Source organism: Muntiacus reevesi, chromosome 15 (assembly GCF_963930625.1).
Source record: "Muntiacus reevesi chromosome 15, mMunRee1.1, whole genome shotgun sequence".
NCBI classification, from domain to species: domain Eukaryota; kingdom Metazoa; phylum Chordata; class Mammalia; order Artiodactyla; family Cervidae; genus Muntiacus; species Muntiacus reevesi.
Genome location: NC_089263.1, coordinates 48,144,446 through 48,216,534, shown reverse-complemented (window position 1 = coordinate 48,216,534; position 72,089 = coordinate 48,144,446).

The window sequence follows — 72,089 nt, the reverse complement described above, 5'->3', positions numbered from 1 at the left end:
AAGATAATGTTATTAGTAAGAAATGTCACCAGAGTTATTCACCAATTAACCAATGCTTACTTGCCTTTTAACTATTAGATAATTTAATCAAATAATTTTAAAGTAAAAGAGATTTCAGCCATAAGATAAAAAATTGTGAGTGAAGAAATGTGTGATTCCCAAAAAGGGAGTAGATGAACATATTTAACAGACGAGTATTTAGAATTTCATATGAATATGGAATAGGCAGCATTATAAAAAAATTGATCCACATCAAATCTAGACACAAAACAGTCAGCATAAACAAACACACAGAAATAATTTTTATAGAATTATTTCCCATAACATTCAATGCACAGCTCTTTTGAATTATACTGGATTGGGTTGCCATGCCCTTCTCCAGGGGATCTTCCCAACCCAGGTTTTGAATCCAGGTCTCCCACATTGAAGGTGGATTCTTTACCATCTGAGCCACCAGGGAAGCCCCATAAATAAAAACAATACTGTTTAAACATGCTAGATCAAGAGATACTCAAGAGGGAGGGGATAGATATATACTTATGGCTGATCTGTGTTGTTGTATGGCAGAAACTAACACAACATTGTAAACCAATTATCCTCCAATAAAAAAATTCTAGATCAAATAAATAAGGTGGAATGTTTTCCATCAATTTAAAATATATATTATAATCTTGATTCATCTCTGAATGAAAATAGCATAAAATATAGGCTCATTAAAACTGAATATACATAAATTTATAAGAAATACAAATAATATAAAAATTGAAAGTCATACATATATAAAAAAATTCTATTCACATAAAGTTTAAAACAATCAAAATTAAACTGTATGGTTTAGGAATGCATGCATAGCTAATAAAAATACAAAGAAAATCAGGAAAATAGCTGTCACAAAATTCTGCACGAGCAAGTTGGATCAGAAAGAAGCAAAAGGCCTCAGCAGTTCCATTAGTGTTTAATTAATTGATCTGTGATGTTGTTCACAATGTAATTCTTCATATGCACACATGTGTGTGTGTAAAATATGCATATATAGTAAGAATTTATAATTTCTTATGCATTCTATTGTACAATAAAATACAAGAGAGGGAGAGAAAGAGACAGAGAGAGAGAGAGGAAGCAGAACTCACCAAGAATTCATCTCTAGAGTTCATCCAAGAATTTCAGTCTACACTATTTTCGTTATGTTCCCATTCTAAGTGTGACTTTTCCCATTACAGCCTCCCTTAACTCTCACGTCTGGCAGACACTAGAGCAGGATGACTCAGAATATGAACTCTTGAGACATCCTGCCTCTGATACCTCTGACATTTGTTTATTTGGGAAGGGGGAAATAAATAAATACATATATAGAAAAATAATTGATTCATAAAACATAAGATTAAAGCAGTAAAAGCTGAGTCTCTGGAGTTAGGCCTTCTGGATTCATTTCTTGGCTTAACTACTCTATGGATGATGTCCATAGATAGAGAAGATACGTAACTAGATAGATAGATAGATAGATCATGTCCATAGATAGATAGAGAAGATACGTAACTAGTAAGTGCCTTGCTTTTCCTATTTTTGAAATAAAAGCAAAATTCTTACTTCATAGGTTCATTCTGTGGGCTCCAAAAATGAATATATTGAAGTATTTAGTACAGTCCTAGAGACAAAGTATATAATAAACATCATTTGCCTTTTTAAACAATAATGTGTGCAGATATTCTATAGAAATATCTCTCTATATTGAAAAACAAAATAAAAACTGAAGCTTATAGTACTGTAGACATATTTGTTTCTTTTATTGGTATTTTCACAGGGAAGTTATCTAAGTTATTGCTTTTGAAACTGAGTTCAGTTGCTGATCTTAATATAATTATTAATAATTATATTTCTATTTTATAACCTATATATCAATATACTTATATACATAATTTAATTGTGATGGGTATGAGTATAGATTTTATCCAACAAAAGGTACACATACTTACATATATAATGTGTTAAGGGGACTAAATGCAGGTACAATGTACAGTGTTTCTTTCATCCACGAGTAATTATCACTAGGTGATAAAATTGTTCTCCCTTGGTTATTGCTAGATAACCTCAACCAAACTGCCTATGAACATTCCTGCGACCTGAAATTACAGGAAAAATGACCTGTGGAAAATGAATTTTTCTGTTACTGTGAGTAAGAGGACATGGTGCTTATCAAAGTTCTAATTCTTATGAAGAGATGAAGAGTCATTTCAAACATAGCTTCTCTGGGTCTTTAATTCTAGGTTTTATATTCAACCTCAAGGTCCCTGGTCTAGAAGTTTATCATTACCAATTTAAGCACTTAACATAATATCAAAAAGAGGCGACAAAAAAAAGGTGTGTAATTAAGCTAAGACCTCTTATTCATTTTGCCCATCATGTATGTATACCAGGAGTGTTAAACAATCAGTATATATACAGTGCAGAACCTGGGCACACGAGCTCTTTGATATGCAAAATAAAGCCATGTTTCTAGAAAGTTGGCACTAACCAAACATGGAGATTGGCACTTTAAAATCTTCCCTTACTTACAGCATTTTAATTAAAGCAAGTTCAGGGGAGAAATCTCATTTTCACAGGCATCAGTCATCTGTAAAATCCCTAGCTTTGGCTGATGCAAATTTTAGCCCTAAAATATACATGCCCAAAGATAGGTAAAGTGTAAGAATTTTCCTAGTAGTTTTAGAAGAATTCTCTGATGGTTCAGGGATGAGCAATTTTAATCTTTTAAGTGTATTTTTCTAAATTACTAATTTCTCATTTATTTCAATCTAATTTCAGAATTATTAGTGCAAAATATTATTTTGTGACTCTTTCCTTCAGTTGCTCAGAAAAACTTTGGCATTGTAGTAATAATAATCATAAAGCCACCAGGTGATTGCAAAGATTTGGAGTAATGAAAATGGGAAAGTGTTTGAGAGAAGCAGAAGCAAATAAAAAAAAAATACAACTCTTAGGCAATCCAGCTTTTTAATGAACATGACCTGGGTATCTTTAATTTAGTTCAAATGATCTCAATTCATTAAGAAAAATTTTAAAAGTTCTTTACAGAGGCTTAAAAACAGTGCACATTATAGCTGCTGCTGCTGCTGCTAAGTCGCTTCAGTCGTGTCCGACTCTGTGCAACCCCATAGATGGAAACCCACCAGGCTCCACTGTCCCTGGGATTCTCCAGGCAAGAATGCTGGAGTGGGTTGCCATTGCCTTCTCCGACTTTACAGCAGAATGAAATATAAATATATATCCAACCATGTCTGACTCTTTGTGACCCCATGGACTCTACAGTCCATGGAATTCTCTAGGTCAGAATACTGGAGTGGGTAGCCTTTTGCTTCTCCAGGGGATCTTCCCAACCCAGGGATCAAACCCAGGTTTCCTGCATTGCAGGCAGATTCTTTATACCAGCTGAGCCACAAGGGAAGCCCATATATCCAACCACTATTGCCTAAATTAGAGATGTTTGTCATATGGCTAAAGATGTTAAATGAAAAGTTTAATGTCTCACAGCCTTCAAGAACACTGGTCAGTTAATAAATAACAGAAAGGTAGACAATTGGACTCTTCTTGCCTTTATACCAGCAGTATTTTGTACTAGACTTGTCTTCCCTTCCTTTTATTTGTATCAATCTTGATAAAATTTTACTCGCCCTTTGTGATATTGCCATTTATAATAAGAAATATAACCTTTGGTCTTCCACCCTTTTCTGACACAGAAATATTTTCTGGTCCTAAACCTGAAACTTCCTAAGTGAGGTGACTTTTGGAAAGGTGGCACCAGTGGTGAGGAGCCCGCCTGCCAATACAGGAGATGTAGAATTGCTGGTTTGATCCCTGGGTTGGGAAGATCCCCTCAAGGAGGACATGGCAACCCACTCCAGTATTCTTGTCTGGAGAATCACATGGAGAGAGGAGACTGGTGGGCTACAGTCCATGGGGTCACAAAGAGTTGGACACAACCAAAGCGACTTAGCACACACGCACAAGCAGGTAATCAAAGGATGGGCTGGTTACTAGGAGAACCAACCAAGTGACCAGAGGCCTGGATCTGTCAGTGCCTTCCTTTCCCTGGGCCTCCTGAGAAGTCAGAGGGGCTAGACACTGCAAAGACTGAGTATGTCACCAGTGGCCAACTATTTTATCAATCACGCCTATGCAATGAAGCCTCCATTAACAACTCAAAGGACTGAGTTCAGAAAGCTTCCGGGTTGGTGAGCATAAGGATGTGCTGGGATCATGGCATACCTGGAGAGAGCATGGAAGCTCCAAGCACTTTTCTCTGTATCTTGCCTTATGTATCTCTTCCATCTGACTGTTCCTGAATTATAACCTTTTATAATAAATTGGTAATTTACTAAGGAAAATGTTTCTCTGAATTCTGTGAATTGCTTTAACAAATTAATGGAACCCAAGGTGGAGGGGGTGGGTCTTAGAACCACCAATCTATATCTAGTGGCTCAGAAGCACAGGTAACAACCTGGACTTGAAATTGGCTTCTGGAATGGATAGGGGGCAGTCTTCGAGGACTGAGTCCTTAACTTGTGGGATCTGATGTTATCTCAGGTAGATCGTGTTAACACTAAGTTAGATTGTGGGATGCCCAGATAGTATTGCTGAATTACTAGTGATGTGGGGAAAATCTCTCTATCTCTATGTTAGAATGGGTGTTAGAATCATTAGTTAGCATCAGAACTGGCATTGGTGCTTAGACGTTGAATAGGGTACAAACATTTACCCTTTAAGGTGCTTTAAATAGACTGTCTCAGGCTCTGTAAGTGTTGAGTTCATATCTTAAGTGAACATGTAAACCTAGCACTTAGCACAATGCCTGTAATATTTTGGGCATTCAATCTATATTTGTTGGATGAAGGTTCAACTCAGATATCTTATTCATTTCTGTGCTTACTTTCACCTGAAGGTTACTCTCACCTTTTCTATATAGATGTAACAATTGTATCTGTCCTAAATTCACTGTAGTGCTCATCAAATGATACTATTCTTAGTAGATAAATGACCTGGTATCCATCCTTTGCCATATACATGTATACAATATATTCTGAGCTACTCAACAGTAAAAATAGGCCTTAATCTTATTATATATCACAGTGAAAGTAACATGCTCAATTTTCAATAAATTTCAAATTAAAATTCAAAAGTAATTGGAAATAAGTGAAGACTCTAGGAAGATGGTGGAGTAGGAGGCATCTGGGATCTGTTCATCCACCTAAACAACAATTGCACTGGCAAAATCTGTCTGATCCACTGATGGCTGAAGAATATTGCTCATCATGCACTTAAAAATAAGAAGAGGTTAACCAATCTGTTGTTGCACACCCAGAAGGAATTTGAATCATCAGTCAACCAGCAATCAATTCTCCTACCTATACCTTTGGGTAAGACTCTTGCACTGCACCTCTCAAGTTGAACTTCATGGCACACATACAAGATTTTAGAATTTAAGGGAGACTCAAAGTTATGTAGCAGCCTAGATGGGAGGGGAACTAGAAATCTAAACCATGAAGACTGTATTTAAAGAGAATATTTAACTGATTGAATTAAATTCAGTTAGCACACTCTAGTATTCTTGCCTGGAGAATCCCAAGGACAGAGGAATCTGGCGGGCTACAGTCCACAGGGTTGCAAAGAGTTGGACACTATTGAAGTGACTTCGCACATTATTTGTTAAGGTGTTTTTTATACTATCTCTGTTAGCTGCAAAGAAAGAGCATTCAAACCATCAAGAAATAAAGTAAATTTTTTCTTTGAATAAATAACAAGTGTTAGTAAATTTGTGAGAGCTTTAAAAAGACAAATGAGAAATTGGCACAAAGTATTATTCATATGCATAATAAATGTTAACAACTTTAATCTATAAAGAGTTATTACAAATAAAACTTGGCAAAGTATATAAAAATGCAATTCAAAATATTAAGTACAAGAGGCTGATGCTTATATATGGAGATGGCCTCCCTCTCCGACAGGAGAGAAATACACATAGAGATGCAATGCTAATTTTTACCTATCAAATTTGCAGTAACTTAAAAAACTAAAAATATCCTGCCCTGGGAAAATGTAGACAAAATTTTCATAGCTTACTTTCTCTTAAGTCCATATGTTTAGGTAAATAAATTTGTCTGGGATTCAGAATCTTTACATTAATTTCTAATACAACATTTGCTTTTGTTATTTCACTTCTCTAGGAAGAGTTATATTCCTTTTATATACATAATATTATTCATGTGTGCCTTCTTTAGTAGTTTGTCATTTTCAAGATAATTTTGTCTATTTTTTTAGTCTTTCAGATTCATTGACATTTTGTTTCCTTTTTCATCTTATTTAAAAAATGTTCTCATAATTTTATAAATTCCCTTTTCTCTTTCATATTTGTGAAAGAAAATGGACTTTTTTTCTCTGATACAGTTTCTCATTATGTGGATTTTGCCAACTACTCCCTCTTACTGTGATTTAATCTGTTTATCTATCTCCTGTATTTCTTGTAAATTGGTAAGGTATGAGATTTAAAGCATTGACCCAACTTAAGTTTTACTTTTTTCTTTTGGTGATTTTGTTTTCTTCTTCCTGTTTTATTTAGATATAATTGACTTATAGCATTAAACAATGTTTAAGATGTACAGTATAATTATCTGATTTATACATATCTTGAAATGATTGCAACAAGTTTGGTTAACATTCATCATCTCATATAGATACAAATTAAAAAACCAAAAAAAATTCCTTGTTCACTATTTTCTTATAGCATAGCAATGTTAATTATGTTAATTATGTTGTATGTTATATCTCTAGGACTTATTTTTTAACTGCAAGTTTGTATTTTTTAGCCACTTTATCCAGTTCTCTGTCTCCCCAACTCCTGCCTCTGATAACCACAAATCTGATCTCTTTCCTATGAGTTTGTTTCTTTACAATGCTACATTGCATATTTCTGTGAGTAGTCCCATAATGTCTGGTGACTCCCTTCTCATGATATTGCCATCTGTATATAATACTGCCCAGATACATTAAATCATTGCTGTTATTGTTGTTGTTGTTGTTTAATCCCTAAGTCATGTGTGACCCTTTTTCCAATCCCATGGACTGTAACCCATCAGGCTCCTCTGTCCATGGGATTTCCCAGGCAAGGATACTGGAGTGGGTTGCAATTTCCCTCTCCAGGGGATATTCTAGAACCAGGGACTGATCTCAGGTTCCTGCATTGGCAGACAGAGTCTTTACCACTGAGCCAATAGGGAAGTCTAAGGAGCTTCATTATGACAATTTTCTAGTTCTAGTATTTCTTCTTCATTTATATGCCATATTATCTTTATTAAAAAGACTTCTCATTCTGATTTTTTAACTTCTTAATAGAAGGAACCAATTGTATAGAAATTTCAGGGGTATATTTTTCTTTTTTATTTTTACTAGTCTCAGAACTGTGCAAAGGTTCCCTAGAACCTTCCAAATGTAGTTCGTTTCTTTCATTTTTCTTTCTTTTATAGTGTCATTATTACACCATGGATTAATTTGATACATTTCAATCATTTAAATATATATACACACAGAGAGAGAGAGACAGAGATAGTTTATATGTATACATATGTTTGTGTATATGTTTATACACAACTAATATATATTTATATGGGGGTTCCCTGGTGGCTCAGTGGTAAAGAAGTCACCTGCCAATGCAGGAGGTTCTAGAGATGTGGGTTCGATCCCTGGCTTGGGAAGTTCCCTGGGAGGAGGAAATGGCCACCCACTCCAGTGTTCTTGTGTGGAGAATCCCATGGACAGAGGAGCCTGGTGGGCTACAGTCCATGGGGTTGCAAGGAGTTGAACATGTCTGAGCGACTGAGCCTAGTGAAATAATATATATTTATATATGTGTGTTGCCATTCCCTTCTCCTGGGGATCTTCCCAACCCAGGGATTGGACCTGGGTTTCCCATATTGCAGGCAAATTCTTTACAGTCTGAGCAACCAGGGAAGTCTTATATATAAATATTTGTAAAACAGATATTATATATATTAAGTGAAAGTCGCTCAGTCATGTCTGACTCTTTGCTACCTCATGGACTATACAGTCCATGGAATTCTTCAGGCCAGAATACTGGAGTGAGTAGCCTCTACCTCCACCAGGAGATCTTCCCAATCCAGGGATCGAACCCAGGTCTCCTGCATTGCGGTTAGATTCTTTACCAGCTAAGCCATAAGGAAAGCCCATTAAATATATATATTGCTAAATTATTCGAAAGTTGGCTCGTGAATCCTCTTGATATGTCTGTTAGTATTCATAGTTTTTTGATGTTATATTACATTCCAAGCTTGTTTATTTCCTATCCCATACCTGTAATTATCAATTTATTCAAGGAGCCCTGTTCCCTCTTAGTAGAAACTAGTATTTTGAGACTCTATTGTGAGCACTCAATGCTATCAGTTCATCATTGTTCCTAGGTCTTTCTTTGAAAGGTCTATGAAATACTGTCAAATATTACATATGAGATTATACCAGGACTTACACGACACAAGCAGGGTTATATAAAGTGTTACTTAACCTCATTAATCTCATATAATCACTATTTCTTTCCAAAAATGCTAAAAATGCTATTCTCAATAACACTAACAACTAGTCATTGTGTGTGCTCATTCAGTTGTGTTTGACTTTGAGACTCCACAAACTATAGCTTGTCAGATTGTCCTATCCATGAGATTTTCAGGTAAGAATACTGGAGTGAGTTTCGATTTCCTTCTCTAGGAGATTCTTTCCAGCCCAGGGACGGAACCAGCATCTCCTGCATTGGCAAATTGGTTCTTCACCATGGAGCCCAACTAGTCATTAGATTTAGCCAAAAATATATACACTACAGCCTCAAAATAACAGAATCAACAGTCTCACAAAGAATATCAGTTTTCTTACTCATGGGGGGGGTCTTCTTTTGCAATTTCTTTGTTTCTAGTATATATCCCACTGGTAGTTATGTACAGTTTGTTAGCATATTTTAAGTCTCTGGGAATAATTCTTTTTAAAAATATTGTGCCACCAATTCAATATAAAGTGAGATTTCTTTCATTTTAGTTTACCTTCAGTGCTTAGGGTTTTTTTAAAAAATTCATTTTAGTTTTGTTTTCTAGTTATATAAAACATTTATATGCATGCTTGCATTCTAAAGCATTCTAACTCTTTACGACCCTTGTCAGGCTCCTCTGTCCATGGGATTCTCTAAGCCAGAATACTGGAGTGGGTTGCCATGACCTCTTCAGGGGGTCTTCCTGACCCAGGGATAGAACCCAGATCTCCAGAGCTGCTTTACCACCAGCACCACCTGGGAAGTCCAAATTATTTATATAATTCCATCCAAACACATAGTTTCCCTGGTGGCTGGGATGGTAAAGAGCCTGCCTACAATGCAAGAGACCCAGGTTTGATCCCTGGGTTGGGAAGATCCCCTGGAGAAGGAAATGGCAACCCACTCTAGTATTCTGGCCTGGGGAATTCCATGAAAGAAGTCTGACAGCTACAGTCCATGGGGTCGCAAAGAGTCGGACAGAACTGAGCAACTTTCACTTCACTTCACTTCACTCAAATACATGGACTTCCCAGGTAATGATAGCAGTAAGGAACCCACCTGCCAATGCAGGAGACGCAAGAGAGGCGTTGTGTCCAACTCTGACTATATTGATTATTCTACCCTGTAATCTCCATTATTCAAATAAATATGAAAATCTATAAAAATAACAGATATCTTAGCAACTATAATTTAACAAAGTATACCAAAGATTAACAAAAGACATATTTTATATAATAAGCAGAGTAAGTTTCAAAAATATATTCCCTTAAAGAAATTACATGGTCATGAGTTTATTTTGATAAATCTTTAAAAAGCAGATAAGCCTAATGTTATCTAAGCAAAAAAAAAAAAAAAAAAAAAAAAAACAGAAAAAAAAGAAGGAAAACTACCAGATTATTGTTTGTGAATTACTATAGCATTTATATATATATAAAAAAAAAAACCTAATTTAGAGCTTTGCCAAAATAAATCTACAGACTAAAATCACTTGTGACATTTCTCCAGAAAACATATAAAACAACCAATAAGCACATGAAAATGTTCAACATTATTTGTATTAGGGAAATGCAAATCAAAATCATAATGATATACCATATCACACTTAGTAGGATGGCTATAACAACAATAAAAGCAGAAAAAAAATAAGGATTGAAAAGGATGTATTGAAAATAGCAATTTCATATATTGCTAGTAGAAATGTAAAATGGTACAGTGGCTGTGCAAAGAGTTTGAGAGTATCTCACAACGTTGAACGTGGATTAACATGTGACCTAGCAAGTCAACTTCTAGGTAAAAATCAAAAGAATTTAAAACAAGGACTCAAACAGGTATTTGTACACCAATGTTCACAGCATTATTCACTGTAGCCAAAAGTGAAAGCAATCCAAATGCCCATCAACAGATGAATGAATAAATGAATATGGTACATATAAACAATAGAATATTATTCAGCCTAAAAAGGAATGAAATTCTGATACAAGCTGCAACATGAACGAATCTTGAAAACATTATGCTAAGTGAAATAAGCCAGACACAAAATTACAAATATTGGATGGTTCTATTCATATTAAATATCTATACTAGGAAAATTCACTGATGCAGAAAGCAGATTACTGGTGTTCTCCCTCCCAGGAGGACTACATGGGGAATATTTTCTTAATGGGCATAAAATTACTTTTTTGAGTGGCAAATAATTTTAGAAATACTGGTGACACTTGGATAACACTGTGAATGTAATTGAGGCCACTGAATTGATACTTCAAATTGCTGTGATGTAAATCTAGTGCTATGGTCATTCTTATTCCCTCTCATTTTCAGTAAATGCTGTGCATATTTCTTACAAAACACTTTTCCTTTAATTGAACTCTACTTATTTCTTAAGGCTCAAAATAATTGCTACTCTATCTCAAAAATCTCTTCTCATTCTGCAAAAGTCAGCCAGAGTTTTTCCCTCTTCTCTAGTCCAATCTTCCTATATTTGCATTTCTATTGTATTTATCACACTTAATTGCAAATTATGTGTATATACCTTTGCCTTCTCCTCCTATCTATAAACTGAGAAAAGGAACAAATATATCTCAATTTTGTAATCTTAGTATAAAAAGGAGGGCCATTCAAAAATATTTATAAATTCAATAGACACTTAAAATAATGCTGAGATCCAAGGCCCATAATGTACTAATATAGCTTTATGTAACATTTTAAAAACAAAATATCATGAATGTGGATATTGATATTAACATCTAAACACTTCTACAAAGAACTAGGTTGAATCAAAGTATAATTGTGGACTTAGAATAACATTGATTTTTCAGTAATTTCCTAAGGTTGGTTACCTTTCATTCTATAGCTAGTAAGAACATCTGATAGAATACTTATGCTTTGAGTTATAAGTAAATTTTCTCCATAATAATATTATGCACGTTAGATAGTTATGTTCAAACAAACATTCCCAAGTGAAACATTACTGTCACTTTACCTTTGAATCTGTCCAAAGTAGACATAAACCCATTTCCACATGTATGGAAGCTATATCTAATTAAGTAAATTAGAAAAAAAAAAAAAAAAAGAGTTGTTCCTACAACCTAGTTGGAAAACTTCAGGAGAAAAAGAAACAAATAAATATATACCCTAAAGATCACCCTTGAAGTTATACCTTTATTGCAAGGTTTAGGCTTGCCTGATTAGATAGTAAGGCTAGAATCTTCAAATAACAAAGTGGGGTTGTAGGATCATATGGTAATTCTAGTCTTAGATTTTTTTTTTTTAATTTTAAAGAAATCTCCGTACTTTTCTTTATCTAGTCTGTATCAATTTACATTCTTTTTTTTTCTGTAAGATTGGTAGTGATGCACCTCCTTTCACTCCTGATTTAATAATTTGAGTTTTCTTTGATTTTTTTCTTCATCAGTCTAGCTAAAGATTTGACAATTTTGTTGATCATTTTAAAAACTGAATTTTTATTTTGTCACTTTTCTCTATCGGTTTTCTGTTCTTTATTTCCTTTAATATTATTTCCTCTGAATGTTTACTACTCACTTCTGGATACTTTAGGTTTAGTTTGGTCTTTTTTAAAAGATGGAAGGATAGGTTATTCATTTTATATCTTTTGAAATATTGGTATATATGCTCTAAATTTCCTCTAAACACTGCTTTAGCTGCACCCCAGAAGTTTTCTTATGTTGTATTTTCATTCTTATTTATCTCAAATTGCATTGTTTTTCCTTTAATGGTTTCTTTTTTGACACATTGGATATTTACAAGTGCATTGTTCAATTTCCACAACTTTGTCAATTATACAAATTTTCTCCTATGATTGATTTAATTCTTTGTGTTATCATAGAATATACTTTTATGAGTATATTTGCACTTGTTAAAACTTGTTATGACTTAGAATACTGTCTATCTCGGAGAATATTTTCTGTGCACATGAGAAGAGTATTTTTTCACTTGTCATTGGGCAAAGTGTTTGATAAATGTGTCAGGTCTAGTTGACTTTCCCAAGGGCTTGTTATGCAACTGTGTTCAACTCTTCGTGGCCTCATGGACTGTAGCCCACCAGGATTCACTCTCCATGGATTTCCCAAGGAAGAACACTGGAGTGGGTTGCCATTTCCTTCTCCAGGGGATCTTGAAGACCCAGGGGCGGAACCTGGGTCTTCTGCATTGCAGGCTGATTCTTTACTGACTGAGCCACCAGAGGCCAATTGTTTTCGTTCAGTCGTGTCCAACTCTTAGCGACCCCGTGGACTGTAGCCCACCAGGTTTCTCCGTCCATGGGATTCTCCAGGCAAGAATACTGGAGTGGGTTGCCATTTCCTTCTCCAGGGAATTGTTTTATAGAATTATTCAAATCTTCTGTTTCCTGTTGTTCTACTGCTTAGTCATTCTATCCATTGTTTAATGTGGGCTACTGAAGTTTCCAAATGTTATTGTTGAATTACCTATTCCTCCTTTTAATTATGTGAAAGTTTGTTTATGTATTTTGAAGCTTTGTTGATATCTCTCTCTCTCTGTGTCTGTATCCTTTAATTAAGTTCAGTTCAGTGGCTCAGTCATGTCCCATTCTTTGTGACCCCATGGACTGCAGCAAGCCAGGCTTCCCTGTCCATCACCAACTCCCAGAGCTTGCTCAAGTTTTTGTCCACCAAGTCGGTAATGCCATCCAACCATCTCATACTGACATCCCTTTCTCCTCCTGCCTTCAATATATCCCAGAATCAAGGTATTTTCTAATGAGTCTGTTCTTCCCACCAGGCAGCCAAAGAATTGGAGCTTCAGTTTCAACATCAGTCCTTCCAATGAATATCCAGAACTGATTTCCTTTAGGATGGACTGGTTTGATCTCACTGCAGTCCAAGGGACTCTCTAGAGTCTTCTCCAACACATCAGTTCAAAAGCATCAATACTTCAGCACTCAACTCTCTTTATGGTCCAACTCTCACATCCATACATGACTACTGGAAAAACCACAGCTTTGATTATATGGACCTTCATCAGCAAAGTAATGTCTCTGCTTGTCAATATACTGTCTAGGTTTGTCATAGCTTTTGTTCCAAGGAGCAAGCGTCTTTTAATTTCATGGCTGAAGTCACCATCTGCAGTGATTTTGGAGCCCCACAAAATAAAGTCTGTCACTGTTTTCATTGTTTCTCCATCTATTTGCCATGAAGTGATGGGACTGGATGCTGTGATCTTAGTTTTTTGAATGTTGAGTTTTAAGACAGCTTTTTCACTCTCCTCTTTCACTTTCATCAAGAGGATCTTCAGTTCTTTGCTTTCTGCCATAAGGGTAGTGTCATCTGCATATCTGAAGTTATTGATATTTCTCATGGCAATCTTGATTCCAGCTTGTGCTTCATCTAGTCTGGCATTTCAAATGATGTACTCTGCATATGAGTTAAATAAGCAGGGTGACAGTATATAGCCTTCATGTACTCCTTTCCCAATTTGGAACCAGTCCTTTGTTCCATGACCAGTTCGAACTGTTGCTTCTTGACCTGCACACAGATTCCTCTGGAGGCAGGTAAGGTGGTCTGGTATTGCCATCTCTTTAAGAATTTTCCACAGTTTGTTGTGATCCACACAATCAATGGCTTTGATGTAGTAAATAAAGCAGAAGACCATGTTTTTCTGGAATTTTCTTGCTTTTTCTATGATCCAACAGATGTTGGCAATTTGATCTCTGGTTCCTCTGCCTTTTCTAAATCCAGCTTGAACATCTGGAAGTCCATTATTGGTGTACTGTTGAGCCTGGTTTGGAGAATTTTGAATATTACTTTGCTAGTGTGTGAGATGGGTGCCATTGTGCAGTAGTTTGAACATTTCTCATTTCCTTTCTTTGGGATTGGAATGAAAACTGACCTTTTCCAGTCCACTGCTGAGTTTTCCAAATGTACTGGCATACTGAGTACAGCACTTTCACAGCATCATCTTTTAGGATTTGAAACAGCTCAGCTGGAATTCATCACCTCCACTAGCTTTGTTCATAGTGATGCTTCTTAAGGCCCACTTGACTTCTCATTCCAGGATGTCTGGCTCTAGCCCCAATAACAGTTTTTCTCTTAAAGTTTATTTTAAGAGATGTTCCAGTGTTTTTTTTTCTTTGTTTTTGCATGGCAAATATTTTTAAAATTTTTATTTCATCCTATTGGTATAACAGAATCTAAAGTCTGTCTTTTAATTTTTAATTTCTAAAAAATGGAAAGATATTAAAGGGTACTGGCATGAGTTGTGCTATAATTTAAAAAAATTACTCTGATAGTTGTGCTGAGTTAAAAAGATGGTAGATGAATGGCATTATGCATTTGGAAAACCCATAAAACTATACAACACAGTGAACCTTAATGCAAGCTATGAAAGTCAGTTAATAGTAAAGTATCAGTATTGGTTCATCAACTGTAACAATGCAGTACATATACCAATGCAAGATAGTAATAAAAGGAAAACAGGGCGGGGTGAAAGAAAGGAAGTGAGAACTTTGTACTTCCTGCCTAATTTTCCTGTAAATTAGGAACTTGCTCTAAAAAGTAAAGTATAGTACATAAAAAATAGGTTACAATAAATATTCCTTATTTATTTTTGCTTCATCAGCTAACATTTCTTAAGAAAAATGTCTTAGGTAATTAGGTCTATATGAAAGGGACACGTTTTTGAAGAATTATATAATTTCAAGTTAATGAGTCCCTTAGTATAAACAGTGATTAAACAATCTTTGATTGAAAATCAGTGCATTCAATTGTGCTTGTTAAATGGAAAATATATGTGTGCATTTTTTATGGATATATGTGTAAATATAGAGGGAGAGAGATGAATTAATGTTTACAGCTTAACTGATAAATTGACTATCCGAAGAACTCAGAAATACTAGAGAACCCTACTTTAACTAAGAAATCTTAAAGCTTTGGCTCTTTTTTCAACAAAAAGGGATGCATTTAAATGCAATGAAAAGTAAATTAAAGTAATCATGGCCAATATCATTCATATTAAACAACATCAAAACATTTTCTGCACAGACACAGTTTATTGTTCATTTTACATGAAAGAATTCATTCATTGTATAGGAAATATATTGACATTATGACTCTTTTAAGGTATGATATTTCTTTCACTCTTTAATAACAAGGCTTCTGGAAAAATTTCTCCCAAAATCTGTTCCAGAAAACATTGACCCCATTGAATTTTATTTGGTTTTATGCAAATAGAGTATTAAAAATAAGTTGGTAAAATAAGAATCACTGAATAGTAAAATCCATTCACAGAGTTTTAATGTACATTAGTCTTTTAAAGACTCTAAGCTGTCTTGCACTAAAGAAAGCTCCTCCACTTTGCTTAACTCAGCTTTTTCAAACTTGTTTGATGAAAGGACACTGTTTTCTTCACTTCAGAAGACTACTACTATCTCAGAGGGAGAATATATTCTTCATAAGAATCATTAGGGATACATACTGGTCTTATTCAATCCTCTTATTTTATGATTGGGGATATCTAGGACCCAGATAAATCAAATTATAACACCAGAGCAGATAAATAATTACCTTTGCTATATGATGTAACCTCACAAGGGAGCAAGTTTTCTAATATATTCATGGGTCCTATCCAGCCTCATGGGAAGAACATTCTATAGCACTAGTACATCAAGACATGAGAATCTTGAGGACCAGCTTTGAATTCTGCCTGCCACACTAGAGAACAATCTTCCATTTTACAACATGTTGTAATAAGAAAAGCCTGGGAACATGAAAAGATTCAGTGATATATGTGAAACAACATTCAGCAGAGTGAAAATAATTCTGCTACTCAAATACAGATAATGAAAGATATAGGTTTTCAAGTCAAGGTGTATTTCATCTTTCATCAAAGGTGTAACAGTTCCCTCTGTAGATATCTTTTATTTTAGAAAATGAACACTTTTTACTTTAAAATTCTAAATACACTGTTTTTAAACACTCAACAATAGGTGTTGACATTCATATCAAAAGTAAGTGTTCTTTATACAATGCTGAATATATTATTTACAACAGTTGGTAGAATTCCAGGTAGTTAGTTCAGTCTTTCCTAATAATTTTGTTTTCCCAGAGTCTAATCATAATACTTTTTATGTTCCCCTCAGCTTTACTAAACTTAGATGGGCTATGCCTTGACTGTAGGTCCCAAATGTCCCTTTCCTTAGAACATTTACTTCAGAAAACTGGCAACTATAAATTTTTTCTCTGCCCCTTTGAGATGTAAATCCTCTACAACCCAGAAAATGTCTTTTTTGTGAACTTGGGAGTCATTCCTTTGAATGCAATCATCAGAGGGGACAGCACTCCTATCTCTCATTTTCAGTAAGTGGATAGGAACCTAATTTCAGAAAGTGAGAATTAGCAAACACAGGTGACTTAATTCTCTTTACCATCTTCCTTTCTAATGCCTTTCAGTACTTTTCCATTAACTCACTTCAAATATTTTAAAAAATTCTTCAAGCTTTTGTTTCAGAAAAATCAAGTTCAATCTCTCTTCTCTATTGCAGTAGCTGGGATGCCTACCGCAATAGTCTTGAAAAAAAGGCTTCCTTGCTTAAAAAGTGTACAGTATGATTTCTTTTTGACAAGTCTCAAAGTAAATAACCATGAAAATTTTTGTTGCTTTACAAGATAGATCTCAAATGACTATTTTCTTTTTTGAAATCAGAAAATCTTCTATATATGGAGGAATATTTTAATACCCACCTTAGTAAACATTATTTGTGTCAGATAGTGCCAAATGATGCACTGTTATCTGTACAATCTGAACTCAAATAAATGGCTTACAAAGCACATCTGCAGTCTCATCTCACATTACACAACCAACCAAGAGTCTCATGGTTTTCTGAGCTATGTGGCAAAAATCTTTGAGATATGGCAAAATTAGAATCTTTGACTAATATTACATCATCTCTCATAAGCTTAAAAATTTGCACTGTAGGCTTCTATTGTAAACTTCCTTTTTCATCTAATAAATTCTAAAAAGTTACAGCTTGTACATTTAATTTTTACTAATGAAAAGAATGTAAAATGTATTCATGCTAATGATGTAACATGAGCAAGATAAAGTGTAGATAGGTTGCTTTTTGAAACACAAAAGAAAAATCATATTGCTTTGTTGCAGCCATGCTCACATTTAGCAATATCCCAGTTTGGGGCTAGATAAATCTTTGTTCTGAGGGGTCATTTCATGCATGCAGGGTGATTAGCAGTATCCCTGGCCTCTACTCACTGGATGATAAAAACAAACCCACTCCAGTTGTGACAATCAATAATGTCTTAAAACATTAACAAGTGTTCCCCAGTTGTGGCAGGGGTGGGGGTGGTGAAGAGGAGGAGGACAAAACCTCTCCTCAGTTGAGAACCATTGGTGGTTGTCAGGAGACAAGGAGATAAAGACATTGCTGTCAATCCATATATCAAAATTTATTAAACCTCTGGTATATAAACAAGCTGATTATCTTCCTTATGTTGAAAATTGCAACAAAAGCATGAAATCATTATCTGACATTTACTCACACATTGATCTCTAGGCATGGCTGGTCTAAAATGAGAACATCTAAACCAATATGAAAGGTAACCTGACGCTGCTGTCTTTTGGGTTTCTTGGATAGCTGACTCTATGAACAATAGGGGGAAAGTAACTTGTCATGTAGAGCACACCAAGCTACGTTATCTGTATAAGTGAAACAAGCAACGAATTTGAGAATTGAAATGAAATTAAATCAACGAGTCATAGGCTCTGAAATTAGTTCCTTTCTCCATGTCCCTCACGTCAACAATATAGAGTAGAGTCCACCAGGGGGCAATGGTACCTTATTATGGTACACAAAGGGAGACAGGGACCAGTTGGAAGTGATAGGAAAATATCCAAGCTAGAGCAATAATACGGTGGCACTTTGCTATATAGTGCATAAAGAGGTATTTGTTAAAACAAAATATTATGTAATATTTCAAAATTCAGCCCAAATGTCACCTTTAGGAAGTATTGTATTCTATGATCTAAAATTTGGACCTGCATACCCAAATCTATCCTATAATAAAACTGCAATGCTTGGTTGTAGCACTTACAACATGTTGTAAAGGCTTATTTGTCACCACTTCTGATTACACTGGAAACACTTTCAAAGCCAGGACTGCGGTTTCATTGACTTTATATTCTTAATTACATAGACAGATACTTGATATGCAGTCACTGATATACAGAATGAAAATGTAGTAAATCAAACATTTAATCAAAATAGAACTCCTTATCAAAATAATCAGTTAAACCATACAGCATATGAAGAAGCTGAAATAGAAAATCCATTAGGAAACAATCTAATAAAGTCATAACATTCAACTGTATTTGATAGACTGGTACTTACTTATTCTTTCCCACTATATGTTCTCATAAGGTGAGATCTTAAATTCCTTCTCTCTGAAACCATTCAAGTATGATGTAAATTAAATCTCTTATGATTATACAGTGGAGGTGATAAATAGATTCAAGGGATTAGATCTGACAGACAGAATGCCTGAAGAACTATGGATGGAGGTTTGTAACATTGTACAGGAGACAGTGATCAAAACCATCCCCAAGAAAAAGAAAGGTAAAATGGTTGTCTGAGGAGACCTTACAAACAGCTGAGAAAAGAAGAGAAAGGAAAGGCAAAGGAGAAAAGGAAAGATAAACCCATCTGAATGCAGAGTTCCAAAGAATAGCAAGGAGAGATAGAAAGTCTTCCTAAGTCATCAATGCAAAGAAATAGAAGAAAACAACAGAATGGGAAAGAGTAGAGATCTCTTCAAGAAAATTAGAGATACCAAGGGAACATTTCATGCAAAGATGGGCACAGTAAAGGACAGAAATGGTATGAACCTAATAGAAGATATTAAGACAAGTGGGCCTTAGGAAGCATCACTGTGAACAAAGCTAGTGGAGGTGATGGAATTCCAGTTGAGCTATTTCAAATCCTAAAAAATGATGGTGTGAAAGCACTGCACTCAAAATGTCAGCAATTTTAGAAAACTAAGTAGTGGCCACAGGATGGGAAAAAGTCAGTTTTCTTTCCAATCCCACAGAAGGGCAAAGTCAAAGAATGTTCAAACTACTGCATAATTGCAATGCAGGAGACCTGGGTTCGATCCCTGGGTTGGGAAGATCCCCTGGAAAAGGGAAAGGCTACCTACTCCAGCATTCTGGCCTGGAGATTTCCATGGATTGTATAGTCCATGGGGTCACAAAGAGTTGGACACGACTGAATGACTTTCACTCACTCACTCACTCACTCACATGCTAGCAAGGTAATGCTCAAAAATCTTCAAGCCAGGCTTCAACAGTACATGAACTGAGAAGCTGCAGATGTACAAGCTGGATTTAGACAATACAGAGGAGCCAGAGACCAAACTGCCAACATCTGTTGGATCATAGAAAAAAGAAAGAGAATTCCAGAAAAAGTCTACTTCTGCTTTATCGACTATGCTAAAGCCTTTGACTCTGTGGATCACAACAAACTGAAAAATTCTGAAAGAGATGGTAAAGGACAGGGAAGCCTGGTGTGCTGCAGTCCATGGGGACACAAAAAATCAGATATGATGGAGTGACTGAAAAACCAGAAAGCTATCTCTCAATTTCTTTTATTTAGTATTCATAAAAACAAAATCAAAGGACAAAAAATTCTGATCTTTCCTTTTTGATAAGACCCCAGATTCTCATTCCCAAAACAGAATATATTACAAGTGTATTTATCCTTTCTATCACTGGTTTACTCCAAACTTTTATTAGCATTGACCAAGGCTCTGTAAAGTAGTAGCTACATTTCTTCAAAATACTTATTTCGTCTGCTGCTGAAAAAAAAAAACTTTAAAAAAGTTAAACATTCATAGGAAAATGAAAATCCCAAATCTTAAAACTTTCAAACGTAATATATAATTTTACAAGAGATTTGTTGAGGCGAGGGATTCATTGATGTCATTAACAGTTGTCTCTTTGTAACTTGGTGCCTAAATTCTGAACTTAGATCATTGCAAAACAGTATATAAACTCAAAAAGTTGAGATATAATCTATTAAAAACCACCATATGCCAGGAAATCTAATGAATAATCCACTGCCCAAATATATGTGGATTTTTTGCTTTCCTTTTTCCAGCAGACAGAGACTTCTGCTGAATCAGCATAAATGTTCCTTATGTATATTTAATAGAAATGCACGTTGCTTCACAAAGATATTCTCTCAACAGAGCTAAAATGAATAGAGTAATAAGGGAATGAAAGATAACCGTCCCAAAGAATTGGCTAAAAAGAGATCTACAATGATAAGGGAAGAATAAAATACAATGAGCAAATCTAAACAAGGCAGAGGAAATAAAAAAGTAAGTTTTAAAATTTGGATAGATTTTCTAGATGAAATGAAAAATAACTTCTGACAGGGGAGCTAGAAAAACATATTTATGGCTCCAGATAGTGAGGGAATTTTTGCGTCTTAGAATACGTAAGCTAGAATATTGTCTCCTCAAACACCAGGAGACTAGGAAGTACTCTGTTATGGTACTGAATAAAAACATAAATATCAACAAAAGACTAGACATCAGAGATTCAAAACAAACTCATAGCTATGTAGTATGATAAAATTTAAGCATTTGCTAATTATTTCTTGAAATTTCCTTTGCAGCAAGTATTTTCTATTGAGAAGGAAGAATATTGTTATATTAAGGACAGGGTTCCATTTTTCAGAGTAAAAGTCTAACAAGGAGGTCTCTTGTAAGTTCCCAGCATGGGGACAGCAAGTATGACTAGCAGAAACTCATCATTTTCTAGGAATATTATTGCAAATGTTATCACGTAAAAAATATATCAAATGATGTATCAAAAGTGATTACCACTCAATTGCACACGTACTTATTTATTTACTGCAATTGAATAAAATTATTTTGAGGTTACAGCTTCCCAGTGGGCAGGGTAGTATACCTCAGTGTTCAAGAGATGGTGATACCTCCTCTTTCCTAGGATTGTTCAATAGTCCTGGGGTTTTTAATCAGCCTCAATTATTCAGAAAAGATACCCTGATCTTGGGTGACCCTGGCCACGGCTGCTAATGCTCCTCCTCAAAATGCAAATATTTTTTGTCAAGGTTGGTTTTTTAAAATCTCTGAGGTCTTTGCCTAGGGGGAACCTGATTCAATCGTCCCTGGTCATACCTTATAAACATTCTCGTTTCCAGTCTGCTACTTCCACAGCACCACACATGGACACAGAGGGTGCTCCCTGTTCAGAGTACTAATTTCCAGTACATTGAGAATATGAAAAATAAAAATCTCTTCCCCAGAATCAGAAAAAAATTCTGGAGGAGGAGCTAAGATGGCAGAGGAATAGGATGGGGAGACCACTTTCTCCCCCACAAATTCATCAAAAGAACGTTTGAACGCTGAGCAATCTCCACAAAACAACTTCTGAACACTGGCAGAGGACATCAGGCACCCAGAAAAGCAGCCCATTGTCTTTGAAAGGAGGTAGGGCAAAATATAAAAGATAAAAAGAGAGACAAAAGACTTAGCGATGGAGATCCGTCCCAGGAAGGGAGTCTTAATAGAGGAAATTTCCAAACACCAGGAAACCGGTGGGTCTGGGGGAAGTTTTCGAATCTCAGAGGGCAACCTAACTGAGAGGAAAAGTACGTAAATAAAACCTGCAGATTATGTGCCTAAGGCAACTCCCAGCAGAAAAGTACCCAGACGCTCGCATCCACCACCAGCAAGTGGGGGCTGAACGGAGAGGAGGGTAAGGGTAAGGACCGAGCCCGAATGCCCTGAGGGCACTTGAGGGAGCTAACGTGAGATAGCAACCTAAACTGTGGGATAGCCAGCGAGAGACAGAGAGAGAGAGAGAGAGAATTAACCTGCGAAAAGCCCTAACCTAAGGCACTACCAGCCCGCTCACAGAAAAAAGGACTGAGCAATACCAGAGAAGAGTTAGCTGACTGCGAACCGGCCCATCCCCCGCCGGAAGCAGAGGGGAGGCGGGCGCCAGCCAGAGCTCGAAAGGGGCAAACTTGGCCCCAGAGACGGCATCCCCTACCAAACTGCAAACAGGCTTCCAGTTTCTAACCAAAGACTTCCTGAGATTCTGGATGGTTGACATCCACCAGGAGGGTCGCAGCCAGAAATCAGCTTCCCAGAAGAGACACAAGGTGCATCCAACCGGCGCGCCCGGAAACAGGCTGGCACCCTGGAGGGGATAAGTCGCGCTGCACCCGGGGAGAGTATGCTGTCAAGCTCCTGGCTGCCTGAGCTGCTCAGACCAGGGAAGGCACAAAACGCAGGCCCAACCGAGCCTGCATCTTTGTGGAGGGCCCAAGAACCTGAACCTAAGTGGCTTAGGCCTGGGAAGTGCGCGCAACTCAGGACCTGCTCCCTGTAAAACAACCTGGAGCCTGAGCAGTGTAGACAGGGAAGCACACACGCCGTGAGCGGGGCAAACCCAGTGTGGCCGGAACACTGCGAGTGCTCCCCACACACGCCAGTGAGATTTGTCTGCAGCGCCCCTCTCTCCCCACAGCACGACTGAACAAGCGAACCTAAACAAGAGATCACCTCTGGCCGCCTGTGTCAGGGCGGAAATTAGACACTGAAGAGACCTGCAAACAGAAGCCAAATAAACAAGGGGAACCGCTTTAGAAGTGACAGGTGCAACAGATTAAAATCCCTGTAGTTAACACCGACTACACCGGAAGGGGTCTATAGATATTGAGAAGTGTAAACTGGAACAAGGAGCTATCTGAAACTGAAGCAAACCCACATTGCCCACAACAGCTCCAGAGAAACTCCTAGATATATTTTTACTATTATTATTTTTTTAATTAAAAAAACTTTTTTCTTCTTTTTAAAGTCCTCTATTACTCCTTTAATTTTCATTTTATAACCCACTATTACTTTGCAAAACAGAAAAGGACCCTATTTTTAAAGCAGACTTCATATATATATTGCTTATATTTTGTATGTTTTTGTTTTTTAATATTGTATTTTTAAGAGTCTAACCTCTACTCTTGATTTATAATCTTTGTTTTTTAGTATTTGATATCAATTTTGTACATTTAAGAATCCAATCTTCAGTGCCCATTTTTACTCAGGAATGTGATTACTGGCTTGATTACTCTCTCCCTCTTTTGACTCTCCTTTCTCTCCCCCAGATCACCTCTGTTTTCTCCCTCCCCCTTCTCTTCTCAACCCAATTCTGTGAATCTCTGTGGGTGTTCTGGGCTGCAGAGAACACTTAGGGAACAGAGTACTGCCTAGATCTGTCTCTCTCCTCTTGATTCCCTCTTTTTTCTCCTCCTGCTCACCTCTATCTCTTTTCTCCCTCTCCTCTTCTTCATGTAACTCTGTGAACCTCGCTGGGTGTCCCTCACAGTGGAGAATCTTTTCACCATTAACCTAGAAGTTTTATTATCAGTGCTGTATGGATGAAGAAGTCTTGAGGCTACTGGAAGAATAAGACTGAAAACCAGACGCAAGAGGCTTAAGCCCAAAACCTGAGAACACCAGAGAACTCCTGACTACAGGGAACATTAATTAATAAGAGATCATCCAAAAGCCTCCATACCTACACTGAAAACAACCACCACCCAAGAGCCAATAAGTTCCAGAGCACGACATAACACGCAAATTCTCCAGCAATGCAGGAACATAGGCATGAGTGTCAATATACAGGCTGCTCAAAGTCACATCAAACCCATAGATATCTCAAAACTCACTATTGGACACTCCATTGCACTCCAGAGAGAAGAAATTCAGCTCCACCCACCATAACACCAATGCAAGATTTCCTAACCAGGAAACTTTGACAAGCCAATCGTCTAACCCCACCCACTGGGAGGAACCGCCACAATAAAGAGGAACCACCACAATAAAGAGGAACCACCACAATAAAGAGGAACCACACACTACCAGAATACAGAAAGACCACTCCAAACACAGCAATCTAAACAAGATGAAAAGGCAGAGGAATACTCAGCAGGTAAAGAAACATGAAAAATGCCCACCAAACCAAACAAAAGAGGAGGAGATAGGGAATCTACCTGAAAAAGAATTTAGAATAATGATAATAAAAACAATTCAAAATCTTGAAAACAAAATGGAGTCACAGATAAATAGCCTGGAGACAAGGATTGAGAAGATGCAAGTAATGTTTAACAAGGATCTAGAAGAAATAAAAAAGAGTCAATTAATAATGAATAATGCAATAAATGAGATAAAAAACACTTTGGAGGGAACCAGCAGTAGAATAATGGCAGCAGAAGATAGGATAAGTGAGGTAGAAGATAAAATAGTGGAAATAAATGAAGCAGAGAAGAAAAAAGAAAAAAGAATCAAAAGAAATGAGGACAACCTCAGGGACGTCTGGGACAATGTGAAACGCCTCAACATTTGAATCATAGGAGTTCCAGAAGAAGAAGACAAAAAGAAAGGCCATGAGAAAATACTCGAGGAGATAATAGTTGAAAACTTCCCTAAATTGGGGAAGGAAATAGTCACACAAGTCCAAGAAACTCAGAGAGTCCCAAACAGGATAAACCCAAGGCAAAACACCCCAAGACACATATTAATTAAATTAACAAAGATCAAACACAAAGAACAAATATTAAAAGCAGAAGCAACAAATAACACACAGGGGGATTCCCATAAGGATAACAGCTGATCTTTCATTAGGAACTCTTCAGGCCAGAAGGGAATGGCAGGACATACTTAAAGTAATGAAAGAGAATAACCTACAACCCAGATTACTGTACCCAGCAAGGATTTCAGTCAGATATGAAAGAGAAATCAAAAGTATTACAGACAAGCAAAAACTGAGAGAATTCAGCACCACCAAACCAGCTCTTCAACAAATGATAAAGGATTTTCTCTAGACAGGAAACACAGAAATGTTGTATAAACGTGAACCCCAAACAACAAAGTAAATGGCAATGGGACCATACTTATCAGTAATTACCTTAAATGTAAATGGGTTGAATGCCCCAACCAAAAGACAAAGACTGGCTGAATGGATACAAAAACAAGACCCCTATATATGCTGTCTACAAGAGACCCACCTCAAAATAAGGGACACATACAGACTTAAAGTGAAGGGCTGGAAAAAATTATTTCATGCAAACGGAGACCAACAGAAAGCAGGAGTCGCAATACACACATCACAGCCTTTAAAATAAAGGCTGTGAAAAGAAACAAAGAAGGACACTACATAAGGATCAAAGGATCAATCCAAGAAGAAGATATAACAATCATAAATATATATGCACCCAACACAGGAGCACTGCAATATGTAAGGCAAATGTTAACAAGTATGAAAGGGGAAATTAAAAATAACACAATAATAGTGGGAGACTTAATACCCCACTCACACATACAGATAGATCAACTAAACAGAAAATCAACAAAGAAACACAAACTTTAAATGACACAATGGACCAGCTAGACCTAATTGATATCTATAGGACATTTCACCCCAAAACAACCAATTTCACCTTCCCTCAAGTGCACACGGAACCTTCTCCAGAATAGATCACATCCTGGGCCATAAGTCTAGCTTTGGTAAATTCAAAAAAATTGAAATCATTCCAGTTATCTTCTCTGACCACAATGCAGTAAGATTAGATCTCAATTACAGGAAAAAAACTATTAAAAATTCCAACATATGGAGGCTAAATAATATGCTTCTGAATAAACAACAAGTCATAGAAGACATAAAAAAAGAAATCAAAATATGCATAGAAATGAATGAAAATGAAAACACAACAATCCAAAACCTATGGGACACTTTAAAAGCAGTGCTAAGGGGAAGGTTCATAGCAATACAGGCTTACCTCAAAAAACAAGAAAAAAGTCAAATAAATAACCTAACTCTACATATAAAGCAACTAGAGAAGAAAGAAATGAAGAACCCCAGGGTTAGTAGAAGGAAAAAAATCTTAAAAATTAGGGCAGAAATAAATGAAAAAGAAACAGAAGAGACCATAGCAAAAATCAATAAAACCAAAAGCTGATTCTTTAAAAAGGTAAATAAAGTTGAAAAACCGTTAGCAAAACTCATCAAGAAACAAAAGGAGAAGAATCAAATCAAGAAAATTAGAGATGAAAATGGAGAGATCACAACAGACAACAATGAAATACAAAGGATCATAAGAGACTACTACCAACAGCTATATGCCAATAAAGTGGACAACTTGGAAGAAATGGGCAAATTCCTAGAAAAGTATAAATTTCCAAAACTGAACCAGGAAGAAACAGAAGATCTTAACAGATCCATCACAAGCATGGAAATTGAAACTGTAAGCAGAAATCTTTGAGCAAACAAAAGCCCAGGACCAAATGGCTTCACAGATGAATTCTACCAAAAATTTAGAGAAGAGCTAACACCTATCTTACTCAAAATCTTCCAGAAAATTGCAGAAAAAGGCAACCTTCCAAACTCATTCTATGAGGCCACCATCACCCTGATACCAAAACCAGACAAAGATGTCACAAAAAAAGAAAACTACAGGCCAATATCACTGATGAACATAGATGCAAAAATCGTTAACAAAATTCTAGCAAACAGAATCCAACAGCACATTAAAAGATCATACACCATGACCAAATGAGCTCTATCCCAGGAATGCAAGGATTCTTTAATATCTGCGAACAATCAATGTAATACACCACATCAACAAATTGAAAGATAAAAACAATATGATTATCTCAATAGATGCAGAAAAAGCCTTTGACAAAATTCAATATCCATTTATGATAAAAAGACTCCAGAAAGCAGTAATAGAAGGAGCATACATGAACATAATAAAAACTATATATGACAAACCCACAGCAAACATTATCCTCAATGGTGAAAAATTGAAAGCATTTTCTCTCAAGTCAGGAACAGGGCAAGGGTGCCCACTCTCACCACTACTATTCAACATAGTTTTGGAAGTCTTCACCACAGCAATCAGAGCAGAAAAAGAAATAAAAGGAATCCAGATAGGAAAAGAAGAAGTAAAACTCTCACTGTTTGCAGATGACATAATCCTCTACATAGAAAACCCTAAAGACTCTACCAGAAAATTACTAGAGCTAATCAATGAATATAGTAAAGTTTCAGGATATAAAATTAACACACAGAAATCCCTTGTATTCCCATACACTAACAATGAGAAAACAAAAAGAGAAATTAAGGAAACAATACCATTCATCATTGCAACAAAAAGAATAAAATACTTAGGAGTATATCTACCTAAAGAAACAAAAGACCTATACATAGAAAACTATAAAACACTGATGAAAGAAATCAAAGAGGACACAAACAGATGGAGAAATACACCGTGTTCATGCATTGGAAGAGTCAATAGAGTGAAAATGAGTATACTATCCAAAGCAATCTATAGATTCAATGCAATCCCTATTAAGCTACCAACGGTATTTTTCACAGAACTAGACAAATAATTTCACAATTTGTATGGAAATGCAAAAAACCTCAAATAGCCAAAGCAATCTTGAGAAGGAAGAATGGAACTGAAGGAATCAACCTACCTGACTTCAGGCTCTACCACAAAGCCACAGTCATCAAGACAGTATGGTATGGGCACAAAGACAGAAACATAGATCAATGGAACAGAATAGAAAGCCCAGAGATAAATCCACGAACCTATGGACAACTTATCTTTGACAAAGGAGGCAAGAATATACATAGGAGAAAAGACAACCTCTTTAGCAAGTGGTGCTGGGAAAACTGGTCAACTACTTTAAAAAAAATGAAACTAGAACACTTTCTAACACCATACACAAAAACAAACTCAAAATGGATTAAAGATCTAAATGTCAGACCAGAAACTATAAAACTCCTAGAGGAGAACATAGGCAAAACACTCTCCATCATATATCACAGCAAGATCCTCTATGACCCACCTCCCAGAATATTGGAAATAAAAACAAAAATACACAAATGGGACCTAATTATCTTAAAAGCTTTTGCACAACAAAGGAAACTATAAGCAAGGTGAAAAGACAGCCTTCAGAATGGGAGAAAATAATAGCAAATGAAACAACAGGCAAAGGATTAATCTCAAAAATATACAAGCAACTCCTGAAGCTCAATTCCAGAAAAATAAATGACCCAATCAAAAAATGGGCCAAAGAACTAAACAGACATTTCTCCAAAGAAGACATACAGATGGCTAACAGACACATGGAAAGATGCTCAACATCACTCATTATCAGAGAAATGCAAATCAAAACCACAATGAGGTACCATTTCATGCCAGTCAGAATGGCTGCTATCCAAAAGCCTACAAGCAATAAATGCTGGAGGGGGTGTGAAGAAAAGGGAACCCTCTTACACTGTTGGTGGGAATGCAAACTAGTACAGCCACTATGGAGAATAGTGTGGAGATTCCTTAAAAAACTGGAAATAGAACTGCCATATGACCCAGCAATCGCACTGCTAGGCATACACACCAAGGAAACCAGAACTGAAAGAGACACATGTACCCCAGTGTTCATCACAGCACTGTTTATAATAGCCAGGACATGAGAGCAACCTAGATGCCCATCAGCAGATGAATGGATAAGAGAGCTGTGGTACATATACACAATGGAATATTACTCAGTCATTGAAAAGAATACATTTGAATCAGTTCTAATGAAGTGGATGAAACTGGAGCCCATTATACTGAGTGTAGTAAGCCAGAAAGAAAAACACCAATACAGCAAACTAACGCATAGTATACTAACATATACTAGCACATACAGTATACTAACATACTAGCCCATTATACTGAGTGAAGTAAGTCAGAAAGAATAACACCAATACAGTATAATAACACAATATGGTAATGATAACCCTATATACAAGACAAAAAAAAAAAGTCACAGATGTATAGAACAGACTTTTGGACTCTGTGGTAGAGGGTGAGGGTGGGATGATCTGAGAGAATGGCAATGAAACATTTATATTATCAATTGCAAATCAGATCTCCAGTCCAGGTCTGATGCATTGAGGCAAGTGCTCAGGGCTGGGGCACTAGGATGACCCAGATGGATGGGAAGGGGAGGGAGGTGGGAGGGGGGTTCAGGATCAGGAACACATGTAAATCCATGGCTGATTCATATCAATGTATGGAAAAAACCACTACAATATTGTAAAGGAATTAACCTCCAACTAATATAAATAAATGGAAAAAAAAAAAAGAAACAAACAAACAATTCTGAAAACAACAGAAAAACTTTATTTTCATTGGTAAACAACTATCTAAAACAAATCAACAAAAAAAATATGGAAACTTTCATTTGAATATGTGACAATTTCTATTGGGAAGTCCTGAAATTTAAAACAAAACAAAAAGACCCAGATCCCCACCAAACTTAGAAGGACCCAGAACACAAATCATAGCTGCCCTCCAAAAATCAAGAAAATCGAATTCCTCTTATTCTTTTATTAAAAATAATAAGAACAATGTTTTATCTGACCACAAAGTCTGTCTGTAATTGAATCTAAAAATACAAAATATTAGAAACTTGAGCTTTTATATAAAAATGTTTATTTACCACATGAAATTTTTAGATATTTATGTATAAATGTCAAATTCTGATATTACGGCATTTTATTGGACTAGATATTATGATAACACTTCTGTAGCAGCAAAAGCTGGAAATGACATAAACATCCAAAATTTGGTAAAACAATAAATATATTATTAGAGAAGCTATGTTTAAAAATATTCACCCATAAAAGAGCACATTAAAAATATTTAATATGTAAAAAAATCAGTTTGTACACTTAAAAATCATTTCTTGGAGAGAAGCATAATTATAGCTATACTTAGAAAAGAGAGATGTAAAACAAGAAATGATTTTTGTTTTCCATTTAATTTTCTAGAGTTTCCCATTTTCAATAATTTATACTTGTATGAAACAATAGGTATCACATAGCAATAAAATAACGAAATACACATAAATTGCAAGAGATTCATTAAATAAAATTTGAAATAAACAAATTTAAGTTAAGAAGAGATAGGCACCTAGGAATCAACTAAAGTAACAGCCCCAGCCTTTCTATGGGAAAGTATAAAATTTAAAACTAGAAAATAAAAGTTTAAAACTCAAGTTAGAAATGAATGATAGTGACATGTTTCTTTGTATTAACAGATTCTTAAAAGAGAAGCAGTAATTAAAATTTAGAGGACAGAAAATTTTAAACACAATATATCTAATAATTAGAGTGATATTTAGTAAAACAGGAATAAAAGTAAAATTCTTCACATATATCACAGCAATATTATAATTTAAAGATGGCATTCCTATGGTAAGCAACAACCAACAGTGATATCAGGTTCATATAAGCAAACACATTTCCAGGATGAGACAAACTTTATTCTATTAAGAAAAGATGCAGGACAGGAGATGCAGCACCTACAGCATCAAGACCTTCATTGAGAGTCCCAGCACAGCTTCTAGTTCACAACCCCACAGGAGGTGCCCTTGGTGACAAGAAGTGAGGCTTATCTGCAGGGAGACACCTCAGTTCAAGGAAACTGTACCTGTGCTATTGTAAGTCCTCTGAATTAAACTGCAGCTGTGATTTGAGTCCACTAATGATTAAGGTGAACAAGAAAATATGATGTTAATTAGGATGCTAAATTTATTTATTTAGACAGATAAACAAAAGATGATTTTACCTGAAGGGCAGGGATTTCCTTGCCTGGCCACCACGAAGGCCTAGTGCTATGATTAAAATTGAGAGGTCTCAAGAAGGTGGAAAAATCAAGAAATAGATTCTCACATAGAGCTTCCAGGAAGGAATGAAGACTGTCATCGCCTTGACTTTAGCCTGGTGTATCTGTGTGAATTCCTAATCTATATAACTGTAAGGTAATAAATTTATGTTGCTTTTCAAACTGTCAAGTTGTTGATAATTTATTACAGCAGCCATAGATTACTAATGGTAGTTGAGTTGTTTAGGACATGCTAGTTAGCTGTGCCTTCAAATATCTTAAAACATTTCCTGACCTATTAATAGATTTCCAAGTTATATGAGGCTTTGGCTGAAAAGAAAAAAAAAAATATATTTGTGTATTCCTAATAATTTTCCCAAAAGGATGTGTAAATACCTTTTAATAATTGCATTATTTTATTTTATATCTGGGGCCTAACAAATCCTCTGGTCAGTTTATTTTTACTGCAATTCCTTTTTTTTTCACCATAAACATTTAGATCTATGAATACTGAGTACATATTCAGTTAATTCAAATTTCAGTTTCATTATCAAATCTCCTACCTCCTTTCTCAGAGATTACATATGAGTATAAAGGAAATTTTATAGTCATCATGGCATTTGGATGAAGAGAAGACTTCTGGTATTATACGGCCTTGCAGTAGGGTTGTTTTGATTCTAAGCTGATGTGTGTCTACCAAGTTTTTAAATTTTGATTGGTGCTGTTCATAGACAGCATTCTGGTGTTTGCTGCTGTAGTCCAGAGTTAGCTAATGATATATTCTCTTAATTAGGTCTTAGTGATTTAGCTTTGGTCTTCCACAGAAAGGGACCTCCCTGCCTCTACATTTAATATCTGGTAATGATTCACATTTAATCCCCAGACCCAGGGTTGGATTCATGTTTTATGGCTGCAGAGCTTGTGCAATTTTAGGTCATTTTTTAGAGAAAAAGAGCAGAATAATTTTGGATACAAAATGAGGTACAGGGCTTTTGAAGTCCATACACTAAGGGAGGCTTCCCAGTAGCTCAGCAGTAAAGAATCTGCCTGCAATGCAGGAGACACTGGAGATGAGTGTTTGATGCCTGGGTCAGTAAGATCCTTTGGAGAAGGAAAGTGAAACCCACGCCAGTATTCTCTTCCAGAAAATCTCCTAGGACAAAGGAGCCTGGTGGGTTACAGTCCATGGGGGTTGCAAAGAGTTGGATTCAACTGAGCGACTGAGCACACACACACACACACACACACACACACACACACACACACATACATTAAAGGGCTCTTAAGTTTCAGTTTCATTAACCTCATGGTAAAATCCACCTTCTCCAGGGCCAATCATATCACCTAGCATGCTCAAAGTTCAAAGCTATTTTATCCCAGTGCACTTCTTATATTACACTAACTGCAAAGTTAGTCTGTCAAGACTCTGAGCTACCACCTACATCCTTCCCTGGGATATGGAGGCACTTCTGGGTCTCTTCCACATAGCAACTAGATTGTAGGTTCCCAGGAGAGCTGCTTTGCAGCATTCGGTTCAGCCTCACTATGTTACTGCTTAACTAACTATTGCCACTACTATTTGTATGCTTTTCACACCAAGATTTTAAAAGAATGAAGGAAAAGTCCTTCTAATATCTTTCTCCATGATCTATCTAACTTCCTCTAATGTCCACCACTTATGAGCATTAATGTTGAGAGGAAGGGAGTGAGGTCAAACACATTTAAAACTCATTACTTCTTCTTCTGCCAAAGATTTAGTTAGTGTACATATGTATATGTATAACTGACTCACTTTTCTGTACAGCAGAAACTTACACTATATTGTCAATCAACTACATGCCAATAAAAAATAAAGTCAGAGGGAAAGGCCAAAAAATAAAAATAAAATAAAAAATGTACTTAGTGTGAATGGGTAAAATATATATATTTTTCTTGTGGGGGTAGAAGCTTTATTTGATTTGTATTATTTCTTTTTTTTTAATCTAGGTAGTTATAATCTTGCTCTCATCCCTGGAGCAATGAAGATGAAGGAATGAGAAAGGGAAATTTGTCTTCACTCAAATGTTGGAAAGTCCAATAAGAAATAATGCAAAATTCTCTTTCCCGTTCTACATTTGGAGGATAGACTGAAAAAAGGAGGAAGTAAAATTATACAAACTCAGAAGCAATGGAGATATTCTGTTTCTTTATTATGTGATAAGTTTGCATGTGCAGAGAGAGTGGGCAGGATACCAGTGGAGAAATAGTTGTCTAAGATACAAAAATGAGAGGGAATAATGAAAGGAATACACCAGAGAAAGTTGTTCTGAGAAAACAGATAGCAAAATCAATCTGTGACCAAAAAAATTTATATTCCCTTCCAAATCAGGTTTGTATCAGCCAATAAGGAAAACTAAAAGAGCTGGCATAGGAGAGAAATAGGAATCTCCAACAATCAACATTGAGATTGACATAAACCTTCATATTTCACTTCCCTTTTCATACAGTGTTTTCTCCCATTGAAAATTAAATGGCTAGAGAATGTAGATTAAGTGTGATGAACTCAAAAGAATTACTGAGAAAATGTAGTTTAATCTTTAGATCAGCACATCTTTCAGTTATATTTCTTGTCACTATGAAATCCGATCTATAAATTATCATATGTGCAAAACTAAAGGCCAGGACCTATAAAAAATTCACACAAAATCTAATACTTTTTATCAAATGAGAGTGAACTTTTAAAAAAGTGAACAGTATAAGATTTAGAGGAAGATATCTTTCATGTGCATATTTTATAATTTCTGTTCACATACCCTATGTTTCCCATTAACACTAAAGCTAAGGGAATCCTTACTACATATGTAAGGAAACACAATGATTATGGTCAAATTATAAGTATAATCCAAAAATAACCAGAAAAATGAAATTTAACTCCAAACTCCCACTAAAGAAAATATATTTCAGAAAAATTGTAGACAATTTAGATTATTTTTATTCTTAATAAGATATTTCAATAGCAAATGTATTTAAGACTTGACCATTGTGTAAATCTTGTTGACTGTTGTGTTTAACTACACATTCAAAAACTGTATAATTTGATCCCACTTAATAATCAATATTTCAGTTTAATTGCATAATATAAATTCACATGTGCTAAGCAATGATCATCAAAAATGAGAAAAATCAGTGCACAAAAATATAGTCCGACTTAACATTTTCCAGAAAGCATTTAATGTGAGATAGCTATAAATATACATGTTCTGTGCTCAAAGATGTCTTATTTTAAGTAAACAAAGTACTTCCTCTGTTTTTCAGTTAAAAAAATCAGAAAAACCTCATGTGAGGTTGAGTTATTCCAAATTTTGTTGGAATAAACAACCTGCAAAAGCTTCTGTAAATGTGTAGTCACAAGAGAGCCATCTGGCTCCACGTAATTACATCCATCTTTCATCCAGTTCTGAATCTGAATGTGAAAGTAGGTCCAGGAATATCATACAGATTTGTGATCTACACTTAGGGACTGTCGATCTATAAACCAATTAACAGATTTATTCATATGGGTGTGTTCCTGTCTTCACTTATATTACACATCCTAAATAGAGTACAGATTCAGAGATTACCAAATGAGTTGCTGCTAGAATGAATTATTTCTAGTGAAATATTTCAGAGTGAAATGAAATAGAAGTTAAGGCACTGATAGGGAGTAAGAAGAAAAACAGACAATATCTGACTTTTGATCATTTTTCATATAAACTCTTTGAATCAAGTTGATTCAAGTACAGAAAAACATTTGTGGTCATTTATTATGCAAGATCTCTGACTTCTAAAAGATTATTGCAAGGACTGGATTTATTGTTTTTACATCATGGCCAAATTTTCACTTATTAGTTTATAATATATATATTATATTTTGTCTAGAATAGCTTTCCTTAGAAAGGTACATTTTTGAGGTAGTATAAAAACTGTTGCCCTCCACTCCTGGGTGATAGATTGACCAATGGCAATTCACTCCCAGGGTGGCCAATGGCAGCAAAAAGGCTGGGTGCCCTCTACTCCCGGGCGTACTCCAACATCAGCTCCAGTCTTCCCCTGATTCCCTTCCCTGTGACTCCAGCAGGGCCTCTGCTTTGGCCCCTGTGCAGCATGTTGACCAACATCCAACAGCTGATGAAGGTTTACACACTCAATGAGGACCAGCAGTGGGACAATCAGGGCATTGGGAAGGTCATCCACCTACGTAGAGCAACTGAATGGCATGTCCCTAGTAGTCAGGGCCTGACAAAATGTGGTCCACTGGAGAAGATAATGGCAAACCATTTTGGTATTCTTGCCCGGAGAATCCCATGGACAGGATGAAAAGGCAAAAAGATATGACACTGAAAGATGAACCACCCAGGTTGGTAGGCATCCAATAAGCTACTGGGGAAGAGCAGAGAAATAGGACTAGAAAGGATGAAGAGGCTGAGCCAAAGCAGGAACAATTACCAGTTGTGGATGTGTCAGGTGGTAAAATAAAGTCTGATCCTGTAAAGAACAATATTGCATTGGAACCTGGAATGTTAAGTCTATGAATCAAGATAAATTGGAGGTGGTCAAACAGAAGATGGTGTGAGTGAACATTGACATTTTAGGAATCAGTGAACTCAAAAGTATGGGAAAGGGCAAACTTAATTCAAATGACCATTATATCTACTACTCCAGGCAAGAATCCCTTAGAAGAAGTGGAGTAGCCCTCAAAGTCAACAAAAGAGTCCTAAATGCAATACTTAGGTACAGTCTCAAAAATGAGAGAATGATCTCCATTAGTTTCCAAGGCAAACCATTCAACAGCACAGCAATCCAAGTCTATGCCCCATTCACTAATGTTGAAGAAGTAGAAGTTGGACAACTCTGTGTAGACCGACAAAACCTCCTAGAACAAACACCAAAAAAAAAAAAAAAAAAGATGTCCTTTTCATCATAGGCGACTAGAATGCAAAAGTAGGAAGTCAAGAGATACCTGGAATAACAGGCAAGTTGGTCTTGGAGTACAAAGTGAATCAGGCAAAGGCTAAAATTTCCCCAAGAGAACGCAGAGCTCATAGCAAATACCCTCTTCCAACAACACAAGAGACAACTCTACACACAGACATCACCCTATGGTCAATACCAAAATCAGATTGATTATATTCTTTGCACCCGAAGATGAAGAAGCCCTATACAATCAGCAAAAACAAGACATGGAGCTGACTGTGGCTCAGATCATGAGCTGCTTATTGCAAAATTCAGGCTCAAATTGAAAAAAGTTGGGAAAACCACTTAGACCATTCAGGTATGATCTAAATCAAACCCATTTTGGTTATACAGTGGAGTTGACAAATAGATTCAAGGGATTAGATCTGGTAGAGAGAGTGCCTGAAGAACTATGGACAGAGGTCCATGCCATCATACAGAAGGTGGTGACTAAAACAATTCCCAGGAAAAAGAAATGCAAGAAGGCAAAGTGGTTGCCTGATGAGGCCTTATGAATAGCTGAGAAAAGAAGAGATACAAAAGACAGAGGAGAAAGGGAAAGATATACCTGACTGAATGAAGAGTTCCAGAGAATAGCAAGGAGACATAAGAAAGACTTCTTAAGTGAAAAATGCATAGGAATAGAGGGAAACAATAGAATGGACAAAACAAGAGATCTCTTCAAGAAAATCAGAGATACCAATGGAATATTTCATGAACAGATGGGCACAATAATGGACAGAAATGGTATGGACCTAACAGAAGCAGAAGAGATTAAGAGGAGTGGCAAGAATACACAGTAGAACTGTACAAAAAGGTCTTAATGATGCAGATAACCATGATGGTGTGGTCACTCACCTAGAGCCAGACATCCTGGAATGCGACGTCAAGTGGGCCTTAGGAAGTATCACTAAAAACAAAGCTAGGGGAAGTGATAGAATTCCAGCTGAGTTGTTTAAAATCCTAAAAGATGATGTGTGAAAGTGCTGCACTCAATATGTCAGCAAATTTGAAAAATTCAGCACTGGGCACAGGGTGGGAAAAAGTCAGTTTTCATTCCAAGCCCAAAGGAGGGCAATGCCAAAGAATGTTCAAACTACTGCACAATTGTGCTCATTTCACATGCTAGCAAAGTATTGCTCAAAATCCTTCAAGCTAGGCTTAAACAACATGTGAACTGACAACTTTCAGATGTACAAGCTGGATTTAGAAAAGGCAGAGGAACCAGAGATCAAATTTCCAATATCCGCTGGATCATAGAAAAAGCAAGAGAATTCCAAAAATGTATCTACTACTGCTTCATTGACTATGCTAAAGCCTTTGACGGTGTGGGTCACAATAAACTGGAAAATTCTGAAGGACATGGGAATGACAAGCCACCTTATCTATCTCCTGAGAAAACTGTATGCAGCTCAAGAAGCAACATTTAAAACCAGACATGGAACAATGGACTGGTTCAAAATTGGGAAAGGAGTTTGTCAAGGCTGTATATTGTCACCCTGCTTATTTAACTTATATGTAGAGTACATAAAGCAAAATGTGGGACTGGATGAAGCTCAAGCTGGAATCAAGACTGCCAGGAGAAATTATCAGCAACCTCAGAGATGCAGAATGATACCACATTAGTTTTCAAAAGCAAAGAGCCTCTTGATGAAGGTGAAAGAGGAGAGTGAAAAAGTTGGCTTAAAACTCAACAAGCTCATGGCATCTGGTCTCAGCATTTCATGACAAATAGATGGGGACAAAGTAGAAATATTTACAGATTTCCTTTTATTGGGGATTGCATGATTGAGGATGGTGACTGCAGCACAAATGATTGAGGATGGTGACTGCAGCCACAAATTAAACAGCACTTGCTACTTGGAGGAAAAGCCATACCAAACCTAGACAGTGTATTATAAGCAGAGACATCACTTTCCTGACAAATGTGCATATACTCAAACTATGGTTTTACAGTAGTCATGTATGAACATGAGAGTTGGACCATAAAGAAGCCTGAGCACTGAAGAACTGATGCTATCTAACTGTGGTGCTGGAGAAGACTCTTGAGATTCCCTTGGACAGCAAGATCAAACCAGTCAATCCTAAAGAAAATCAATCCCTGATACTGAAAGTAAAGCTCCAATTCTTTGGCCACCCAATTCAAAGATTTGACTCATTGGAAAAGACCCTGATGCTAGGAAAAATTGAGGGCAAGAGGGGAAGGGGTTGACAGAGAATGAGATGGTTGGATGGCATCACTGAGTCAGTAGATATGAGTTAAGCAAGCTCCGGGAGTTGATGATGGACAGGGAGGCTTGGTGTGCTTGGCAAGCCCATGGGATTGCAGAGTTGGACGCGACTGAGTGACTGAACTGAACTGAACAATAGCATTACGGCAATATATATTTCAATATTTCACATATTTCATATTTCACATATTTCAAATATGTTATGTATTTTATCTTAATAAGAATCACACTGTTTATTGCTCTATCTCATATATCTACATGTTACACTATAAATCCTATTTTCAGAATTGATGTTTAATATCTTCAGTTCTAGGTTGATGCCTGTTCATATGTTATAAATGTTACAGATTATATTATGGCAATTCATGTGTATCTTAACACCAACTCCTACCTATGGCAAATTTAAGACTTTTTTTTATAACTTTTATATAATAAAAATTAAGCTAGAATTTTGCAGTTGGTTAAAGAAAATTATTTTCAAGTTTATATGCTCATTATTTATTTCTTCGGTCATGCTGTAAATGACAATGTACATCAATTTATTTACTATAAATATATAAATTCCCCTTAGGGAATACTTTGAAAAACATACAAAATGTATGAATTATATTTTTATAGATATCATCTTTTCACTTAGATAAATATCATATAGATAACTTAAAACTAACTTAAATGCCTAAATCATTCTGAAGCTTTAGGCGAATAATGAAGATCAATTAAAATCATCATGATGTTACATGCATTAGCATTGAAAAATAATACTGTTGAGCAGAAGGCACATAATAAAAAGTACACACAGAATGTTCTACTGTGTATTTTAATAAGCACAGATGTGTTACAATGTGTATGCATGAACATATGTAGGATATATTATGTAGAAAATGGGGAACCAGTAAAAGTATTTTCAAACAGTGAGTTACTGAAAATAAAGTACACAATTCAAAGATTTTACAATTTTAATGAATTAAAATTTTTCTCGGGAAATGTCATAAAATTAACTGCTTCCCAAGTGATTTCCGACAATGAAACTTTTCTTGTTTTCTTTCAAAGCAATTGTGAGATTTTGTTATTAAAGCCAAAAACATTATAAATTAAGGAGTGGGCTGCATGAGAAGAAAGGGGATGGAAGATGGGGGACAGGAAGAAGTAGAAGCAGAAGCAGTGTGGCAGAGAGAAAAATTAAGGATCAGCTAAAAGACAATGTCACCTCTAATTTCCCTCCCAAAATACACATCATGGAAAAGGCAAGTGAGTATGCTGCTGTGGGTTCTTAGCTAGAGAATCTTCTTCAGCCTGATACTAACCTAAGAAAACTGTAAGAGGCAGCAAAGTCCTTTCTAGGACTGGGAAAAGTGACAAGATCTTCATAAAAAACAGATTCCATTTGGTTTTACTTTCCAGACTTTTTAGTGTGGACTATCTCATTCCTTTCTAACTTCGGTCTGCCCATAAGCAGAAAAAGATCATTAACAAACATATTTTCTTAAAAACATTAAAAATGATGACCAGTACTCATTAGAACATTTATTTGTCTGTAGAACAGAAGGGTCTTTAGTAAGAAAGAAAAGTGATGGCCAAGAAGCAGATTGGTAGAGCACAAGATGTTAGTGATTAAGGGTGTGATGTGTGGAGGTATATTATGCTAAACAAAGACACGTTATGGGGCAGCCAGGAAGAGGAAATGTAGTATATGTTTAATGGATGATCTGGGAAATTTCATTGGTGAAATTAATGCTAATATCTAAGCATCTGGTTCAAAGCTAGAAAATATAATTTTAAATATTAATGAAACATCTTAGTCACCTCTGTCAAAAAGCAACATAATATCTACACTTCTGATATCAGAATATAATTAGCCAGTTAAAAATAACATTTAACTGACCCACTTTTTTCCCATTATATTAAATTAAAATTTAATTATAAAGAAATATGTAGCTCTCTATTTCTTACTGAAAGTGAAAGTGAGTCACTTAGTCATGTCCAACTCATTGTGACCCCATGGACTGTAGCCCATCAGGCTCCTCTGCCCATAGAATTCTCCAAATAGGAATACTGGAATCAATTGCCATTTCCTTCTCCAGGGGATCTTCCTGATCCAGGGATTGAACTGAGGTCTCCTGCATTATGAGCGAACTCTTTACCGACTGAGCCACCATAAGGTGCTATTTCTTACTAGTACAGGTACATTAAATACCTTCAATTTGGCAATGGCAGGCTAGGTTATTGTAATCTACTCACTTAAACAAATAATCTAATTATTTGAAAAAATTAAATCATTCATTAAAAAATATTGATTAAGCACTTATTATATTCCAAGCACTGATATAGGTATATAGGACACATTTTGAAGATCCTGGTCCTTGTAAATCTTATATGCTAGCAGGAGGAAATAGGCAATAATTAATAGACACTAAGATAAGTAAATGTTTTAGCATGCTAGAAAGGTAGAGACTACTATATACAAAAGTAAAATTCCAGTAGAAAGAGACTAAACTGGAGAAATAAATTCAATATGAACTGAAATCTTTAAGTTAATTGGTCAAAGTAACCTTCTTTATGGTAGGTGATACATCAATTTGTCCTCTGATTTGAAGGACATATCCCCTTAACCTCCTGGCCAATGGATCCCTTGAAATTTCACAGAGATGGCATATCACAGAGCAGTCCCTGAATCCTCATAGATTTATTTTCTCATCTCAGGGCCTCTAATGTACTTACCGCCTCTTATTGGTTCTGTCTGATCAGCTTGGTATCAACAATGTGATGTTCTGTGGAAAGTTCAGATGGTTGACAGCTGACAGGGTCAGAAACTTATCTCTGAGGAAGAAAAAAAAAAAGACAAAATATGCAAATGAATATTTTAATGCTCAAATAAAAGCACAGGCTATTCTGATACTTTTTCTCATGTGAATGGAAAGGAATGAATTTACCAAGTTAATGGCATATTATGTACTTAAATCCTTTTTAATCTGCTTTAGCAACAAGGTCAAGTCCAGCATGGTATATCTGTAACCAGAGCTACTAGGTTTCTGAGTTTGTGATAGTTTACAGTTTTTCTCTAAGATTCATCTGGTTTCTGTAGAGGTGAATTAAGAGGATACATAAGAGGACTTTCCATCTCTATATCCTTTAGCTTGGTGACTGCAATCTCTATCATCAATGCATCGGAAGTATTGTTAGTTTTGATTTACAATTTTGTCGAGGGGGCAACGAGAGTCAGAGGCTGTGGCCATTGCAGAGTAAAACCTGCCTCAGTATCCAAGAAAGTTAGACTGTGGTCCAAGGTCCAACAAGATCAAATGGGAGGGAATTTTAAATGCCATTTCTGGGTGGGAGGAACAAGCATCATATTGTAAGGTCATCATGAGGCATGTGACATATTGTTCTGACCATAGTGGAATGTGTAATCCTACATGGTAACTGGAAAATAAGAAATAAAAAGAACTGTAGAGATCAGGCCTGCACTCTGTAAAGGTTTTTCTTTTTTTTTTTCCCCTAAAAGCAATACATTCCATTTAGCTTATTCACGCAAAAGTTTGGCATGAAGGGTAGAGGTTGGATCAGGGGAAGGGGAACAAGAATATTTAGTGTTACCAAATCAATGGGAAGCCACCTTGGTGACAGTTGATGGCAGCTTTGGTCTAGGATAGTAAGAGCAGAGATGAAAGTGACTGGATTTGAGAGATAATTAGGACATAAAATAACATGTGGAGAAAGATTGGAGACAGATGGTAAAGGACATATAGATGTCAATGGCAACTTTCAGGTTTGTGACAATGCAAAAAGACGAGTGATGCTGCAGTTTGCATGAGAAATATGTTCAGATGAGAAAGATCTTAAGTTTTGCTTTGTAGATTTCAAGTTCGAGATGTCTTGTAACACTTCAATAGGGGAATGCATAGTCAACTCAACTCTATCTTAGCAGAGAGGCTTGGAGTGGAGAGGTAAATATGTTGGGCAGCTGGAGGTCTTAGAAGCTCTGGGTGAGATTATATCACCTAGGGAGAGAGTGCAAAATGAAAAGAGAAGGTCTTCCAGAGCAGAACCTTGGGATTTTGTAATATTTTATCTGATAGATTAGAATAAATCTGAAAGGAGAATAATTGTGAGAGAGCAAACGGGCAGACAGATTTTGTTTAATTTGTTTTTCATAGAAGGCACCTGACTCACATTAATGTTATTATGATAGCTATAATGTAATTACTGAAATGAATTAATATCATGTGGGAAATTTCACCTGTAATCTAAAGACACTAAAGAATCAGTGAACATGCACACATGAACACAACTTTTGGAAAGTTATGAAAATAAATGTCAGTGTTTGGCACACTAAACCCTCTAGCATATTTTTGAAAAATGAAGCTTGATCTTCTCTCAAATTTTAAAATCCTGAAGCAAACTTTAAATCAAAGCTAAATAATATCTTTGCAAACCTAAGCTGCCTGTCACATTGTAAATGTAAAAAATTATACAAATATATAGGAGAGGTTTGTTCAATATGTGATATTGGATATTTCTTGAAAACTACTGGCAAAGCAAATACTCCAAACTTTAAATATTTTCTTTTGTCAGAACTCAGCATTTTGAGGAATAAGATAAAGAATAACTTTAAAGTATTATAAACTATGCTTTTGGCCTGGTTTGTCTCAAATTTAACCAGGTTAATAATAATTTTCCTGAAAGTTACAATGATTTCTTGTCATTTGAGACAAAATTTTGCTTTTATTTAATTGTCATCCTGTTTATTTAACTCTATGCAGAGTACACCATGTGAGATGCTGGGCTGGATGAAACACAACCTGGAATCAGGATTGCTAGGAGAAATATCAACAAACTCAGATATGCAGCTGATATCGCTATAATGGCAGACAGCTAAGAGGATCTAAAGAGCCTCTTGATGAAGCTGAAAGAGGAGAATGAAAAACTGGCTTAAAACTCAACACTCAACAAAGATGGTAGCGATAACCCTATATGCAAAACAGAAAAAGAGACACAGAAGTACAGAACAGACTTTTGAACTCTGGGGGAGAACGTGAGGGTGGGATGTTTTGAAAGAACAGCATGTATATTATCTATGGTAAAACAGACCACCAGCCCAGGTGGGATGCATGAGTCAAGTGCTCGGGCCTGGTGCACTGGGAGGACCCTGAGGAGTCGGGTGGAGAGGGAGGTGGGAGGGGGGATCGGGATGGGGAATACGTGTAACTGTATGGCTGATTCATGTCAATGTATGACAAAACCCACTGAAATGTTGTGAAGTGATTGGCCTCCAACTAATAAAATAATATTAAAAAAAAAAAAAAACAAAAACAACCTCAACACTCAAAAAATGAAGATCGTGGCATCCAGTCCCATCACTTCATGGCAGATAGATGGGGGAAAAAGCGGAAACTGACAATTTTTATTTTCTTGGGCTCCAAAATCACTGCAGATGGTGACTGCAGCTATGAAATTCAAAGATTCTTGCTCCTTGGAAAGAAAGGTATGACAAACTTAGATAACGTACTAAAAAGCAAAGACATTGGTTTGCTGACAAAGATTCATATAGTCAAAGCTATGGTTTTTCCAGTAGTCATGTACAGATGTGAGAGATGAACCATAAAGAAGGCTGGGCGCTGAAGAATTGATGCTTTCGAACTGTGGTGTTGGAGAACTCTTGAGAGTCCCTTGGACAGCAAGGAGATCAAACTAGTCAATCCTAAATAAAATATACCCTAAATATTCATTGGAAGGACTGATGCTGAAGCTGAAGCTCCACTACTCTGGCCACCTGATGCAAAGTGCCGAGTCATTGGAAAAGACCCTGATGCTGGGAAAGATTGAAGACAAAAAGAAAAGGAGGTGGCAGTGGATGAGATGGTAAGAATCACTGACTCAAGGGACATGAGTCTGAGCCAACTCTGAGAGATACTGAAGGGCAGGGAAGCCTGGCATGCTGCAGTCCATGTAGAGTTGGACATGATAGCAACTGAGCAACAACAAAAAAGTAAGATATTATTAGTAGTATAGGCTTTCCCAGTTTCCTAAATTTTATTTTCAACTTTTACCTGACTATAAGTCATTGTGTTATCAATTAATACTACCAACATTTCCATTTTAAATATAATCATAAAATCAAGATCAACTAAAGAGTATATGCTCTTTATGTTGTTATGTTTATGTTGTTATGACTAGTCCCATTATCCCATACATGGTTTTAATGGATACTTTGAGTTTTACTTTAAAGCAAAAAGTTAGGCTAGTTGAATAAGAAAAGGGGAAACATCCAAAGGAGAAATATATGTATTTGAGGTCAGAGAGATAAAGAAAAAAAGAGAAATAAGAGAGAGCAGGGGCACAAGAATAAAAAACGTGGATCCATATTTTTGTTTATTTAGTACAAAGTGATTTGAGGGTGATTAGCAATTGGAAAATGAAATATCTGAGGTTCAAAACTATTCCTGGCATATTCAAAAGCTTGGAATAATAAATAAAGCTTGTTAATTCTAATATGCTCATAAAAGTTGTAAAGGAAGAAAAATATAAACTGGCAGTCAGGAGTCTTGTTTCCTGTCTGGCTCAGTCCACTGATTGTGTTTGTGGTCAATAACTATCTTCTGAAGATCAGAGCCACACAATGTACAAACGAATGGAAGCCCCTCAGTCATGTCTGACTCTTTGCCACCCCATGGACTGTAGCCCACCAGGCTCCTCTGTTCATGGAATTCTCCAGGCAAGAATACTGGAGTGGTAGCCATTCCCTACTCCAGGGGGTCTTTCCAATCAAGGGACTGAACCTGGGTCTTCCGCTTTGCAGGCATTTTCTTTACTCTCTGAGCCATCAGGGAAACCCCCATACAACTAACTACCAGAACAGAACTTAACAGTCACTGCGGGATTTGAAATTTGTGTCTGGTTTAATTTCTTTCCTTTATTTTCTCAAATCCTAAGCTAAAGCAATAATGAAATTTAGAATGCTTGATCGTTCATAATGTATTCCATGATTTCAGACTCACCTGATCAATGTTGAGCTAAGAATAAGGATTTTCTTTATCCTGATTAGCATTCTTTAGCTAGCACTTAGGAAAATCAGCACATAAATGGCACTGTGTAGTTATTAAAAATTGATAAATATATTCTTTCTCATATCTGAGATTTCAAAAAGATGTGCTTTTTTTGTAACTTCTTCCTCTCCTCTGAACTCTTCCTTCTGCCTTTTTCATCTCCTTAATTACATGTGTTTTCATACATAAGATTCAGTGTCTTTCCTAATTCTCCAGGCCTTGGTTATGTGTGTGTGTAACTACCATGATTTTTGGTTGCAAGGAACAGAGAATCTGATTAAAATGGTTCAGGGGGAATAAAGTTCTTTTTTTAGTAATATAACTACACACGCAGATCTAGAGATGGCTTAAAGAACAGATGGATCCAGTCCTTCAATAATGTTACCAGGACCTAGTATCTCTGTCCTTGTGATGATCATATTTTCTGTGCTGACTGTTCTCCTCTGCAGCTCTCTCAGTATTAAAGGCTTTGTAACTTTCAGCTTGATTTATCCTCTCAGGTTCTGGCTCAAATAAAAAGAACCCTCCTTTCCTCCTTATTTTTACACTATGCAGAGTGCCTTCTTGACCTGACTTGGCTTATACTTCTGAACAAATCACTGTGACCAGAAGGATGGAATGTTCTAATCAGTCACTCATGGTGTACTTGTTTATCCCTGATGCTGGAGAATAGGTGTGCTTCAAACCATAGGAAAAAGGTGGTTCCGCTAAACAAAGTAGGATGTTGTTACCCAAAGAACAGAAATAGACACTGAATCAGCAAAACAGATGTGCAATACAGTTGGATGCATAGCCAATATCCTCTACTCCTGCTAGCATGCTCTGTAGCATTTGCCTTGCTACCTAAAGGCAAAAGAAGACAAGTAAAATATGTTTATTATTTTTACCTAAGCATCAATCAAAGTGGCTGGAGCATAAATCTACAAATTAAAATGAAATGCTTGCTGGATATGTGGATAATTAGGTTAAGTAACTGTACCACTTTTCCAACTGCTATTTCCTCTAAAAGCTTAATAATAGTACTATACTAATTAGGCTAATTGTTTTAATATTCTAAATTAGTATAATTATTATAATCAATGAACTGAAATAATGAAGTGTTATAAATCGTACATATGTTGATGCCTATATGTTCTTAGGATCTTCACTGGTGGCTCAGATGGTAAAGAATCTGTCTGCAATGTGGGAGATCCAGGTTTGATCCCTGGATCAGGAAGATCCCTGAGAGAAGGGAATGGCTACCCACTCCAGTATTCTTGCCTGGAGAATTCCATGGACATAGGAGCCTGGAGGGCCACAGTTCGTGGGGTCTCAGAGTCAGACACGACTGAGCGACTAACACTTTCACTTTCATATCTCCTTAGCATGTCCTTGACTCATAGTGAACCCTCAATAAATGTTAGGGCTTACTATTACCTATTATCAACCAAATTAAGTTGCATTGAAACACCTCTGGAACACTACAAATTCACATAGATTGAAAGTTGTATAAGTCCATGTTAGTAGGTTGATAATTGATCAATACTAAAATAAATGCTTTGAAATGAGCAGAGTTTTGTTGCTGCTTCTAATGAAATTACTTTTTAATATTGTTTTCAGGGCATCTCTCCAGAGGAAACAGCGTGATGTTTTGCTCTAAATCCATGCAGGATAAATGATCTGGAGTTACTAGAATATGGTATTATGCACAAACAACTAGACAGGCATTCTATTACAGATGATTAGTCAACCGTGAATACAGCGCCCAGCAGATGGACAGCTCCAAAGGACCACATGAATTATGTGCATTACAGCTGCGGCTCTGGGAAAAATGAAAATGCTCTTGATGAACAGCTGCAGTTTTCTTCAGCCTCTAGACAAGGGATATCAGTTAAGGTTTTTATTGCTGTAGAACATGACATAGGAAGAACAGATTACCTTGAATAAAGGTTGTATTAAAAAAGGTTTTATAGTTTGCTGTGTTAATTTTACATTTAAAGGATTTTCCATATTTACATTTGGAGCACCTGCCCTGTGTTTTTCTGATGTGTATTTCATGTGTCCATAATTCAAAATGAACAATGGTAAAATTGCTCAGGCTATTAGCTAATGATGGGAGAATGTGCTTTATGTAGGTCTTTAAAAATATAAAAATTTAAATGTTGAAATACTGAGATGGTAAATGGTCAACTCCTTATATTAAGTCACTGAATAAAGCCAGCATGCATATTTATTCTTGATTGTAGATACTTCTTCATTCAAAGATAATTTCAAGGATCATTGTCGAGATTTTTCTGCCTCAGTAATAAGCCTCCAATTTCTCTTGTTACATTTTAATGTTGAATTAAGTAAGAACAGAAGAATAAACAAGTTCCTATTAGAATTATTTTGAAAATTCATAGTACTATGCTTAACCATATACTTTGTGCTAATATTAATATGCCTATTTTGAGAAGATAATAATATTTTCAATGAATACAACTTTACTGCACATGACACACATTGACTTTATTTTTATATGTGGTATTACATTATTCCGTGCATTTTCTAAAAAGGTATTTTTTTATGGATGCTTGCTTTATTTTTCCATAGATCCATACATACATGCCAAGCTTTTAACAAGTATATTCTCTTTTATAAAACTTAGCTATGTTCATAATGTTTAATGAAGAACATTCTTCCTTATTTCACGTAATTTTAAAGTCTGTCATAAGAAATACCATCTACATATTTAATTATATGAAGATAAAAATCATTTATTTGATGGGAAGAATAGAATAAAAAACTTCTCTCTGAATATAGTCTAGTAAAACCTCATTGATTTGTGCTGTAGTAAATCTCATAAATAATAGGAAAATGCTTCAAAATTTTAAGTAACAATAAGATGTAAAATGGTGCCATTTAAATATATTTAATCTTTAGTCATATTTTAAAACCCTCTTCTCTTTATTCTCAGTGAAATTTTGTGAGACTAAAATATAAATACATATTTTGCTTTGTAGATATACTTCTTATGTGTTATTTACCTAAATATTGATTACAAATATATGTGTATATGTATATGCCAAATACTGATACTTTCTAACAATCTTAGGTGTTGGATGTACACAAACAGAAAAGGATATTCGATACTACCTCAAGGAATTAATTATTCAAACAAGAAAAGAGTTTGTCAATAATATAGAACACAAAATGAAACCAAAATGAAAACTATTCTACACAGTGTATGACTAATATACAAGGGTACAAAAATAGGGGTAATTAATTTTGCCTAGGAATGCCAAGAGGACTACTTGATCAGTGACTAGTAAATAAGCAAGTGTACAACTCTTTCTCTGGAAATCATCCTCATACCTCATGCATAGAATATACTAACTCTGCTTCATTTCTGCCACTGCTCTGAGTATAGCCTTATGATTTCACTTACAGTTCTATATTTGTAAGTTCTTTTTTATATGTACATTTCTTCAGCTAGATTATGATCTTTTGACTCCAAGAAGCAATTTTTAGTTATTATTATATTCTCAGGGGATAATGCCATGCCTGAAATTTATAAATTGCTCCATATTTTCAAAATACTTAACACAAAATGTATGTACATGTACAAATTTTAGGTTACAAACTTCTTTTTTTTTATCTTTCAGAGTTGTGATCTCATTCAACTAAAGGAAAGAATCAAAGTTAACCAATGAGTAACTTTCCAAAATGTAGAAATATTATCACGATTGTATAATGAGTTGATATTTTAACTATGTGTTATATTTAATTTCAAATGAATATTTTACATACTTATGACTACATGTATATGAATAAAAAATTAGTGGAAATAATTGCTATTGCAGGTTATTGTTTTTATGCTTTTAAAACATATTTTAGGATATCTAGTAGGTTGTACTTATATTTTTTGATGTTTTATAAACATTTAAAGTTGTAGTTTCAAGCAATATTTATACTACTTTAACCTATGACTGCTATGATATTCTTTTTATTCATATTAGAAATTGTTTTAATTCATTAAGTAATATTAAATTTTTCTTTCTATATATTAAGTTTTACAATTAGTCTGTATCTCTGTACTCATACATATCTATATTGGTTTATTGATGTTGATCAGAGAATGAACTTAGTGTACGACCCCAGTAGGGTCATTCAGTTCAGTCCAGTCTCTCAGTCGTGTCTGACTCTTTGCGACCCCATGAACCGCAGCACCCCAGGCCTCCCCGTCCATCACCAACTCCCAGAGTTTACTCAAACTCATATCCATCAAGTCAGTGATGCCATCAAGCCATCTCATCCTCTGTCATCCTCTTCTCCTCCTGCCCTCAATCCCTCCCAGTATCAGGGTCTTTTCCAATGAGTTAACTCTTCACAAGTGGTGGCCAATGCATTGGAGTTTCAGCTTCAGCATCAGTCCTTCCAATGAACACCCAGGACTGATCTCCTTCAGGATGGACTGGTTGAATCTTCTTGAGGTCCAAGGGACTCTCAAGAGTCTTCTCCAACACCACAGTTCAAAACCATTAAGGTTAGGAGGGACGGCCATGAGGAGATACCCCTCGTTCAAGGTAAGGAGCAGTGGCTGTGCTTTGCTGGAACAGCCATGAAGAGATATCCCATGTCCAAGGTAAGAGAAACCTAAGTAAGATGGTAGGTGTTGCGAGAGGGCATCAGAGGGCAGATGCACTGACCATAATCACAGAAAACTAGCCAATCTGATCACAGGACCTCAATCTTGTCTAACTCGTTGAAACTAAGCCATGCCATGTGGGGCCACCCAAGATGGGCGGGTCATGGTGGAGAGGTCTGACAAAATGTAGTCCACTGGAGAAGGGAATGGCAAACCACTTCAGTATTCTTGCCTTGAGAACCCCATGAATGGTATGAAAAGGCAAAATGATAGGATACTGAAAGAGGAACTCCCCAGGTCGGTAGGTGCCCAATATGTTACTGGAGCTCAGTGGAGAAATAACTCCAGAAAGAATGAAGGGATGGAGCCAAAGCAAAAACAATACCCAGCTATGGATGTGACTGGTGATAGAAGCAAGGTCCGATGCTGTAAAGAGCAATATTGCATAGGAACCTAGAATGTTAGGTCCATGAATCAAGGCAAATTGGAAGTGGTCAAACAGGAGATGGCAAGAGTGAATGTCAACATTCTAGGATGATTCCTGATGTGAACCAAAATGGACAGGAATGGGAGAATTTAACTCAGGTGACCATTATATCTACTACTGTGGGCAGGAATCCCTTAGAAGAAATGGAGTAGCCATCCTAGGCAACAAAAGAGTCCAGAATGCAGTATTTGCATGCAATCTCAAAAACAACAGAATGATCTCTGTTCGTTTCCAAGGCAAAGCATTCAATATCACGGTAATCCAAGCCTATGCCCCAGTAACACTGAAGAAGTTGAAGTTGAACAGCTCTATGAAGACCTACAAGATGTTTTGGAACTAACACCCCAAAAAGATGTCCTTTTCATTATAGGGGACTGGGATGTAAAAGTAGTAGGGTTGTTACATAAATCTATTTAAATTTACATTTATATTACACAAAATTAAAATTTATTTTGTAACCCCATTCCAAGGGTTCACTAATTATATGTGGTCAGTGATTATCCCTATGGACAGTACAGATAAAGAACATTTTCATTCATCATATAAGTTCTATTAGTTAATGATGATATGGAGAAGAATTCAGTGTTAGAATATCTATTCAGATCTAGTTTAGATATTGTATTACTTAAAGTAACTTGTTACAGACTGACTATATATTCCCAAAATTCACATGTTCAAGTCCTAACCCCCAGTATTTGGTGATGGGGATTTTGGGACGTAATTAGGGTTAGATGAATTTATGAGACTGGGGCCCTCATGATGGAGTTAGTGCTCTTATAAGACGAGATGCAGAGGTTCCAAAATCACTGCAGAGGATGACTGGAGCCACAAAATTAAAAGATGCTTGCTTCTTGGAAGAAAAGCTACGAAAAATCTAGACAGTGTACTGAAACTGAGACATTACTTTGCCAACGAAGGTCCATATAGTCAAAGCTATGGTTTTTCCAGTAGTCATATATGGATGTGAGAGTTGGACCAGAAAGAAAGCTGAGTGCTGAAGAACTGATATTTTTGAACTGTGGTGGTGGAGAAGACTCTTGAGAGTCCCTTGTACTGCAAGGAGATCAAACTAGTCAATCCTAAAGGAAATCCATCCTGAATATTCATTGGAAGGTCTGATGCTGAAGCTCCAATGCTCTGACCACTAGATGCAAAGAGCCGACTCATTGGAAAAGACCCTGATACTGAGAAAGATAGAAGGCAGGAGTAGAAGGGGATGACAGGATGAGATGGTTGGATGGCATTGCTGACTCAATGGGCATGAGTTTGAGCAAACTCCAGGAGTTGGTGATGGACAGGGAAGCCTGGCGTGCTGCAGTCCATGGGGTCTCAAAGAGTCGGGCATGACTGAGCAACTGAACAACAGCCAGAAAACTTGTTCTCTTTCTCTGCCATGTGAGGACACTGTGGAAAAGTGGCTATCTGCAAGCCAGGGAGAGAGCCCTCGCCACAACCTGACCCTGTTGACTCTCTGATCTTGGCCTTCCAGGTTCCAAAACTGTGAGAAAATAAATGCCTGTTGCTTAAGTTGCCCAGTCTATGCTATTCTGTTTTAGTTCTGGCTGCCATAATGACTAATATAGTACTGAATAGTACATATGAAAGAGAAAGTGTTAGTCGACCAGGTGTGTCTGTCTCTTAGTGACCCCATGGACTGAAGCCTGCCAGGCTCCTCTGTCCATGGAATTTTCCAGGCAGGAATACTAAAGTGGGTAGCCATTCCCAGACAGTAACAAAATTTCTCGTGTTAGAAGACAAAGAGGATTTCCAAAGGCTATTTCTAAAACTTAGCTTCAGTTCAGTTCAGTTCAGTTCAGTCGCTCAGTCGTGTCCGACTCTTTGCGACCCTATGAATCGCAGCACTCCAGGCCTCCCTGGCTATCACCAACTCCCTGAGTTTACTCAAACTCATGCCCATCGAGTCAGTGATGCCATCAAGCCATCTCATCCTCTGTCGTCCCCTTCTCTTCCTGCTCCCAATCCCTCCCAGCATCAGGGTCTTTTCCAATGAGTTAACTCTTCGCATGAGGTGGCCAAAGTATTGGAGTTTCAGCTTCAGCATCAGTCCTTCCAATGAACACCCAGGACTTATCTCCTTTAGGATGGACTGGTTGGATCTCCTTGCAGTCCAAGAAACTTAGCTTACAATATATCAAATATGGAAGGAATTGCATGTTTGTGTATGTATGTGTTTGTTTGCATTTGTGTGTATGATTCTACAAATATGGATTTAAAAAATCAACATACTTTTATCAGATGAGCGTGAGAAATCAGGAAGCATGCTTTCTATGAAGCTCATTCACTTATGGAAATAATGAAATCTCCTAAGTTACAAGACATTCTGATCTTTCCCTTCTTTAATTAACTTGTCAACTCTAGGGAGCATAAATAGTGAGAGGTTGTCCTGGTAACAGTAACAAATATAAGCCAGCTTTTCAAAATGTCAAAATGTTTTCGACCAACCTAACATCAACTGCCATTTTGAGAATGTGTTAGTCAATTATTATTGTGGTACAACAAATTTGCCAACTAATAATATTTAATAAAATATTTTTATTTTCTCAGGGATGAATTTCATATATTCATTAAACTTTAAAACATGTCTTTAGGATCAAAATATGAACATATATTTTGTTTTGTTTGAACATTCCTCAAAAAAGAATATATTATGTTTAATAAAATACTATGAAGAATATAAAGAAAATAAAGACATGCAAATATTATGATATATGAAAAGTTAATATCTTACATAGAAGTAATACTGTTAAAAAAAAATTCACTTTCCTGGTGGCTCAGATGGTAAAGAATTTGCCTACAAAGGAGGAGAACAGGGGTCAATACTTGGGTCAGGAAGATCCCCCGGAGAAAGGAATGGCTACCCACTCCAGTATTCCTGCCTGGTAAATCCCATGGACAGAGGATCCTGGCGAGCTTCATGGGCTACATGGGCAAATGAAAACTGAATCGCTGATTGAAAAAATATCTGATAAAAGCTGAGAATGTTTCTCAGAATATAAAGAAAAACCAAAGAGTGGTAAAGATGTTATGAGGATAAAGACAGCTTAGCTTAGAAAAAGTATTCAAGTTGAAAAGTTTTCCCAAAGAAAGAATAGAATAATTTAAGCAAACTTGATAAACAAAGAAAAAATGGAAAAAATCTTTCTGCACTTGAAATTATGATTTCATGGCTAAATAACAATAGCTGACATCTTATCTCAAAAAGTATATGTACAAAGCAAATGTAGAATCATAACAGCTTCAGATTTAGTATCTACACGATCAAGTTCCAGAAGATATTCAAGCAGTATCATCAATATCATTGAACAATGTTTAGAGTGGAAAGGATAGTGTTCCAAGGATTCTATATCTATACCTATTAATAAAGAAATTTTCGCCTCTGTGAGCAAAGGAAAAACAATTATATACAAGACCTTAGAAAACTACACTAAGCATTTCTCCCCAAATAAAACAGTAAACATTTAATAACGTTCTCTATTAAACACATTAATCAAATCAAAATTAAGTTTGGAAACACATGTGTCTGAGCAGATATAGTAGAGATTGAAAGCCTTTGTGTGGTTCTTTGTGGCTGGCAGCAAGCAGACCATCGGGGTAAGTTTCTGTGCATAGTACAGCTAAAAGGGTTTCTGTTAATGCTATTGAATGAATCAGAGGAGAAAACTAAGGCTTCCATGGGTTGCCAATATTCTGTGCGTGCGTACTCAGTCATGTCCAACTCTATATGACCCTGTGAACTGTAACCCATCAGGCTCTTCTGTCCATGAGATTCTCCAGGCTAATGTTCAAGTATGTCTCTTGGGTTCTTTTAATAAAGTTGTATCTATGAAGAATGTGTATACATATTGCACAGACACAATATTTGGTAACTGGATTCTAACTCAACCCAACAACCATCTGCTGCTGTATGTTGTTCCTTTGATTTAAAAATTAAACTGTGAGACCATATAGATGATATTCTGATAAAGACTTTGATATTGACCATAAACTTCCTGACTTCTTTGTTATTACCTATGAGAGATTATTTCAGCCAGCATAGCAGTGGGCTATATTAATGACCAATATCATGATTAGAGGAATTTTGATGCTGACCAGAATCACACATACATCTGTTTATATTAATGCCATGATAAGGTCATGGATCTGGCTTTTTCCACACCAATCTCCAGTCTGAAGAATGGTCACTGTAAAAGGGTATCCAATAGAGTGACAAGACACTATGGAGAAGGGACAGTCTATCTTCCACTTAGGGAATGCTATTGACCAACTGGCGCTAATGGTAAAGAACCTGCCTGCCAATGCTGGAGATGCAAGAGATGCATGTTTGATCCCTGGGTGGTGAAAATTCCCTGGAGGAGGAAATGGCAACCCAGTCAGGGACTCTTGCCTGGGAAATCCTATGGACAGAGGAGCCTGGCAGGTTACAGTCCATGGGGCTGCAAAGAGTCAGACATGACTGAGCATACACACACACTGACCAACTTCGTCTTAAATGTATTGGTTCTGTTCCTTGATCTGATAGTGGATGACCAGAATATCTTTAATAGTTTTACAATTTATCCATAATTAAAGCTTTAGCAATAAACTAAACATCTATGGCCTACAGTTTTTCTTTTCTATCCAAAATGAAAACTAGTTATATATGATATAGATATATAGGGCTTCCCCAGGGGTGCAATAATAAATAATCCATCTGCAATACAGGAAACACACGAGACATGGGTTGGACCCCTGGGTCAGGAAGATGCCCTAGAGGAGGAAATGACAAGCCCATTCCAATATTCTTGCCTGGGAAATCCCATGGACAAAGAGCCTGGCAGGCTACAGTCTGTTGGGTCCCAAAGTCAGACGTGACTAAACACACTTGATACAGCAAAATATATCAGTTATATTGGACTAATCCAAATTGACTTAACAAAGTCTTTATTTTGATGTCAATGTAACTGCCTTGCAATAATAGAACAGCAAGAAATGAATATTCCATTTATATTGCTTATGAAAACAGGGACACATAATAAGAAAATACAAATGGCATGTCTCTTTTTAACACAAAGTTTAATTTGCTACATAAAGATGATAACACATTTTTCTGTCTCTAAAATAAAAAAAAAAAAAGCCACATCTTTGTTCCAGTTAGTAAAATGCTCACTTCAAAATGTGAAATAACAGATGATTCTGATACATGGAAAAATACTGTTTTTGGAATTATGACTCTATGGGCAGTTACTACGAATACCAAGCAACTGCTTGTTGTTTCTTGGAAGATGATTACTTCTTGCTAATTTTGAGAAAAAAAAAAAAGTCACAATATGACATTCAGAGGCATCTGACTTTACTTTCTGTCAATAAGCTGCAAAAGTAAAGAAGCTTTGCTTTGGGAGACTAATGTGTCTGAGAACATATCTTCTTGGTACTTCTGAAAATGATATTCTTTGCTATTGGAATGTGCCCAGTTATGCATTGGAATAGAGTGCAAGATTAAATGTTAGAATTGTGGAACTTGATCCTAATTCATAGAATGTTGCTACAATATCTTGATCTTCAAACGATTCAAATTTGTTTGTACTTACACCCAGTAAGCGCAGGCCATCTTGTATTCAAAAGGATATCTCCAAAGAGGAGGTTTACTGGTGGGTGTTTTATCTTGGAAATATTTCTGAATCCTACACATCACAAGTTTGCCAAAGAAGAGATCAGAGTTTCATTTACAGTTTTGTTTATAAAACTCACAGAGTTTATTGATATTCAGATGAAAGTCTCCAGAAGAAAATTCAGGTTGAATGTTCAAAGAGACAAAATTCACTTCAAAAAAATAAATGGTAATAGCAGAAGAAAGTTTTCCAACAACACCGTTTTATTTCATGTACAAAGCTCAGACACTATCACAATGAAAAATAAATAAAAATGCTTTGAGTTATCATTAAGAGTAATCGCCACTATCATTAAGAGAAAATCTACCTCCATTAGTGAATTTCATTCTATTCAAGACCAGGAACTCCCCTCTGCTTTTCTGTGATCCATGTTTATAAATTCATGACTGCTGTCCAAAAAGAAAGAAAGTGATGACACAAATAAAGAAAGTTATTTAATTTGATACAATATGATATAGATTTTGGAGAAGAAACTGAGAAAAAGCTGTGTAAAAGTGAAAAAAAAATGAGGGAATGAAGGAAAGAAGATAACATCTAGAAAATTTAAGTTTTCAGAATGAAGAGAGAAAATCAAATTTTCAGTTCAGTTCAGTCGCTCAGTCACATGTGATTCTTTGCGATCCCAAGGTCTGCAGCAGGCCAGGTTTCCCTGTTCATCACCAACTCCTGGAGCTGGTTTAAACTCATGCCCATTGAGTCGGTGATGCCATCCAACCATCTCATCCTCTGTCGTCCCCTTTTCCTCCTGCCCTCAATCTTTCCCAGCATCAAGGTCTTTTCAAATGAGTCGGATCTTTGCATCTGGTGGCCAGAGCACTGGCACTTCAGCTTCAGCATCAGTCCTTCCAATGAATATTCAGGACGGATTTCCTTTAGAATAGACTGGTTGGATCTCTTTGCAGTCCAAGGAACCCACAAGAGTCTTCTCCAACAACACAGTTCAAAAATATCAATTCTTTGGCACTCAGCTTTCTTTATGGCCCAACTCTCACATCCATACATGACTACTGGAAAAACCATAGTTTGACTATATGGACATTTGTTGGCAAAGTAATGTCTCTGCTTTTTAATATGCTGTCTAGTTTGGTCATAACTTGTCTTTCAAGGAACAAGCATCTTTTAATTTCATGGTTGCAGTCACTATCTGCAGTGATTTTGGAGCCCCCAAAATAAAGTCTGTCTCTGTTTCCATTGTTTCCCCATCTATTTGCCATGAAGTGATGGGACCAGATGCCATGATCTTAGTTTTTTGAATGTTGAGTTTTAAGCCAGCTTTTTCAGTCTCCTCTTTCACTTTCATTAAGAGGCTCTTTATTTCCTCTCTGCTTTCTGCCATAAGGGTCACCGGTGTCATCTGCATATCTGAGATATTTCTCCTGGCAATCTTGCTTGTGATCCAGCTTGTGATTCATTCAGCCCAGCATTTCATATGATGTACTCTGCATTTCAGTTAAATAAACAGGGTGACAATATACAGCTTTGAAATACTTTCCCAATTTGGAACCAGTTTCTTGTTCCATGTTGGGTTCTAACTGTTGCTTCTTGACCCGCATATAGATTTCTTAGGAAGCTGTTAAGGTTGACTGGTATTCCCATCTGTTTAAGAATTGTCCACAGATTATTGTGATCTACATAGTCAAAGGCCTTTGTGCAATTAATAAAGCAGAAGTAGATGTTTTATGGAACTCTTGCTTTTTCAATGATCCAATGGATGTTGGCAATTTGATCTATGGTTCCTCTGTTTTTTCCAAATGCAGCTTGAACATCTGGAAGTTCTCGGTTCATGTACTGTTGAAGCCTCACTTGGAGAATTTGGGGCATTACTTTGCTAGTGTGTGAGATGAGTGCAATTTTGTAGTACTTTGAACATTCTTTAGCATTGCGTTTCTTTGGGATTGGAATGAAAACTGACCTTTTCCAGTCCTGCAGTCACTGCTCAGTTATCCAATTTTGCTGGCATATTGAATGCAGCCCTTTCACAGCATCATCTTTTAGGACTTGAAATAGCTCACCTGGAATTCATGACCTCCACTAGCTTTGTTCATTATGAGGCTTCCAAGGAGCCAATTTGACTTCACACTCCAGGATATCTGGCTCTAGGTGAGTGATCACACCATCGTGGTTATCTGGGTCATGAAGATTTTTTTTTTTTTTTTTTTTTTGGGGTATAGTTCTTCTGTGTATTCTTGACACCTCTTCTTAATATCTTCTGCTTCTGTTAGGTCCATACCATTTCTGTCCTTTATTCTGCCCATTTTTGCATGAAATGTTTGCTTGGTATCTAATTATCTTGAATAGCTCTCTAGTCTTTCAGATTCTACTGTTTTCCTCTATTTCTTTGCATTGTTCACTTAAGGAAGGCTATCTTATCTCTCCTTGCTATTCTTTGGGACTCTGCAATCAAATAGGTATATCTTTCCTTTTGTCCCTTGCTTTTCACTTCTTTTCTTTTCTCAGCTATTTGTAAGGCCTCCTTAGACAACCATTTGACCTTTTTGCATTTCTTTTCCTTGGGCATGGTTTTGATCATTGCCTCCTGTACAATGTCATGACCCTCTGTCCATAGTTGTTCAGGCACTCTGCCTATCAGATCTAATCTTTTGAATCTATTTGTCACTTCCACTGTATAATCATAAGGGATTTGCTTTAGGTCATACCTGAGTGGTCCAGTGGTTTCCCCTACTGTCTTGAATTTAAGTCTGAATTTGGCAATAAGGAGTTCATGGTGTGAGCCATAGTCAGCTCCTGGTCTTGTTTTTGCTGACTGTATAGAGTTTCTCCATCTTCAGCTGCAAAAAATATAATCAATCTGATTTCAGTATTGACCATCTGGGGATGTCCATGTGTCGAGCAGTCTATTTTGTTGTTGGAACAGGGCATCTGCTATGACAAGTGCATTCTCTTGGCAAAATTGTTAGCCTTTGTCTTGCTTCATTTTGTATTCCAGGGCCAAATTTGCCTGCTACTCCAGTTATCTCTTGACTTCCCTCTTTTGCATTTCTGTCCCCTATGATGAAAAGGACACCTTTTTTTTTGGGGGGGGGGGTTAATTCTAGATCTTGTAGGTCTTTATAGAACCACTTAAATTCTTATGTTTTTTAATTTTTAAAATTTTAATTTTTCTGTTTAGGAAATAAAGAAAGAAGGTGAAATTTCCTCAGTTGTGTCTGACTCTTTGTGACCCCATGGACTATGCAGTTCATGGAATTCTCTAGGCCAGAATACTGGAGTGGGTAGCCTTTCCCTTCTCCAGGGTATCTTCCCAACCCAGGGATTTAACCCAGGATCTAACCCAGGGATCTAACCTTCCCGCATTGCAGGAGGATTCTTTACAGTTGAGCCACAAGGGAAGCCCAAGAGTACTGGAGTGGGTAGCCTATCCCTTCTCCAGAGGATCTTCCCAACCCAGCAATCAAGCCAGAGTCTCTTGCATTGCAGGTGGATTCTTTACCAATTGAGTTATCAGGGAAGTCCCTTATGCCCCTAAACTAGCATTTTGAATGTTATTGATACTTTAAAATAAACTGTTACAGATGGGAAAGTAAAGTTAGGAACTAGAGGATGAGAAGTAAGTTGTATATGGGGTGGAATGAATATTGTTGTTGTTGTTTGGTCTCTAAGTGTTGTCTGACTCTTTTACACCCCACAGACTGTAGCATGCCAGGCTCTCAGTCCATGGGATTTCCCAAGCAAGAATACTGGAGTGGGCTGCTATTTTCTTCTCCAGTGTATCTTCCCACCTCAGGGATTCAGTTTGAGTCTCCTGTATTGGCATGCAGAATCTTTACCACTGAGCCACCAGGGAAGACTGTTCTTGACTTGGAAGAACATTTATTAAGTTTTACAATACTCATAATCTTAAATTATTAGAAAATGTATGAAGTCATTGCTGTATCCAAATTTCTTTCCAAAATGCTATATCCATATAGCTTTGTTAATACATCAGTGCCAAAGGGTAATTGAATAGTTTAAAAGAAATTAAATTAATGGAATACATGTATTTTTTGAAACCATGTTGATTATAGTTTCTGTGAGGTGTGTAAACAGAGAATATATGAAAAAATCTGAATTAATTATCCTTGCAATTCAGTATCTATTACCAAAATCTCTTCTTTATATTGAAAGACTATAATGTAAATTTTCTAGCCCATATATTTTATTATCAACTTCCAATTTTGAATGTTTGACTTATATTCATTGAGTTTGGGTGATAAAGTTGGGAAAGTGGAGATGAATATAAAATAATGGATCATCAGAAATAGTGTGTTTGCAAAAGTATAGGATAACAGATGGAGAACTATAAGAGTTATCTGGAGGCAGAAAACATGATTGAAGTGGTCAAGAGTCAGAGGGCTGATACCATGGCACAGAATAAAGGATTTATTTATTTCATTTATTCATTATCTTATTTCAAAAGAAATAAGAATACTATGACTCATAAGGCTGAAGGGAATGGGGTTATACATAATAACAGAACTATTTTAGGACTAAAATACTAAATAGGTCTTTGGTACATTCAAAGTAATGATGCATCAGGATAATTTTGGGGGTAGTGCATATATTGATACATACTTAATTAGATATTTTATTGAAAAAGTGAAATACAGGGTCAATAATATTTTTTAAATAGTTCAATTAATTTAAATATTTTCTATCTTAAGAAATAAACATAATCCTGTTTAGTCTACACAGAATTTTCCTAGTATGATAAAATAGGATAGATTGACCTATGGTATTCTTTGTTACCTTAATAAAAGGATATGTACTGGACACTGATTTTATTTTAATATTTAAGAGGAAACTATAAGATGGAAAGGTATTTATATTCACATACAGAAGAAATATGTAAGCACAGGACAATAAGAAATCATTATTTCTGTGCTGAAACTGCCAGAGGATTTTAGCCAAAATATATGCAATAAAAACTGTCTCACAATAAAACAAAGTGAAAAGTTGAACCAATATTGTGACAATAATTTTTTTTTAAATGTTGAGCAGACCCTAGCTTAAAGAAATTGTGCATCTTATTGGAAGCAGATGTAACTGAACCAAATCACTGCTGAAACTCAGACCTATAACTTATGGTATGATTTTGTGCTTGCTATTTATTTCAAGAAACAGGGTCTCTAAAGTTCAGTTACAACTATGTTAAAGGAAAAAATTACCAGAAAAACCGACTAACACAGTCATAGATAGAGAGGAGATAAATAGCATCTCCCCTTGAAAAAGAAAAAAATCGTTGGATGTTTCTGTTCCTAAGAAGAGAGGAATTTTGTCAGAGAGGGACAAAACAGATAGAAAAAGAGATGTGAAAAAAAAAAAAAGAGATGTGGCTGAAATGTTTTTATTGATGTAATCACAGAGATAAGCAAAGAGCTTACCTGGCAGATTGTCTTATTTAAAATATTTGTTGTCCCTTTCTCTGTCCCACTGACATCAAACTTAGCTTTGTGACTTGCTTTGGACAATAAGCATGCAAAGCAATGATGTGTGAGAGCCACCTCAAAGTTCTGCTGTGAATAGAAATGGGGAAAGGGCATCAGCACAGTGCATGAGCAAGACATAAACATTTTCTCCTTAAGTCACTGATATGTGGATGTTATTTGTTACAGAAACATAATTTAGCTTATGTGATATTATGTATCACTTTTTGCTAAACCTTACTGAAAAACACCACAAATAGCACTATAACTCACCTTATGGATGAGGTGCACATCAGAGGAAATATTAGTTGGTGTATTGGGACAAATATCCTTTTTAATAAAAATTATAAAGAGGATTTCAGGGAAGTGCTATTAACAGAATGAAAGGAAACAAATACCTTTGTAAATGAAACTCAAGCAATGTGGTCCTTAATGGAGGGCAAAGAAGTAAATCACACAATATGATAGGCAACAAATGGAAAAGGATATATGGAATGAGAGGGAGCAATAACTGTGATTTTTATAAATCCAGTGTGTGTTCCAGTTTGTAGTTCATTTCTCACTAGGGTTTATAGTAAGTTTTATTTTTTTCTTGCTCTGTATGCCCATTCAGCAACACACAATATTTAACTGCTACTACCCATAGGGGAATGGTTCCCAAAGCTTGTTTCTACCTTAAAATCTGCCCTTATATTTCAGACCCATATAACTGTTAGGTAGTTAGAATAGGAAAAAGGGGTCCAGAATGGTGGTGGTTAAAATACAAGGAAGGGACAAGCCTGTGAAAATAGAACAAAGGAACGTCCTAGGACCAGAGTAAGGACCTCAGATAAAACAAATAGCACTCCTGCCTGACCCAATTTACATAGGGCAGGCCCAGAGGGAGGAGAAAAAACATATAAAAAGAGGAGCCAATATTGGGCCAGGGGCTCTCTTCTCTTCCTATCTTTTGGATGTATTTTCCTTTCCTTTCTAAATAAAACTGAGCTGTAACATGGAGCTGTAACACTGACCCATCAGGGGGCTACAACGTTGGTCCGTCTATCGCTTCAAATTAATGTTGTGATGAGACAGAAAAGAGGAAATTGCAAACTCTCCTGACATAACCAACTAAGAAATATCTTTACAGGTTAGTTCATAAGCATTTTCCATCCTTCATCTGTGTTAGATGTAATAGCTTCCTTTACTCCATAGACCAAAAACTCAAGTTACTCTAGAGACAACTTTCATTCAACTAAAGTTAAATAGATTCACTTGATTCTTTATTACATAGACCAAAAGCTCGAGAGTTATTCTAGAGACATCTCTCATTCAACTAATGTTAAATAGATTCACTTGATTCTATTTCTTTAACCTTCCTTTTCTTAGAGCCCTTCTTGCCTGTATCCCCCATTATTTATCTGGAATGTTACAATTCTGTTATCCTTTCTTTGCCTTCTGGCTCAGTACAAGCATATTAGTCCTCAACTTAACCATCTTAAGAGCTATCAAAAATGTAAATTTGTCCGTATAAATGCCTCTTTTATTTTTAAATTCATCAGTGAATCTCCACTTGCAAAAAAAAAAAAAAAAAAGGTGATAAAACTTTGCAGCATGTAATTCCAGGCTCTTCATAACCTTAATTTCTTCTCTGAAATGGTTTTCTACCACATTTTTCATACAACCAATGTGCAAAGCTTATTAACATTTTTTACTTGCAGATTATTCCTTCATCATAAAACACAAATGTAAATATATCAGAAATATAGAAAAAGAATACACAAATACACTAAAATTGGCATTTACTCTGTATTTATCTGGTAAAGCTTTTCACTTTCATTCTTCAGCAAAGCTGTTTCCATTATCTGTTTGTTCATGCCATTGGTGTATATGGTACACAGACAAAGAAAGTAAGTACTGATAGTGACTTACACCCTGCAAAATTATCTCAACCACAAATAATCAGTCTGTTTTCATCATATATCTAAGCAGTTTTCAGAAGTACGTTTTCACAATGTCCATACAGACAGAAAAATGAATTGTTATTTCATACTGTGTATACATACAGGTTGTAGAATATAGTGTGTTTAAGGCAGATTCCACTCATTTGATTCAGAGAATTAATTTAAAATGACAAAATATTTTTAAACGAATCATTGAAGTTGTGCTCAAACACAAAAAGCTAGGATTAGGACGAGTAGTTTATATATGTGCCTCAAGCTTAAGAAACAGCTCCCTCTTCTCATTGTTTGTCACTACAGGGGGGTTCAATGGATGAATGGCTTTGATCACATTAAATGCCTTGCAGCTTATTCACATGCTAGAATAAAAATGCAGAAAACAAATACATCCTTTACAAATGAAAAGCAGCCCTTTAAAAATCTAGGCGCAAAGAACCATTGCAAGGTATTTAAAAAAAGCAGCAGCCCTAGACCAAGCAAGGATAACTTACTCTTCTTAATCACAATTTCACTCATCCCAAGAGTAGGATAAAGTCAGGATTCTGCCAACATTAAAGGGAAATAAATGAATGCACTTGATCGTTTTTCAATCTTCTCATTTCTGACATATAAAATCAAGATAAAAGCAATTCTTACTTTTCCACACACACATTAACATTGAAAGTAAGTGATTACATTAATTTTAACTATGGCGAGAAATATAGGAAATACTTAAAACTTCCCAACCCCAGAGCACCTTTTGTTATATACATAATATTAACAAATCTTTTTTTTTTGTTTGTTTTGAATAATACCTTTTGTAAACTACAAGCTAATTTTATCTGGCTTCCAACATTTCCTGGATACATATTTTAGGGGAAATATTTTATACTTGACTTTCCTTATAATTCTAAGCACAATTAAATTTATTTCCACTCATCCTTTACTATTATTGACCCTGTGCCCAGGTGACAAGAATTAGTTTTTTATAAATCTAGGAAAATCAAACATTGGAGAATAACTGTTTCAATTGAGCAACATCACAGATGTGCCAAAAGCAAACAAATTATTTTTTTCTTAGCTGCATGAATGCTTCCCCTCCATTCAGTTGAATAATTAAGTTTATGGTACAATACCTCACTGTCACTTAAGATTACTTTACCTTGCAGAGGTTGTTGACTCTGAATCCCCAGATAGCATAGAACATGCTAATAAAGAAGAGAGCAAGAAAGAGAGAAGGAGGCAATCAATCAATCAAACAAAAAGGGAAACGATTGTATAGCCTGTGTAGATAGGTGTGGAAAGGAAAGATAAAAGCTACATCAGGAAGTTTCTGTAAAGGGTACTTTGTACCAACTTCTCTCAGTTCGTATTTCCTTCAGTTCATTCCATCATCTACTAAAATGCATTTTCTTTCCATCAAATTCCTTCTTGTTTTTAAAAAATGTAGTACTTAAGCATGAAGCCCCTCATATTTCCCACATCCCTCCCAAATTTACTTACATTCACATCCATCTACATTCATTGTTCTATTTTACTTGCTCAGACAGAGCTGAGCTTCCCAGGTAGTGCTAATAGTAAAGAACTTGCCTGCCAATGCAGGAGACTTAAGAGATTCATGTTCAATCTCTGGGTCAGGAAGATCCTCTGGAGAAGGGCGTGACAACCCACTCCAGTATGCTTCCCTAGAGAATCCAATGGACAGAGGAGCCTGGCAGACTGTAGCCCATGAGGTCACACAAAGAGTCTGACACTGATGAAGCAACTTAGCACATATAGAGTTTTTGCAGCTTCTAGTAACCTTCAACAGTTTAACCTCTCAGTTTCAGTTCTCTCTCTTAAAGCTTGTAATATATGTTCATGTTTCCAAAGAAAAAGTAGGTTAAAATGTGGAACTCTCAGCATTTCCTTCCTCTCAAAAGAAACAATTAAAGAAAAGACTAAAAAGAAATAGAAAATGTCTATACCAACAGCTACCAAATCAGAAAAGGAAGAATGGAAGAAAAAAATGTGCAAAGTATAACTTATTGAACTTCAAAAAGATGAGAACAAAGAAGTGAGGAAAGGGTTTCAGACTGGCACAAAGAACAAAAGATTTCATCTCTAAATGCATGGACTCCCTAGAACCCACACTGTTGAGATGACTAAATTTGGGACATTTCAGAAAGATGACAAAATTTTCAGATAAACCAATTAAATGGAAATTTATATATGTTTGCACTATCAAGTGAAAGGGCTTTCCTGACATCTCAGTTGGTAAAGAACCAACCTGCAATGCAGGAGACCCTGGTTCGATTCCTGGGTCAGGAAGATCCACTGGAAAAGGGATAGGCTACCCACTCCAGTATTCTTGGGCTTCCCTTGTGGCTAAGCTGGTGAAGAATCTGCCTGCAATGTGGGAGACCTGGGTTCAATCCCTGGGTTGGGAAGATCCCCTGGAGAAAGGAAAGGCTATGGACTTCAGTATTCTGGCTTGGAGAACTCCATGGACTGTATAGTCCATGGGATCACAAAGAGTTGGATACAACTGAGTGACTTTCACTGTCACTTTCACTTTCATTGATACTGGTTGCTAGGGAGACAACAGCAAAGTAAGCAAAGCAAATAAATGAGTTTGATTCTCTAAAAAGAAAATGAAATCTACAAAATAATCTACACCTGAGAGTATGGTATAGCGCAACCAAAGTTGTGACATCCACCATTGTGTAAAAAATTAACTCAGTAAGACAGCAGAGCAGAGTTCAGGTGTATAACAGAGCCTCTCTAAACTAAGCCCTAAACCTCACCATTTTCTTTAGCTAGAAAAATGTCAGAGAATACAAAATTCCTAGTCCTCACAATATGGTTGTGGGGAAAATCAAACTGGTCCAAGATATAATGGAAAAAGAATCAAAAGATTTTGAAAAATTATATATTGGCAGCAATACACAAACACAAACAAGATGAAAAGATACAAAAGAGAAAATATTTAAAACATTACAGATCACCAGCCCAGGTGGGATGCATGAATCAAGTGCTCGGGCCTGGTGCACTGGGAAGACCCAGAGGAATCGGGTGGAGAGGGAGGTGGGAGGGGGGATCGGGATGGGGAATATTTGTAACTCTATGACTGATTCATATCAATGTATGACAAAACCCACTGAAAAATAAATAAATAAAAAAAAATTTAATAAAAAAAAAAATTACAGCATGAAAGAAGAAAGAAATAAAAGATATATAAAAAGAGAACCACTCTCAAAGGAAATTTTAAGGAATTCCCCAAAATGCTGTAGATCAATGAAGTAAAACCAAAAGATCGTAAAGATGAGATGATAAAACAATAACAAAAATAAGTAAAATTCCAAACTTGAGGAAACATAGTGAAAATGAGGAAATATCACTAGAGACTTGCTAGATTAATTAAACATAGCAAGTATGAATACAATAGTATATAAAACTGAGTTATTGTAAAAAAAGCTTTCAAAACCAAACTGAGCACTGATGAAGGAAAATTGATTAACCAGTTACCAATCAAGATATACGTATGGAAGACAAAAGAAAATCAAGATAAAATGTAGTCTGTATTTCTGAAGCAGAAAAGTCAACAGATAGTAAAAAAGAAATATTCAATTATATACTCCATAGGAATTTCTATTAAATTAGGAGTATTTAAGATGTTGTTTTGAAGATTCTTTTCCAGGGACATTTGATATGGAATATTCAATACATGATATTACATACATAAGATATTGTTCCTTGACTATAAATAAGTAAAACAGGAAAACAGGAAAAAAAATCCCTTATTTCATAGAACTTTCATTGTTTTGGAAATATGGCATGAATTGTGCCAAGTCAGTGACAGAGACAATTCTAAAAGAATTGAACAAGATATTTTTTATGTGCACCTTTGATCTTCTCTGTATTTCTAGTTTCTGGAAAAAATGCAAACCCATGAGCTGGTATTCACTTTTACTATCACCCAAACTTTTGCTTCTCCGAAGATCGCTTTTTTACTTACTATATATATGCTGGAACAAGTTATTAAATATTTACATAGAATTTCCAAAATCTTATAGGGAGAAAAGAAAAACACTTTAAATGTCTATATATATATATATATATATATTTTTTTTTTTTTTTTTAAATTACAAGAATAAATTCCAGAGTAGAGCAATTACTATCTGGCTGTAAATATAGTAGACAGGGAAGAGGAGGCACAGTGCTAAAAGAATCTACCTGCCAATGCAGGAGATGCAAGAGACGCAGGTTCAATCCCTGGGTCGGGAAGCTCTCCTGGAGAAGGAAATGGTAGCCAGTTTGTAAAGAATCTGCCTGCAGTACAGGAGACCGGGGTTCGATTCCTGGGTCAGCAAGATCCCCTGGAGGAGGAAATGGCAACCTACTCCAGTATTCTTGCCTGGAATCCCATGGACATAGGAGTCGGGTAGGCTACAGTCCATGGGGTCCCAAGAGTTGGACACGATTTAGTGGGCTACTGTCCATGGGGTCGCAAAGTGTTGGACACCAGTTAGCAACTGAACAACAACAGCTACATGTAGAGTCAGACTGATTCTGGTTCAAAACTAGCCTGTGCTGGTTGGATGATTTTGAGAAATTGACTTCAACATTCACAATAAACAGATGTATAAGATTAGTGTGATATAAAATAAGCATTCGCCTTCATATTCCTCTAATAAAGATTGTAGAATACAACTTGGTTCTTAATGCTACTTTAATTTCCCATATACTTCTTCTTTGTTTCATAAGTCAAAACCACATCTGGAAAGTGATTTAAACAACAGTGGTGCTCAATACTGCATGCACATTAGAATCACTAGGGAAGCTTTTTTAAAAATACAGATGCCCGAATCCCATCACTGGGGATTCTTATATAATTGGCCTTAGGAGAGAATGAAGCTTCTTTTTTTATTTTTTTTTTGTATTTTTTAAATCTCCCCAGATGATTCTTATGTGCAGCCAAGTTTGAGACCTACTTATTTAGAAACACTTCAAATGTTATCATCTGACAAGATTATTTTTAATTCCTTTAAATCCTCTCACTTATATTTTGAGTTATGTCTGCCCCATAAAACACCCAGTATCAACCAAATGCAAATTCTGTCAGTTTTGCATCCTAAATATTTCTTAAACTCATATCCTACTCACTTTCTCTCCATATTAGCAGTCTGGCTTCATCATCTGCCCCTTGGATTATTAAATAGGCTCCTAATTGCTATCTCTCTTTGCATGATTTTTTTTCCCACAAATTCTTCTCAGGCCAGTAATAGAATCTCATTCACTTCCTAAATCTTCTCAAGCTTACTTTTCATGCCAGATGGAGCACAAGCTCTGTGCCTTGTCAGTCAATATCCTCTAATACCTTTCTCCTGTTTCACAATGAGCATCATCTCTGCCACGTCCACCTCACAATCTGTGTTCAAGTACCATCAAAAATGATTGTAGTGTCATAGCACTACATGAAATGTTGTGTACCTTTGCTCATCCCCATTCCATTTCCTCTCCTTGAAATGTCTTTTTTTTGTTAGTTTTCCAAGGATCATCCTTTGAGATTTCTCAGAAATTCATTCTCCTGGAAAACCCATAATTTCCTTGTTCCAGGAAAAGAATAACCACCCTATGCTCATAAAGCTCTTGGTGCATTAATCACTCTACCAAAAGTCTTCCATTAAATTGCAAGTTCCTCAATGAAGGTATTGTGTCAATCTTATCTTTGTATCCCCAAAGGCTAGCGTTTTACCTGTGGAGATCATTAAATATGATTTGATTAAATCATTCAAGTGCCTTGTGCTCAGGCATGTCTGACTCTTTGCAACCCCATGGGTTGTAGCCCATCATGCTCCTCCATCCATGGAATTTTCCAGGCAAGAGTATTAGAGTGTGCTGCCATCTCCTCCTCCAGGGGATTTTCCCAACTCGGGGATTGAACCCATGTCCCCAGTGTCTCCTGCATTGCAAGCAGATCTTTACCTGCTGAGTCATTGGGGAAATCCCTAAATTGGCCCAAGGAGCAGAAAAGTATCAGCAGATATGTTTTCTAGAGTAGAAAAATTCTTCACTGGAAATGGCAATTAAGAACACTTTTACTGAGTTGTTAAGAATCTTTTAGAGTTACTGATGACTAAAACGAACTTTAGGATTACCACATATAGTGATGGAAAAATTATACTATTTATTTTACGGGGTCATGATTTCTATCTTGGAAAATTTGGGATAAATGAATTGGACCTCATTCCCTTGGATTGTGCAGGTCATACATGATGTCCTACATTAACTCTAGTCAAATATGCTAATGTCTTGAAATGGTAAATTTTAAATTACAACTTTTATTTATGCTTATAAATTTATAAAAATATGCATCTCAAATAAAAAAAATTTTAAATCAGAAAACTTGAAAGTATCATTTCAAAATGTTGTACTCCTCAAATCTTTTTCACCACAGAATTTCAAACAGAAGCCTCCATTTAAAAATGTATCAATTTTTTAAAAAATGCAGCTCATTCTGTTTAAAACATTTTTGTTAATTATTTTATTTATGGAATATAAATTTGTAAAATAGGTAATTAGAAAGCAATAATTAAAAGTTAACCAGATTTTATTGAAGATTTAAATTGTCTACTAGAAAAATATAGTTCTAACACCATTCTTTCATAATTGATTTACACTGCTGTGACAGATGTGTGTATACTATTCAGTTTTCTTGAAAAGTTTTTTTTTTTTTTTTTTTAATTTTGCCCTACCCTTCTGCCCTGCCTAGATATCTAACCCATAGCTTGAGTTTACCTCATACAATGAGCTAGCCAAGCTTCACAGGGAAATAGAGTCTAAGAAATACTCTACAAGCATGAACTTGATAGGATCACCTCAGAAGTAGCAGATCAGCAAATTGTAAGAATTGGAGGCTATCTTCTAGATCTTATTAAGATGAAAATTAATACCAGCTTCAGTTGAGTACATTTGCAAGCAACAGAAACAATCTGAGATCCCATAGATGCCTCGCTTGAAATATGACTTGGATGGTTTGGGATGATGACCTGTTCAGGACATCCAGCACGTCCATTATAGGGTAAGCTTTACTGTCATCTATCAGATCCAGGCAGGTGATGCTTTCTTGACAATGGAGCCCCATATTTACCTGGTATATTCCAAAAGCTGTTACCATGTTTTCAGGTTATATGAATTTTCTTAATGCTGGTACTGATAAGTTGATAGTTTCCCCATATCTTTTATAGCTGTAAATTAGGGAATTTGTTTTGATAATGCAAGCAAATATTTTCGCTCCAGTACATAAAACAAAGGTGGTGTACATATAGCTGCCAATTTCCTTCCGTTCAGTTCATTTTAGTCGCTCAGTCATGTCCAACTTTACGATCCCGTGGACTGCAGCACGCCAGGCTTCCCTGTCCATCACCAACTCCCAAAGCTTACTCAAACGCATGTCCATCAAGTAGGTGATGCCATCCAACCATCTCATATTCTGTCGTCTCCTTCTACTCCCACCTTCAATCTTTCCCAGCATCAGGGTCTTTTCCAATGAGTCGGTTCTTCAAATAATGTGGCCAATTATTGGAGTTTCAGCTTCAGCATCAGTCCTTCCAATTAACATTCAGGACTGATTTTCTTTAGGATGGACTGGTTGGATCTCCTTGCTTTCCAAGAGACTCTCAAGAGTCTTCTCCAACACCACAGTTCAAAAGCAGCAATTCTTCCGGGCTCAGCTTTCTTTATAGGCCAACTCTCACATCCATACATGACCACTGGAAAAACCATAGCTTTGACTAGACGGAACTTTGTTGGCAATGTAATGTCTCTGCTTTTTAATATGCTGTCTAGATTGGTCATAGCTTTCCTTCCAAGGAGCAAGCATCTTTAATTTCATGGCTGCAGTCACCAGCTGTAGCCAATTTCCATAGAATCCACTTTCAAATTCAACAACTGGGTTTGAACACAAGTTACAAAGTGTCATGTACCCGTGTTATGACAGCTTTCTTTTTGTTAGAATACATAATTCTTTCTATTCCCAAATTACTACAATGAGATATCAGTAGAGATAAGCCTAATTGCAGGCTTCAGCTTATTTAAGAACCAAACATATTTGAGGAACAACTTTGTTATTCTGTCATTTGTCACTTTGTCAATGATAATACCATATTGTAATTTCCTCCTAAAATACTATCGTTCTCCAATGGAACCTTGGGATTTCTACCACATTTGTAGACCAGATGAATATTTAAAGTGGACTTAATCTCAGTGGAAATACACATATGACTAAGAGATTGAGGAAAGATAACTTGAATCAGTATTTGACTCCTAATTTTATTTTAATAGAATAATTTGTTATCTGAGCTAAGATGTAGACACAAAGTTTTATAACATATAATAGACTAGAATATAATTATAAAAGTTCCTAAATAGGAATAACCAAATAAATCATGATGT